The sequence below is a fragment of the Triticum aestivum genome, chromosome 7D (assembly GCF_018294505.1).
Source record: "Triticum aestivum cultivar Chinese Spring chromosome 7D, IWGSC CS RefSeq v2.1, whole genome shotgun sequence".
Lineage (NCBI taxonomy): Eukaryota > Viridiplantae > Streptophyta > Magnoliopsida > Poales > Poaceae > Triticum > Triticum aestivum.
The window spans coordinates 438,454,257-438,525,679 of record NC_057814.1 but is presented as its reverse complement, the minus strand read 5'-3'; the positions used below and the strand labels follow the sequence as shown (position 1 = coordinate 438,525,679).

Below are 71,423 nucleotides of genomic sequence, written 5' to 3'. Positions count from 1 at the left end.
TATCTACGTGGGGGCAGAAGCCGACGACTGGTCAACCCTCAGATTTCATAAACGGCCGCACAGGAGGTAAAATGTAAATCGCAAGCATTATATTACATAACATCATTGTTCCATATTACAGGACAATATAATACAAATGTTCTCAGGGGAATATGACATCCTTCGAGCATTGCTCCGCCACAAGGCGGGACCCCTCTAGGACACCATCAAAATAGAGCTCGGGTCAACGATGCTCCTTGCCCTCCGGGGGCCCCTCGGTCATCAGCTTCATGGCATCTAGCTTTGCCCAATGCGTCTTGACGCGGGCAAAGGCCATACGCGCACCTTCAATACAGACCGACCGCTTCACGGCTTCGAGCCGCGGACATGCACTTACAAGCCGCTTAACAAGTACGAAATAGCTGCTAGGTAAAGGCTCGGCAGGCCATAGCCAGACTATCAGGTCCTTCATGGCTACCTCTGCCGATTTGTGCAGCTCGACCAACTGCTTTAGCTGGTCGCTGAAGGGCACCGGATGTTCGGATCCAAGATATTGGGACCAGAATAGCTTCTCCGTAGACATTCCTTCTTCGGCTCTATAATGCTCGGCAGCATCTGATATACTGCGCGGCAGATCCATAAATGCCCCTGGAAAACCCAAATTCGGATAAGTACAAGGAACATTTCTTCTACTTACTTGCTTTGCATGGTGAAAGACTTACCCGCTGCAATCTCCTCGGCTGCCTGAATTTCCTGGAGGGCGTTCTGGGCTTCGTCTCGTGCATCATGTGCGCTCTGGCGGGCCTCCGCCAGTTCAGACTCTTGTGCCTTATAATCGCGCTCCAGGGACTCAAATCTCTCGATCGCGCCCTAGAGCTGTTGCTGCGCCTCGCCAACCCGGGCCTCGTGCTTCTCGCGCGCGGCGCGTTCCTTGGCTGCTTTGTCCTCGGCCTCGGCTAACGCCTTCTTGAGGGCTGCCACCTCGGTCGTGACCCCTAATAAAGTTTGTGACATCTTAGTCCGGACGGACTGTTCATTTTTTCTTAAAATATACCCGCAGGTTACTGCATACCTTGGCTATCCTCCAGCTGCTTCTTCATGAGGCCGAGCTCCTCCTCGGCCCGCTCCAGTTTCTGCTTGAGTCCGGAGACCTCCGCAGCACGAGTGGTGACAGCCTGCAGCGATACCTGCTTATTCACATAGACAATTTATGTTAGACTCCCTGCGATATTTATTTTTGACCCTCTGTTCGGCTTTTTCTTCCCGAAACACCAAATAGAGCATCAGGGGCTACTATCTATACGGTGATATTTTTCCTACAACCACATTACTTACCTCAAAGCCCGATAGAAGGCTAGTACAGGCTTCGGTCAGTCCGCTTTTGATGAACTGAACCTTCTCTATTACCGTGCCCATAAGGGCGCGGTGTTCATCCACAATAGAGGCGCCTCGTAGCGCCTCCAGAAGATTATCTGGTGCCTCTGGTTGGACAGAGGTCACCGGCGGAATAGGCACATTCCCTCCTTTTGAGGAATGTCGTTCGCTGGACTCCGGAGCCGCGTAGATCTCCGGAAGCCCCCCCGGTCGGGGAAGGTCTTTTGCGACACCACCTCGTCGCCACCCTTGGGAGAGACGGAATGCGCAGGTGGCAGAGAAATGCTAGCCATCTCCTTTGAGTCTAGCGATCCCTCTGTCGAGGATCGCGGGGAGCCATCGCATGCCGGACTGCAATGACAAGGTTTAAGATATATCAATATCACAAAGCCGGGAAAGCCAGGCATTTTCGGATTCTGGTACTTACGAGGCGGCCCGAGGCTTGGTCCGGTGAGGTCGCTCCGGACTGCTATCAACATCCCACGCGGAGTTATCCACGAGGGAGCCTTTAACCCTCTTAGGCGCTTTCGCCTCCGGATCCGTGGGGGGCGCTCTCTTCTTCCTCCCCACTTCAGGTGAGCAGTCGTTTTCTTCTTCCGCTTCGTCGTCGTCGTCAGCAGACGAAGAGGAAGTCTCGTTTTCGGACGTCACGTCCGAAGTGCCTTTTCGGCAAGGGCCCTTCTTGGCCCCTTTGGCCGCCTTCTTGGCCGTCTTCTCTGGCACCTCATAAGGTGCGGGAAAAAGCATTCTTGTCAGTAATGGGAATTCTGGGTCTTCGGGCAGCGGAGCCGGACAGTTAATCTCCTCTGTTACCATGATCCAAGCCTGAAAACGGGGGTAGGAAAGCTTAGGCTTTTTCTCAAAATATGCTAGTAAAGGGTACTCCTTGAAAACATTAAGAGAACTTACCGAGTTAGCCTGGCGTTTTAAGCTAAGCCCGCGATCTTCGGTCGTGGGTGGTTGTGTCTCGCCGGCCTTGAAGAGCACCTTCCAGATTTCTTCGTGCGTCGTGCCGAAGAGCTCTAGTAGCGTATGGTGCTTGGCCGGATCGTACTCCCACAGATAGCAAGTCCGGCATTGGCACGGGAGGATCCGACGGATGAGCATGACCTTGACCACGTTGACGAGCTTGATCTTCCTGTCTATCATATTCTGGACGCACATCTGGAGCCCAGACAGCTCGTCCGAGGGACCCCAGGTTAGGCCCCTCTCTTGCCAGGAGGTGAGCCGCATCGGGATTCCGGATCAGAATTCGGGGGCCACCGCCCAGTTGGCGTCGCGCGGCTCGGTGATATAGAACCACCTCGATTGCCACCCCTTCATCGTCTCCGTGAATGTGCCTTCGGGCCAGGTAACGTTGGGCATCTTGGCCAGCATGGCGCCTCCGCACTCTGCTTGTTGGCCGCTCACCACCTTCGGCTTCACATTAAAGGTCTTCAGCCATAGGCCAAAATGAGGCGGGATACGGAGAACAGCCTCGCACACGACAATGAATGCCGTGATGTTGAGAATAAAGTTAGGGGCTAGGTCATGGAAGTCTAGCCCGTAGTAAAACATCAGTCCACGGACGAAGGGGTGAAGAGGGAAGCCCAGCCCACGGACGAAATGTGTAAGAAACACAACCCTCTCGTGGGGCTCTGGAGTAGGGACGATCTGTCCCTTGTCCGGGAGTCTGTGAGCGATCTCCTTGGCCAGATATCCGGCCTCCTGGATCTCCTTGATATCACTCTTCTTGACGGAGGAGGCCATCCACTTGCCTCCAGCCCCGGATCCGGACATCTTGGGAGTGCTTTCTCGGACAAGGAAAAGGCTAAAGGCTTGGCCGCTGGAGCTTAGGGACGGAAGGGTTGAGGAGGAACCGAGGTGTGGGTGAAGAAAGGGAATTCTTATCCCCTTATAAAGGCCATGAATATCAAGCGCCTCCCCACTCGCCTTAAACTCGCTTATTCCCAAGGGCCGTGCGAACGGCGCTGTTGGGTCACCCACGCCCGCATTGAAAGCATAAGAAAGCCGTAGTACACAATGAGACAAAGACTAGTTTAGAAACAGTTGATGAAGCTAACACATCTCCATTATACATCCTACAAGAAACAGTTCAACACAGAGGTGCAGAAGTTGAAATATCAGAGAAGGAAGTGGAAATCACTTCCTCCAACAAAGAAGCCAGAGGGCATCTTAAAAAGGATAAAGCGAAACTACAGAAAGAAATGTTCAGTGACAAGGTACCTGGAACAAAGTTGTCAGCAGAAGGTGGTGTACCTGGAACTAGCATTGTGGTTGATCCATCAACTGGTGTACAGAAAACTAAAAGAGTGGCACGCAAACGGCTGAAGAAAGTGCGAACTAATCAGGGAGCTGCAGAAAGAGTCACAGAACAAGAGGTCGCTCACAATAGCAGCATGGTTGGTCAGGAGAACAGTAGCCAGAATGTTAGAAGGACAAGAAGAAAAAAATCAGACAAATGCATTTCGCACCGAAGGATCTCAAACAAGAGAAGAAATTCCAGAAACAACTCCCATGGCAAGTTTACCTGATGATGCACCAATAGCTGAAAACATGAAACCTCTTGTTGAGGCAGGTTCACCTGCTGGAACACCATCTTCAGAGGTATCAGTAAGAAACTATTGATTTGCAATATACTTTGCAGGGCTGTTACTTATATGTTTCAATAAGACGATTTTAATATGGTGCTCTTTCAGCAGTATCATTCCGTAGTTTGGAGTTCGTCATAAGGTCATCTTTCTAACAAGGACCAGATAACAACAATAGTGTAGAAGGATTAGGAAAATGGTAGGTGCTAGTTGTAAACTAATGAACTCTTGAATGTGCAAAAAACATTGTAAGTAGGAACTTATAGAATTTTCTGGACATAGTGAACTATATATAACTTGTGAGTAATACAGGAACTTTTGCAGTAACTCCCACAAAATGCTGCAGGGAACAAGTGATTCAAAATGTAAGTAACGTAAGATTAAATGGCAACCGCGTCTCGAAACGTGGAGCAGCAGACGAAAAACGGTTCGGAATTATGACCGATCAGACGTAATGTAAAAATATATTCTCTCTGCGGTTGTGTATGGTGTGTGACAGGTCCGGATACTATCATCGCATCTGAAGACTATCTTGGAGTTCGGAAAAAGGGGAACCCGCCTTGCAATGCCGAAGACAATCTGTGTGCCGGACTCCTCGTCATTGAAGCCAGGTTCAGGGGCTACTGAGGGAGTCCTGGACTAAGGGGTCCTCGGGCGTCTAGCCTGTTATCCATGGGCCGGAATGATGGGCTGTGAAGACGTGAAGGCCGAAGACTGTATCCATGTCCAGATTGGACTCTCCTTGGCGTGGAAGGCAAGCTTGGCGATCAAATATGAAGATTCCTTCTTATGTAACCGACTCTATGTAACCCTAGATCCCTCCGGTGTCTATATAAACCGGAGGGCGTAGTCCGGATAGCAGATATATTCATTTGAAGGAAATATGCCCTAGAGGCAATAATAAAGTATTATATATTTCCTTATATCATGATAAATGTTTATTATTCATGCTAGAATTGTATTAACCGGAAACATAATACATGTGTGAATACATAGACAAACAGAATGTCACTAGTATGCCTCTACTTGACTAGCTCGTTAATCAAAGATGGTTATGTTTCCTAGCCATAGACATGAGTTGTCATTTGATTAACGGGATCACCTCATTAGGAGAATGACGTGATTGACTTGACCCATTCCGTTAGCTTAGCACCCGATCGTTTAGTATGTTGCTATTGCTTTCTTCATGACTTATACATGTTCCTATGACTATGAGATTATGCAACTCCCGTTTACCGGAGGAACACTTTGTGTGCTACCAAACGTCACAACGTAAATGGGTGATTATAAAGGTGCTCTACAGGTGTCTCCAAAGGTACTTGTTGGGTTGGCGTATTTCGAGATTAGGATTTGTCACTCCAATTGTCGGAGAGGTATCTCTGGGCCCACTCGGTAATGCACATCACTATAATCCTTGCAAGCATTGTGACTAATGAGTTAGTTGCGGGATGATGTGTTACGGAACGAGTAAAGAGACTTGCCGGTAACGAGATTGAACTAGGTATCGAGATACCGACGATCAAATCTCGGGCAAGTAACATACCGGTGACAAAGGGAACAACGTATGTTGTTATGCGGTCTGACCGATAAAGATCTTCGTAGAATATGTGGGAGCCAATATGGGCATCCAGGTCCCGCTATTGGTTATTGACCGGAGACGTGTCTCGGTCATGTCTACATAGTTCTCGAACCCGTAGGGTCCGCACGCTTAACGTTACGATGACAGTTTTATTGAGTTTTGATGTACCGAAGGAGTTCGGAGTCCCGGATGAGATCGGGGATATGACGAGGAGTCTCGAAATGGTCGAGACGTAAAGATCGATATATTGGACGACTATATTCGGACTTCGGAAAGGTTCCGAGTGATTCGGGTATTTTTCGGAGTACCGGAGAGTTACGGGAATACGTATTGGGCCTTATTGGGCCATACGGGAAAGAAGAAAAAGGGCCTCAAGGGTGGCCGCACCCCTCCCCTTGGTCTGGTCCGAATTGGACTAGGGAAGGGGGCGCACCCTTCCTTCTTTCTCCTTCCCCCTTCCCTTCTCCTACTCCCACAAGGAAAGGAGGAGTCCTACTCCCGGTGGGAGTAGGACTCCCCCCTATGGCGCGCCTCTCCCCTTGGCCGGCTGCCTCCCCCTTGCTCCTTTATATACGGGGGCAGGGGGCCACCCCAGAGACACAACAATTGATCCTTGAGATCTCTTAGCCGTGTGCGGTGCCCCCCTCCACCATATTACACCTCGATAATACCGTTGCGGAGCTTAGGCGAAGCCCTGCGTCGGTGGAACATCATCATCGTCACCACTCCATCGTGCTGACGAAACTCTCCCTCAACACTCGGCTGGATCGGAGTTCGAGGGACGTCATCGAGCTGAACGTGTGTAGAACTCGGAGGTGCCGTGCGTTCGGTACTTGATCGGTCGGATCGTGAAGACGTACGACTACATCAACCGCGTTGTGATAACGCTTCCGCTGTCGGTCTACGAGGGTACGTGGACAACACTCTCCCCTCTCGTTGCTATGCATCACCATGATCTTGCGTGTGCGTAGGAATTTTTTTGAAATTACTACGTTCCCCAACAGTGGTATCAGAGCCAGGTTTTATGCGTTGATGCTATGCACGAGTAGAACACAAGTGAGTTGTGGGCGATATAAGTCATACTGCTTACCAGCATGTCATACTTTGGTTCAGCGGTATTGTGAGATGAAGCGGCCCGGACCGACATTACGCGTACGCTTACGCGAGACTGGTTTCACCGTTGCGAGCACTCGTTGCTTAAAGGTGACTGGCGGGTGTCTGTCTCTCTTACTTTAGTTGAACCGAGTGTGGCTACGCCCGGTCCTTGCGAAGGTTAAAACAGCACCAACTTGACAAACTATCGTTGTGGTTTTGATGCGTAGGTAAGAACGATTCTTGCTAAGCCCGTAGCAGCCACGTAAAACTTGCAACAACAAAGTAGAGGACGTCTAACTTGTTTTTGCAGGGCATGTTGTGATGTGATATGGTCAAGACATGATGTGATATAATTTGTTGTATGATATGATCATGTTTTGTAACCGAGTTATCGGCAACTGGCAGGAGCCATAGGGTTGTCGTTTTATTGTATGCAATGCAATCGCCATGTAATGCTTTACTTTATCACTAAGCGGTAGCGATAGTCGTAGAAGCATAAGATTGACGAGACGACAACGATGCTACGATGGAGATCAAGGTGTCGCGCCGATGACGATGGTGATCATGACGGTGCTTCGGAGATGGAGATCACAAGCACGGTGCTTCGGAGATGGAGATCACAAGCACAAGATGATGATGGCCATATCATATCACTTATATTGATTGCATGTGATGTTAATCCTTTATGCATCTTATCTTGCTTTGTTTGACGGTAGCATTATAAGATGATCCTTCACTAAATTATCAAAGTATAAGTGTTCTCCCTGAGTATGCACCGTTGCGAAAGTTCTTCGTGCTGAGACACCACGTGATGATCGGGTGTGATAGGCTCTACGTTCAAATACAACGGGTGCAAAACAGTTGCACACGCGGAATACTCAGGTTAAACTTGACGAGCCTAGCATATAACAGATATGGCCTCGGAACACGGAGACCGAAAGGTCGAGCGTGAATCATATAGTAGATATGATCAACATAGTGATGTTCACCATTGAAACTACTCCATCTCACGTGATGATCGGACATGGTTTAGTTGATTTGGATCACGTAATCACTTAGATGATTAGAGGGATGTCTATCTAAGTGGGAGTTCTTAAGTAATATGATTAATTGAACTTAAATTTATCATGAACTTAGTCCTGATAGTATTTTGCAAATTATGTTGTAGATCAATAGCTCGCATTGTTGCTTCCCTGTGTTTATTTTTGATATGTTCCTAGAGAAAAATTATGTTGAAAGATGTTAGTAGCAAAGATGCGGATTGGATCCGTGATCTGAGGATTATCCTCATTGCTGCACAGAAAAATTATGTCCTTGATGCACCGCTAGGTGACAGACCTATTGCAGGAGCAGATGTAGACGTTATGAACGTTTGGCTAGCTCAATATGATGACTACTTGATAGTTTAGTGCACCATGCTTAACGGCTTAGAATCGGGACTTCAAAGACGTTTTGAACGTCATGGACCATATGAGATGTTCCAGGAGTTGAAGTTAATATTTCAAGCAAATACCCGAGTTGAGAGATATGAAGTCTCCAACAAGTTCTATAGCTAAAAGATGGAGGAGAATAGCTCAACTAGTGAGCATGTGCTCAGATTGTCTGGGTACTACAATCGCTTGAATCAAGTGGGAGTTAATCTTCCAGATAAAATAGTGATTGACAGAATTCTCTAGTCACCATCACCAAAGTTAGTAGAACTTCGTGATGAACTATAGTATGCAAGGGATGACGAAAGTAATTCCCGAGCTCTTCGTGATGCTGAAATCGACGAAGGTAGAAATCAAGAAAAAACATCAAGTGTTGATGGTTGACGAGACCACTTCAAGTGTTGATGGTTGACGAGACCACTAGTTTCAAGAAAAGGGCAAAGGGAAGAAGGGGAACTTCAAAAAGAACGGCAAGCAAGTTGCTACTCAAGTGAAGAAGCCCAAGTCTGTACCTAAGCCTGAGACTAAGTGCTTCTACTGCAAAGGGACTGGTCACTGGAGGCGGAACTGCCCCAAGTATTTGGTGGATAAGAAGGATGGCAAAGTGAACAAAGGTATATTGGATATACATGTTATTGATGTGTACTTACTAGTGTTTATAGCAACCCCTCAGTATTTGATACTGGTTCAGTTGCTAAAGAGTAGTGACTCGAAAACGGGAGTTGCAGAATAAACAGAGACTAGTAAAAGGCGAGGTGACGATGTGTGTTGGAAGTAGTTCCAAGATTGATATGATCATCATCGCACACTCCCTATACTTTCGGGATTAGTGTTGAAACTAAATAAATTTTATTTGGTGTTTGCGTTGAGCATGAATATGATTTGATCATGTTTATTGCAATACGGTTATTCATTTAAGTTAGAGAACAATTGTTGTTCTGTTTACATGAATAAAAACCTTTTATGGTCATACACACCAACAAAAATGGTTTGTTGGATCTCGATCATAGTGATACACATATTCATAATATTGAAACCAAAATATGCAAAGTTAATAATGATAGTGCAACTTATTTGTGGCACTGCTGTTTAGGTCATATTGGTGTAAAGCGCATGAAGAAACTCCATACTGATGGGATTTTGGAATCACTTGATTATGAATCACTTGATGCTTGCGAACCGTGCCTCATGGGCAAGATGACTAAAACGCCGTTCTCCAGAACTATGGAGAGAGCAACAGATTTGTTGGAAATCATACATACAGATGTGTGTGGTCCGATAAATATTGAGGCTCGTGGCGGATATCGTTATTTTCTCACCTTCACAGATGAGTTGAGCAGATATGGGTATATCTACTTAATGAAACATAAGTCTGAAACATTTGAAAAGTTCAAAGAATTTCAGAGTGAAGTTGAAAATCATCGTAACAAGAAAATAAAATTCCTACGATCTGATCGTGGAGGAAAATATTTGAGTTACGAGTTTGGTCTTCAATTAAAACAATGTGGAATAGTTTCACAAATTCGTGCCACCTGGAACACCACAGCATAATGGTGTGTCCGAACGTCATAATCGTACTTTATTAGATATGGTGCGATATATGATGTATCTTACCAATCTACCACTATCGTTTTGGGGTTATGCATTAGAGACGGCTGCATTCACGTTAAATAGGGCACCATCAAAATCCGTTGAGACGACGCCTTATGAACTGTGGTTTGGCAAGAAACCAAAGTTGTCGTTTCTTAAAGTTTGGGGCTGCGATGCTTATGTGAAGAAACTTCAACCTGATAAGCTCGAACCCAAATCGGAGAAATGTGTCTTCATAGGATACCCAAAGGAGACTGTTGGGTATATCTTCTAACACAGATCCGAAGGCAAAACTTTTGTTGCTAAATTCGGAAATTTTCTAGAGAAGGAGTTTCTCTCGAAAGAAGTGAGTGGGAGGAAAGTAGAACTTGATGAGGTAACCGTACCTGCTCCCTTATTGGAAAGTAGTTCATCACAGAAATCTGTTCTTGTGACTCCTACACCAATTAGTGAGGAAGTTAATGATGATGATCATGGAACTTCAGATCAAGTTATTACTGAACCTCGTAGGTCAACCAGAGTAAGATCCGCACCAGAGTGGTACGGTAATCCTATTCCGGAGGTTATGTTACTAGACCATGATGAACCTACGAACTATGAAGAAGCGATGGTGAGCCCAGATTCCGCAAAATGGCTTGAGGCCATGAAATCTGAGATGAGATCCATGTATGAGAACAATGTATGGACTTTGGTTGACTTGCCCGATGATCGGCGAGCCATTAAGATTAAATGGATCTTCAAGAGGAAGACAGACGCTGATAGTAGTGTTACTATCTACAAAGCTAGAATTGCCGCAAAAGGTTTTCGACAAGTTCAAGGTGTTGACTACGATGAGAGAGTTTCTCACTCGTATCTATGCTTAAAGTCTGTCTGAATCATGTTAGCAATTGCCGCATTTTATGAAATCTGGCAAATGGATAAACAAAACTACATTCCTTAATGGATTTATTAAAGAAGAGTTGTATATGATGCAACCAGGAGGTTTTGTCAATCCTAAAAGTGCTAACAAAATATGCAAGCTCCAGCGATTCATCTATGGACTGGTGCAAGCATCTCGGAGTTGGAATATACACTTTGATAAGTTGATCAAAGAATATAGTGTTATACAGACTTGCGGTGAAGCCTGTATTTACAAGAAAGTGAGTGGGAGCACTACAGCATTTCTGATAAAGTATATGTGAATGACATATTGTTGATCGGAAATAATGTAGAATTATTCTGCAAAGCATAAAGGAGTGTTTGAAAGGAGTTTTTCAAAGATAGACCTCGGTGAAGCTGCTTACATATTGAGCATCAAGATCTATAGAGATAGATCAAGACGCTTGATAAGTTTTTTCAATGAGTACATACCTTAACAAGATTTTGAAGTAGTTCAAAATAGAACAGTCAAAGAAAGAGTTCTTGCCTGTGTTACAAGGTGTGAAATTGAGTAAGACTCAAAGCCCGACCACGGCAGAAGATAGAAAGAGAATGAAAGTCATTCCCTATGCCTTGGCCATAGGTTCTATAAAGTATGCCATGCTGTGTACCAGATCTATTGTATACCCTACACTGATTTTGGCAAGGGAGTACAATAGTGATCTAGGAGTAGATCATTGTACAGCGGTCAAAATTATCCTTAGTGGAATAAGGATATGTTTCTCGATTATGGAAGTGACAAAAGGTTCATCGTAAAGGGTTACGTCGATGCAAGTTTTGACACTAAATCTAGATGACTCTAAGTCTCGGTCTAGATACATATTGAAAGTGGGAGCAATTAGCTAGAGTAGCTCCGTGCAGAGCATTGTAGACATAGAAATTTGCAAAATACTTACGGATCTGAATGTGACAGACCCGTTGACTAAAATTATCTCACAATCAAAACATGATCACACCTTAGTACTCTTTGGGTGTTAATCACATAGCGATGTGAACTAGATTATTGACTCTAGTAAACCCTTTGAGTGTTGGTCACATAGAGATGTGAACTATGGGTGTTAATCACATGGTGATGTGAATTATTGATGATTAAATCACATGGCGATGTGAACTAGATTATTGACTCTAGTGCAAGTGGGAGACTGAAGGAAATATGCCCTAGAGGCAATAATAAAGTATTATATATTTCCTTATATCATGATAAATGTTTATTATTCATGCTAGAATTGTATTAACCGGAAACATAATACATGTGTGAATACATAGACAAACAGAATGTCACTAGTATGCCTCTACTTGACTAGCTCGTTAATCAAAGATGGTTATGTTTCCTAGCCATAGACATGAGTTGTCATTTGATTAACGGGATCACCTCATTAGGATAATGACGTGATTGACTTGACCCATTCCGTTAGCTTAGCACCCGATCGTTTAGTATGTTGCTATTGCTTTCTTCATGACTTATACATGTTCCTATGACTATGAGATTATGCAACTCCCGTTTACCGGAGGAACACTTTGTGTGCTACCAAACGTCACAACGTAAATGGGTGATTATAAAGGTGCTCTACAGGTGTCTCCAAAGGTACTTGTTGGGTTGGCGTATTTCGAGATTAGGATTTGTCACTCCAATTGTCGGAGAGGTATCTCTGGGCCCACTCGGTAATGCACATCACTATAAGCCTTGCAAGCATTGTGACTAATGAGTTAGTTGCGGGATGATGTGTTACGGAACGAGTAAATAGACTTGCCGGTAACGAGATTGAACTAGGTATCGAGATACCGACGATCAAATCTCGGGCAAGTAACATACCGGTGACAAAGGGAACAACGTATGTTGTTATGCGGTCTGACCGATAAAGATCTTCGTAGAATATGTGGGAGCCAATATGGGCATCCAGGTCCCGCTATTGGTTATTGACCGGAGACGTGTCTCGGTCATGTCTACATAGTTCTCGAACCCGTAGGGTCCGCACGCTTAACGTTACGATGACAGTTTTATTGAGTCTTGATGTACCGAAGGAGTTCGGAGTCCCGGATGAGATCGGGGATATGACGAGGAGTCTCGAAATGGTCGAGACGTAAAGATCGATATATTGGACGACTATATTCGGACTTCGGAAAGGTTCCGAGTGATTCGGGTATTTTTCGGAGTACCGGAGAGTTACGGGAATACGTATTGGGCCTTATTGGGCCATACGGGAAAGAAGAAAAAGGGCCTCAAGGGTGGCCGCACCCCTCCCCTTGGTCTGGTCCGAATTGGACTAGGGAAGGGGGCGCACCCTTCCTTCTTTCTCCTTCCCCCTTCCCTTCTCCTACTCCCACAAGGAAAGGAGGAGTCCTACTCCCGGTGGGAGTAGGACTCCCCCCTATGGCGCGCCTCTCCCCTTGGCCGGCTGCCTCCCCCTTGCTCCTTTATATACGGGGGCAGGGGGGCACCCCAGAGACACAACAATTGATCCTTGAGATCTCTTAGCCGTGTGCGGTGCCCACCTCCACCATATTACACCTCGATAATACCGTTGCGGAGCTTAGGCGAAGCCCTGCGTCGGTGGAACATCATCATCGTCACCACGCCGTCGTGCTGACGAAACTCTCCCTCAACACTCGGCTGGATCGGAGTTCGAGGGACGTCATCGAGCTGAACGTGTGTAGAACTCGGAGGTGCCGTGCGTTCGGTACTTGATCGGTCGGATCGTGAAGACGTACGACTACATCAACCGCATTGTGATAACGCTTCCGCTGTCGGTCTACGAGGGTACGTGGACAACACTCTCCCCTCTCGTTGCTATGCATCACCATGATCTTGCGTGTGCGTAGGAATTTTTTTGAAATTACTACGTTCCCCAACATCATTACCATAGTCATAGAGGCTAGACTTTTAGGGTTTAGCCATTAGGATCTCGTGGTAGATCAACTCTTGTAATACTCATATTCATCAAGATCAATCAAGCAGGAAGTAGGGTATTACCTCCATAGAGAGGGCCCGAACCTGGGTAAACATCGTGTCCCCCGTCTCCTGCTACCATCGATCCTAGACGCACAGTTCGGGACCCCCTACCCGAGATCCGCCGGTTTTGACACCGACAGTTACCCACCGACGCCGTCTTGTCGGCCTCTCCCATATTCCCCCGGCCCGGAGAAGCTCTTCGAGACAACACTTCGGTGTCATCCCTGGTGGCTGGCGGAGAGACTCGCGGAGGCGTCTTGCTCTCCACCATCTCCGGCGCTAGAGAGTCCCCCTCGGACGTTGATGGTTGGGGAAGATCGCGGGCCGGACTTCAACACACAATATAATATGTTATATTACAATTATAAAAGGCCGGATGTGTGTAAAGCATCTGTGGATACTTACGATGCGACCAAGGGCTTCGACCTGGGGCGCCACTTAGGGATGGCTTCGGCATCCGAGTTTTTGCCGTCTCGGAGGGAGATCTTCCCCCTCTTGGACGCCTCTGCCTCTGGGTCTACGGAGGCCGCCCTTTTCTTCTCCCCCCCCCTTAAGGGGAGAATCACTATCGGCCTCCTCCTCCTCTTCGTCTTCATCTCCCTCGGGGGAGGAGGGAGCCACAGTCTCTCCGGACATAGCGTCCGAAGTACCTTTATGACGGAGGACCTTTGGCCTCCTTGCTCTTCTTCTTGGCCTTCTTCTCCGGCGCTTGATAGGGCGCCGGGACCAACATCCTTGTTAGCAGAGGAGTTGCTGGGTCTTCGGGTAGCGGCGCTGGACACCTGATCCGCTCCGCCTTCGCTGTCCAGCCCTGAACGAGGAATGGACATCTCAGTATACCCTCTGACTTATGGACCGAAATTGTGTTCAGAAGTAAAATACTTACCTCAGTAGCCGGATTCGCGCTGTCGGGACCGATGTCTTCGGTCTTCTCCAGCCACGTCTTCTGGCCCTTGAAAAGAAGTTTCCAGATATCTTCGTGCGTTGTACCGAAGAAGCGCTGCAGGGTCCACGGGCCCTCTGGATTAAACTCCCACATGCGGAGAGGTCGGCGTTGGCATGGGAGGATCTGGCGGAAGAGCATCACTTGAATCACGTCGGTGAAACTGGTGTCCTTGTTTATCATACTCTTGATGCGCTTTTTCGGCATCATCACTTCATCGGCCGACCCCCAGTCTAGACCCCTGGTGGTCCACGACACGAGCCGCATTGGGGGCCCGGATCTAAATGCAGGAGCGGCTGCCCATTTGGTACTGCGGGGTTCAGTGATGTAGAACCACTCCTGCTGCCACACCTTCACGGTCTCCACAAAGGCTCCTTTGGGCCAAGTGGTGTTGGGGAGCTTGTTGGAAATATGCCCTAGAGGCAATAATAAATAGGTTATTATTATATTTCCTTGTTCATGATAATCGTTTATTATCCATGCTAGAATTGTATTGATAGGAAACTCAGATACATGTGTGGATACATAAACAACACCATGTCCCTAGTAAGCCTCTAGTTGACTGGCTCGTTGATCAATAGATGGTTATGGTTTCCTGACCATGGACATTGGATGTCGTTGATAACGGGATCACATCATTAGGAGAATGATGTGATGGACGAGACCCAATCCTAAGCCTAGCACTAGATCGTGTAGTTCGTTTGCTCAGAGCTTTTCTAATGTCAAGTATCATTTCCTTAGACCATGAGATTGTGCAACTCCCGGATACCGTAGGAATGCTTTGGGTGTACCAAACGTCACATCGTAACTGGGTGGCTATAAAGGTGCACTACAGGTATCTCCGAAAGTGTCTGTTGGGTTGGCATGAATCGAGACTGGGATTTGTCACTCCGTGTAAAAGAAGAGGTATCTCTGGGCCCACTCGGTAGGACATCATCATAATGTGCACAATATGACCAAGGAGTTGATCACGGGATGATGTGAGTTACGGAACGAGTAAAGAGACTTGCCGGTAACGAGATTGAACAAGGTATCGGGATACCGACGATCGAATCTCGGGCAAGTAACATACCGGTAGACAAAGGGAATTGTATACGGGATTGATTGAATCCTCGACATCGTGGTTCATCCGATGAGATCATCGAGGAGCATGTGGGAGCCAACATGGGTATCCAGATCCCGCTGTTGGTTATTGACCGGAGAGTCGTCTCGGTCATGTCTGCTTGTCTCCCGAACCCGTAGGGTCTACACACTTAAGGTTCGGTGACGCTAGGGTTATAGAGATATTAGTATGCGGTAACCCGAAAGTTGTTCGGGGTCCCGGATGAGATCCCGGACGTCACGAGGAGTTCCGGAATGGTCCGGAGGTAAAGATTTATATATGGGAAGTCTTATTTTGGTCGCCGGAAAAGTTTCGCACTTTATCGGTATTGTACCGGGAGTGCCGAAAGGGGTCCGGGGGTCCACCAGCCCCGGGGGGCCACATGGGCTGTAGGGGGTGCGCCTTGGCCTATATGGGCCAAGGGCACCAGCCCCAAGAGGCCCATGCGCCAAGAGATAAGAAAAAAAGGGAGAGTCCTAAAGGGGGAAGGCACCTCCGAGGTGCCTTGGGGGGGGGGGGGAAGGACTCCTCCCTGGCCGCACCCTTCCTTGGAGGAAGGGCCAAGGCTGCGCCCCCCTCTCCCTTGGCCCTATATATAGTGGGGGGGAGGGAGGGCAGCAATACCTAAGCCCTGGCGCCTCCCTCTCCCTCCCGTGACACCTCTTCCTCCCCACTTGCGCTTGGCGAAGCCCTGCCGGGATCCCGCTACTTCCACCACCACGCCGTCGTGCTGCTGGATCTCCATCAACCTCTCCTCCCCCCTTGCTGGATCAAGAAGGAGGAGACGTCGCTGCTCCGTACGTGTGTTGAACGCGGAGGTGCCGTCCGTTCGGCGCTAGGATCATCGGTGATTTGGATCACGACGAGTACGACTCCATCAACCCCGTTCTCTTGAACGCTTCCGCTCGCGATCTACAAGGGTATGTAGATGCACTCCCCTTCCCCTCGTTGCTAGATTACTCCATAGATTGATCTTGGTGATGCGTAGAAAATTTTGAATTTCTGCTACGTTCCCCAACAGAGCTTGCTCACCATGGCTCCGCCGCAGTCCGCATGCTGCCCGTCGACCACCTTCGGCTTCACATTGAAGACTTTTAGCCAGCGGCCGAAGTGTGGGGGGATGCAGAGTAGCGCCTCGCATACGACGATGAACGCCGAGATGTGGAGGCACGAATTTGGGGCTAGGTCGTGGAAATCTAGCCCGTAGTAGAACATCAAGCCGCGGACGAAGGGGTGGAGGGGAAACCCTAACCCGCGGAGAAAGTGGGGGACAAACACAACCCTCTCACCGGGCTCTAGAGTGGGGATGACTTGCTCTTTGGCAGGGAGTCTGTGTGCGATTTCCGCGGTCAAGTACCTCGCCTCCCAGAGCTCCTTGATGTCCTTCTCCATCATGGAGGAGGCCACCCACTTGCCTTGAGAACCGGATCCGGACATGGCTGGAAAGGTTGGTGGCGGTGGGAAAGATCGAAGCTTGGGCGCTGGAGCTCGAGGATGGGGAGGCTGAGGAAGGAAGAAGGCGTGGGGTGAAAAGAAGGGATCTTTATCCGCTTATATAGGCCATGAATGTCAAGCGCCCGCCCCACTAGCCTTAAAACTCGCCTATTCCCAAGGGGTCGTGCGAACGGCACGGTTGGATTACCCAAACCCATATTGATGAGTATCCCGCAATAAGGGGACACGATCTCTGCTTTGACAAGACGTGTCAATAGAGGCTGCACCTCGAAACGCGAAGCGGGAGGTTAAAAAGCGGTTCGAAATAATAAAGAGGCCAGACGTAACGTTTCACCGAAAAAGCTGTCAGTGGACATACCTTATTTGATTAAGTATTGTGCCCTTGTGGTTGAGGGTTGTAACTGTTGTACAGAGCCGGATACAGTTCTCTTATTCAGAAGACTGCTTTGAAGTATTTGGAGGAGGAACCCGTCTTGCAATGCCGAAGACAATCTGCCTACCGAACACATCATCATCGAAAGACTGGTTCAGGGGCTACTGAGGGAGTCCTGGATTATGGGGTCCTCGGGTGTCCGGGCTGTGTAGCATGGGCCGGACTGGTGGGCCGTGAAGATACAAGGCAAAAGGCCTTCCCCCGTGTCCGGATGGGACTCTCCTTTGCGTGGATGGAAGACGTCCGGATGTGTGGTTTCCTTTCTCTGTAAACCGACTCTGTACAACCCTAGGCCCCTCCAGTGTTTATATAAACCGGAGGGTTTAGTCCGTAGAGGCTATCAGAATTTACATAGGCTAGACCGCTAGGGTTTAGCCATTACGATCTCGAGGTAGATCGACTCTTGTAACCCCTTTACTCATCAAAGTCAATCAAGAAGGAAGTAGGGTATTACCTCCATCAAGAGGGCCCGAACCTGGGTAAACACCGTGTCCCCTTGTCTCCCGTTACCTTCGATCCTCAGACGCACAGTTCGGGACCCTACCCGAGATCGGCCGGTTTTGACACCGACACTTGTGACTCGGGGACAGTCTTTACAATCGTCACCCATTAAGGAAAAATACCAGCGGCAACGTAGTACCACATGGTGTACTCGTGTCCTTTGATGGTATAGTTGCACTCGGGAGCCTTGCAACACAAAGTCTTGCAAACAATGGCGATCGCTGAAGCATGTTGATGTTGCTATGAGACCATGGCTTGCCAAAGAAAGAGTGTCAAATCTATAGGTTGTGTCATGTCACTACTTCCGGTATGATGGTGGGCTTTCAAGGTATGATCTTGGTATCGTCCTTACGAACCTACTGGATAGTTCTTCCATTCCTAGTGCATGCAAGCGATGGAACCAGGCATACTGGGAAACCCTCTTGATTCTCCAAATGCCAAAAGCTTGGCTGTGTCGGCACATTTGATTCTCTCAAGTACTCTTTGCTATACACCTTCACCACTAAAGTGGAAATCTGACCATTGGTTTAATACATGACCTCTCTGTCATTCGGATATACTCATCAACAACGCTAATCCCATGCCTACTCATCTGAAAATGAGGATGAAAGAAGCCCTAATGAAATGTCAGCTTGTCCCATGAGTAGTCAGTGTAGAGATTGATGTCACCCTTTCCCCTTTTTTGGTTATCAGTTATCCCGCTTGATGTAGAACCCGTGAAGTTGAGAACATGCTCCTCTTCCTTCTCTAATGCTCTGAGAATACTCAACATTAACATAAACCCATAGTCGTTGTCACCTTTGTCCGATGTCGACGATTTGAAGAATTCATTGTAAATAAAAAGCATCATTCATGTCCATCTTTTGCACCCCACAAATGTGCAATAAGAAAGCGGTCAAACTCTATTTTAGACATTTCGTTGAACAAGTGGTGCACGAGGTGGACTGTATTTGTGGCAGGGGTCTAGGATGTACCAAGAGTGGCGTCCAGACGTCGAGCGTGTTCGGGGGCGTTGATCCGGGTGAGCGCGTGACTAGATTGGGCGTGGGTTGGGGTGGAACAGAGGATGAGAGAAGGAAGTTAGGCAGAGGGATGAAGGGGGCTCTGGGGTTTGAGATGGGGCCCATGTCTCATCAGACCGGACAACCCTCACTTCTCCACGTATGGGCAGAGTTTGGTGAGTCCGGACAACTCGGGCATATATCCTAGGTTTAGGGGAGGCCCTGCTGGACAGCCTTTCGTTTGTGTTTGTATCATAAACGATCGAACGATGCTTGTTTTGGAATTGCGGCAGATCATGCATATTCAAGGTTTGTATGTTAACAAACCTTTTCTTTTGCACTTGTATTTTTGAGATTGCTCATCACAAGTGTCATGTGGTGTCTGAGGGCATCTCCAATGTTGTCCCCCAAACCAAACACTGCATCTGTCTGCTGACCGGGGGACCAGTCCGCAAACACTAATGTGGGGCCGACCATCCAATCATAGCTGCAAATGTCCGGTTAAATTTCGGAAGATATTTAACGAAACTGAACAAATTTGATGCATATTTAACAAACCAGACGATATTCATTCATATTTGGATATTTTTACATAGAACTATATGCTTTTTATCTAAACCGGAGCAAATTCATTACAGCTTGACATATTTCAACTAAACCATACTCTAAACCTAGTCTAAATGAATGTTGGCGCCCGTTCCCCATGTCCGGCCGGCCATGAGCCCCAGAAAATGAAGCTCCCGCCTCCGTAGCCTGCAAGCGATTAATCGGCCGACATGATGAGCCAGTCAAGCTTAGCTTCAAAGGGAGGGAGGAGTGGTGGCCTTCCTAGGACTTGAGCGTCGGTGACCTCCCATGCTCTACTCTTCCTTGCTGCCGGAGGCGCCCACGGACGTGCTGACTTTGTCATCGTGGCGGCGCACAGTCGAGGCAGAGCTGGCGACGTCATCCTTGTCCCTGTCGTACACTTCATCCGCCGCCTAGTCCATCTCCTTGAAGGCAGCTTCTAACTCCGTCTGATGGATGCAGTACCGTCAGCAGTTGTCGCGCCTGTCGCGGGCGGTGTGATAGGATTGGAACAACGCCTCCTGCTCGCCCACGTCCACGTCCGGTGCGGTCGAGTCAGAGTTGGCGAAGTCATCCTTGTCCCTGTCGTACACTTCATCCGTCGCCTCGTCCATCTCCTTGAAGGCGGCTTCTAACTCCATCTAATGGATGCAGTACCGTCAGCGGTTGCGACGGCTATCGTGGGCGATGTGGTAGGATTGGAACAACGCCTCCTGCTCGCCCACGTCCATGTCCGGCGCGATGCCTGTGCCGCCGGCGAGTTGCTCCTCCGCGCGTCGGTGCTCGTCGAGGAGGCGGAGGTTGTAGGCCTGGTCGCCCTGCGCCTACAGGAGCGTGGCCTGCCGCTCTTCCAACACCATGTCGGTGTAGTGAGCATGGGCCTCGCCCATGGTGATGCCAGCATGGGCCTCGCCCCATGGTAATGCCAGTATGGGCCGGTGGCGCCGGCTCATCGTCGACCCCTCTTCCATTGGGGCGTCCACAACGCTGGCCTCCAGTGAGCTCGTCCGTCTGCCGATCTGCTAGCCGACTGCAATGGCGATGATCTCCTTCGTCTGCTCGAACGAGAGGCTGTCCTAGAGGTCTTTGGAGCTCGAGGAGGCCATGTCGGACGTGCTGCCGAGAGGAGATAGGGAACGCAGGAGGTTGGATGCGGCTGTTGCTGAGCCTGGAGTTTATATAGCGGGCGGATGGCAGGGCATGCAGCGAGGTGGTTAATGGTAGGTAGCAGACATACTAACAGGTGTCGGCGAAGCAAGTTCCTCGGCACCCGCATATGTTTAATGTAGGAAGGCGGACGGACGAACTGTCGTTTGAACGCGGAGCAGTCGCGTGCAACGAGAAGCGGCTTGAGCGGCGCTCTCGGCTGAAGCGCCACTTCAGTGCCGGAGCGACATGAGAGGTCGTGTCCACTCTGGGCCGGCATGAATGCGGCGCTGACGCTCTGGAGCAGCGGTGATCACTTCGGGTGGGAACACAACACGGGCGAAGAAGAGGGTTTGGGTGGGCTAGGGATGTCGGATGCTTGCGTGGCAGCGATCCGGATGCTCGCAATACTTCCGGTTTGCGAGAAAAATAACATCCGAACCATCGAACGGATAGGTTGCGGGCAGTTCGAGGGTCCAACGAAGATGCCCTAACAAAACATTCTCTTGCACGGTAAAATCTATTGAGTTTAGAGCTGGTTAGATCCTGGTATGGTCCTCTTGTTGAAGAGATCAAAGAGCTACTTGCCTCTGTGAATGAGTTTCATGTGGTCTGGGCTAGACGCTCCGTCAATCGTGCGGCCCACAACTTAACTAGAGATGGCTGCCTTAATAAATTATGTAAGACTTGGTTTTATGTTCCTTCGGTTTGTATTCGACACTTTATCATGGCTAAGGCAAGAATAGTTAATAAAAAGGCCGCAAGGTTGACTCTCTCTCTCTCAAGAGTTTTTTTTTCTCTTCCACGGCAAGAAAAAAAGGCAGAGAAGAGTGTAAATCTTCTAACGCCGGCCGGGAACGTGAGCTTTGGCCCGAACCGGCGCAAGCGACAGGCCCTCACTCCGTCGTTTCCAAAGAAAAAGATCGAAAAGAATTTTAGCCCATCTGGGTTTTAGCTCCACAGCCACCGCCGCCATGGCCGTCATCCCACCCCTCTCCCTCCTCCTCCTCCTCCCCTAGCCTCGCGTCTGCCCCGAATGGCGAGCGCCTCCATCTCTTCTCTGTTCCATGCGCCACCCGGATTCCCCTGCCAGATCGCCGGCCGCCCCGCCCCCGCGCCCACGAAACCCCCCGGCCGCCTAGCCCCCGCCCCCACAATCCGTTCCTCGATGCGCTTCGCGGCTGCCCGCTGCGAGGCCGCCCTCGTCCCGGCGTGGCGGCTCCGCGCGCCGCCCCGTCGCCGGAACGTGCTGCGCTACAAGGCCTCGCCGCCGCTGGTGGTTCGCCCTCCCAGCCACGAGGCCCTCGATTCTCGTCACCAGCTGGACAAGGACCTCCCTCCTTTGGTTGGTCGTACTGGAGAACCGCAGTCTGCTTCGTCCGATGATCACGCGTTACCGGATCCTGAGGAGAAATCGGGCATTTCTGTTTGTCTAGATGCCGGTCCAAGTGGGAATGCAGTGGCTGGGTCCAACTTGGATGGTCAGAAGGATTTGGATTGGGATTCGGAGGAGAGCCATCTCTGCGGCAATGGGACCGGTCCTCTATTCAGTGTATATGAAGACCCGGACGGCAATTCAGTGCACGTTGAGGTGAATGAGGATGAAATCGTTAGCAGGTGTGTAAATGCAGATGGAGAAGGGAGTGGCGATTTGCAGTCCATGTTGTCTCGTGCAAGAGTAATGGCTAAGGGGTTTGAAAGTGGCGAACGTGAGGTTCCAAAGAATAGCTCATTGGTTCGGTTCCTAGCCACCGAGAAGAAGGAATCGCGTGGTGTGGATGCTGATGTTTCAGTTGTGCAGACAAATAGGACTGCCTCAAGGGCTGTTGCACGGGGTGGTTTTGCAGCATTTTGTGGTGTGTGCATTGTATTGATGGCGTCGAAGTTGATTTGGAGGAACATCAAGGCACCTTTTTCTAGAAAGTCGTTTCACGCACCTAGACCAGGGATGAGAGCTGGTCAATTGGACAAGGGTAACGGCAAGGTAATCAGTAATGCACATAAGTTTCCAGGAGATTTACTGGTAAGGCCGCAGTTAGAGAGGAGGGAATTGATGAACAACCTCAAAAAAGCCAAAATGTCAAGAGAACGGTTTTCTTTCAGAAATATATTTAGTTGCGGTACTGTTGCAAATGATGACAATGCAAGAATAACCGAGATCAGAAGAATGGTGACTGATGTTCACACTCTAGAAGAAGGAAACCTTGGAAAAAGCAAAGGGGGAAACAATAATTCTGTTGTCTTTCCCCACCCAGTAGTTGCCACCAAGGAAGGGATTTCAGCAAGTTATGTTAGACAATCTGTAGATGATGCATCAGAGTTCGACAGTAGTGAATTACCGAATATTAGTTCCTCCAATGGTATTACTGAGGAAAGTGTCAAGCAGCCTGTGGATTTTAAGAACGGAGCACCAACCATAGACACATGTGTAAAAGATCAGTTTGTTATTGGAGAAATTGAACAGCCTGAGTTCAGGTATAATGATGAGGGCACAGCTGATGCAAAGGATAAAACTTCTGTCATACATGCAGCAGAAAAAGAACTACATATTTGTTCTGCAGATGATCATAATGTGAGTCCTAATACCATCAATACCCCATCACCTGAGTTTGAAAGAAAAGAACAGTTCGCGGAGATAGCTGCTAGTATTCAAGGACTAGAACCATCTGAGCTGTTCAGTTGTGACAAACAGATGATTTGTATAAATGGTAGTGCTCAGCAGATCATCAATAATGTTGTCCCAGAAACTGCTGATGTTTTTTCACCTAATTGCTTTAACATTTCATCATCTGGGTTGAAATACAATGGAGCATCCCTAGCCAATAGTGAAAATGATATCAATTGCATGCAAGAAACTGAAGTACCGATGGCCTTTGCAAATGATGCTCAGATGGCTAACTGTGAAGGCTTTGCTCATTCTGTAAGCATAATAGGTAAAGAAGCATGTAAAGATCCACTAATGACCGATATATCAACTATGGAATCACCTCAGAGAATCAGTGAAAAGCCTGTGGATTTGATGACATATAACATGCAATCCATGCAAGAACCAGAACCATCCAACCATGATGGCAAAGAGATAATTTATGCAAATGCGAAGAACCATAAGAAAGCCGTAGTACACAATGAGACAAAGACTAGTTCAGAAACAGTTGATGAAGCTAACACATCTCCATTATACATCCTACAAGAAACAGTTCAACACAGAGGTACAGAAGTTGAAATATCAGAGAAGGAAGTGAAAATCACTTCCTCCAACAAAGAAGCGAGAGGGCATCTTAAAAAGGATAAAGCGGAACTACAGAAAGAAATGTTCAGTGACAAGGTACCTGGAGCAAAGTTGTCAGCAGAAGGTGGTGTACCTGGAACTAGCATTGTGGTTGATCAATCAAATGGTGTACAGAAAACTAAAAGAGCGGCACGCAAACGGCTGAAGAAAGTGCAAACTAATCAGGGAGCTGCAGAAAGAGTCACAGAACAAGATGTCGCTCACAATAGCAGCATGGTTGGTCAGGAAAACAGTAGCCAGAATGTTAGAAGGACAAGAAGAAAAAATCAGACAAATGCATTTCACACCGAAGGATCTCAAACAAGAGAAGAAATTCCAGAAACAACTCCCATGGCAAGTTTACCTGATGATGCACCAATAGCTGAAAACATGAAACCTCTTGTTGAGGCAGGTTCACCTGCTGGAACGCTATCTTCAGAGGTATCAGTAAGAAACTATTGATTTGCAATATCCTTTCAGAGCTGTTACTTATATGTTTCAATAAGACGATTTTAATATGATGCTCTTTCAGCAGTATCGTTCGTAGTTTGGAATTCGTCATAAGGTCATCTTTCTAACAAGGACCAGATAAAAACACTAGTGTAGAAGGATTAGGAAAATGGTAGGTGCTAGTTGTAAACTAATGAACTGTTGAGTGTGCAAAAAACATTGTAAGTAGGAACTTATAGAATTTTCTGGACATAGTGAACTATATATAACTTGTGAGTAATACAGGAACTTTTGCAGTAACTCCCACAAAATGCTGCAGGGAACAAGTGATTCAAAATGTAAGTAACATAAGATTAAATGGCTTTCAGTAACTATTCTCGAACACCCTATTTTGGATCGGACTGTACATCACTGGTTTGCATAGGTAATAATTTAAAGAAAACCATGACCTAATCCTTGAGCTGGTCCTCCAATGAGTAAAATGCACCCATCGTCCTTCAACTCAGTCACTTAGATCCATGGACTTTGTAACCACATATTCATCCATTTAAACTTTTTAAAGGTTGCGCTAGAGGTTCATATCTGGTCGCGCAGTCTCTGACTGCTTCCGTGTGTGTTGACTATGAAGCATGACAACCTTTCCAATTACATGGTGGCACTGGCATGTCTTCTTCCTCAGAGTGCAAATCGCTGGTTTACATTTACTTGCATGATGCTTGCAGCTTGCCGTAATACTATTATCATATTTTCTCTTGTTTGTTCCTGAATCCTGGCGTTGTCATGTTTCTATTGAAGGGTATTCTTAGGGAATCTCAGCCAAGTAGGTTCAATACCCATACAATGAGGAAGGAAGAGTTAAAACTCAAATTCCAAGCTTCCGAAAGGATGGAGGCAGCCGCAACAGAAACTAAAACCAATATGCACAACTATAGTGCCATGCATGAGGGATCAACTGATTTTGACAAGTCGAAGACGAAGATGGGTGTAGCTGCTGCCAAGAAGTCCACAAAGAGGTCGATGTTTTCCTCAGAACTCTCCTTTTTATTAAGTCAAAGATCATATAGAATGACTGTGTGATTGGTATGTACACACACTTGTCTGAAACTGTCCACTGCACTTCCTTTACAGAAAATCATTGTCGAAGCGTAGTAAGCCAAGTAATTCAGTGTCAAATAAAGACTCAGAGGAACCCACTGGTGACAGATGTGCATAAAGTGTTTGAAGTAATGTCCTCTTCGTTTCCTTTGTGCATAGGCATTAAGGCAGTTTCTGGAGAGTTGCACCCAATTAATGTGCAGCAAATTTCTTGGTGAGGAATAGTGGCAATATTTGCAGTACAGGCATCAACCGAAGAGGATAACTTCTCTCGTCAATCTGAAGTTCATCTCTGTTGCTGATGAAGGGGGTTGAGCTAACCAGGCTGCATGGAAAAGAGCTTGGTAAAATATAGGCCAACCGGATGGTGCTCCAGTATTTTACAAATACTTGACAGTTTATAGGTCCTATTCCATTTAAGTTGGAGCATCCTTATGAGAGTTTAGTCAAAAATAGCAAAGTCTCATAGGTATATACTTTGAACCATGTCATTGTCCAAGTGGCATCTATTTTGGAGCAGAGGTGGCAATAAAGTTATATGTACCTTCTGGTCTGCAAAATCTAGAAATAAATGAAGAAAAATAGTCAGAATTAGGCAGCAATAGGGGATAAGTATAATATTGTTAAAAACCAACAGTAACAACTCAATATGTTACTTCCCCCGCCAAAAAAACAACTCAATATGTTACTTCAGAATTACAACCTTGCTATTTTTATCTGATCGAAAGATATTTATAAGATGCAGCAATTGCAAAAGAAGTAAGTTTCAGTGAACATTTTTGTACAATCCATCAGCGTATTGCCATAAACCATACTTGGCTTACAAATCCAAGGGAAGATGGGACCTAAACTTAGGGGCCGTTCGGAAACTCTCCGCTCCGTAACTCTGCAGCGGAGCGGAGCGGCATCCAGTACAATTTTGGCGAGCGGCAAAATAGGCGCTCCGCCCGCTCCGCTCCCTGGCGAAAGAGCGGAATACTACCGAACACAGCCTTAGTCCTGTTAGTGAATCATACTGGCAAACTTGACAGCATATATTTCATGGGACAGATGAACATGATTTTTTTTTACTATGAAACAATTGGAACTAAAACCAGTATACACGTAACAGAATAGTATTAATCCTGTAGCTCAATCTAATGTAAATGTTAGACTTTTCTCATGCACACAGTCAGCGCATTACAGTGGACCATTACACATATGAGTAAGTGGATCGATTCGGCAATATTATGAGTGATTCGCACCACTGGCTCTTTAACCTTTTCAGTTTTGGTACCAAGTTCCTAAACATGCATATTTGCTTGAACGTTGCTTAATTTTATCAACTACTCCCTCTGTTCAATTTGAACTGCCAAAACGCCATATATTTAGGAACGGAGGGAGTACATCCATTGGTCACAGAAAATATGTAGTAATGTGCTATGCGGAGAGGCAACATGTTCACTCACCCTTCATTTTGGAACCAAATGACCATTAAAAGTTTAAAGTAGCTACTGTAGGTTTGGAATGAAGTGTATGTTGTTTGTTTCTTATGGAGATCATACTCATTCCTGTTGCTCTTAGACTGCTTAATCTGCTGGTGGAATTTACTTCCTATAAATCCTTCCACGATTCCATGCTGTCATTGAGTTATTCTTCTAGTCAACAAGTTTAATTGTTGTGTATCAAGGCACGCAACTGGGAGAATATGGCCTGGTGGGGAGGCTTGGTTGGGAATGGGTTTAGGTCATAGGTGAAGTTGGTTTCTTATTGCTTGAATTTACTCCCTCCGTTTCTTTTTACTCTGCGTATAAAATTTGTTTGAAGTTAAACTACGCAAAGTTTGACCAAAGTTATCTTGAAAAATATCAACATTTACAATGCAAAAGTTACATAGTATGAAAATTAATTTCATGATGCATCTAATGATATTGATTTCATATTGTGAATGTTGATTTTTTTTATATAGTTGGTCAAACTTTACGAAGTTTGACTTCAGACAAAATTTATATGTAGACTAAAAAGAAACGGAGGGAGTACTGAATACATGATTGCCTGATGATTAACTTAGGCTTGAGAAAGCAATCTCCAACTTAAGGTAACAAATCTTGTCTAATGGGAGAGTAATCTTAGCAGATGATAGAGAAATAATTTAGAGATAGATATGGGTGCATCTGCCATATGTCTTATGTCATGTGTGCAGCCGGTGGCTGTAGGACCAAGGTCCACGTTCTCCTAGTCTCCAACCATGACACTCATGGTGCGGCAAAGCATGTATGACCTTCTAGTTGGTCCAAATGGGACTGGAAAGTTGGAACTCCTCTTTGTGGAAAATTTATCAGGTCAGGTGGCAGCCACTTCAGCTCGAAGACCTATTTTCATGACCACATATAAAGCTATAGTTCTACTCGACTGGTGCAATCAAGCAAGCGTAAATAATCATTAGAGAAATTGCATGTTAAGCATTTTACACTGCAGCAACCACACAACGAACCTCAGGTACAGTTCAATCCTAACATATCAAGGATATGCCAGTTACAGTTCGATATTTACTCCACAAGCTTTGAGGGCATGCTTCTGATCTTCATCCTAGCTCAAGGGATTATTTATCCTTCAGACGTGTTGCACTAGTATTTTTAACATGCATCTGCGCTTCGTCCTCTTTCTAGCTATGACCATTATCCTTCAAACAGATCTGACAGCAGCTCTTCAAGATCTTCGATGGTGTACTTCATAAGCCTTTGATACTTGTTTTTGTGATTCTCAAGGTATGCACTGTAAGCCTGAACAAGCTTCTCTGATACTGATTTACGCATGTTGGACCGGAGCAGAGGATTTTCAACTTTCCATGTCTTCTGAGTCCAGTAAGTTTTCTCAAATTCCATGTTAAATATTTGCAGTGTTGGTAGGCTAGAAAAGATTGGGATTTTGTTGGTCTTTACATGGAAGCAATACATGACAGATTCCCAAGAAATGTTGATGAACGATGAGATGTGGTCCTTTAGTTGGTCTCGGTGCTTCAGAACCCAATCATCTCCTAGAAGATTCCTTATCTCTGAGCCTTCTACTTGATGCAACAAAAAGTTCACATTATTCACCATGAACATTTGTTTCAACCCTGCATCTTTATATCGATGAGATTCTTTCTCAAGCATAATTTCCATGTGAGAGATCAAGGTAGCAACAGTATCTTGCAGCGTCTCCATTGCAACCTTGTCATCCTGTTCATCACCAACAAGTATGATCTTGAGAGAGGTGCCATTGTCCAGAAGTGACATGATGTATTTTAACAAGTATCTGGTGATCTCATGGATACCGCCACCTTGGGGGACTACGTCAGATTTATAGTCAAAGATCATGTCTTTGAGTACTCGAAGGCCCCTCCTTATGCTTCTTCGCAAATCATGCAGTGCGTTTCCAAACCTTTCTGATAGTGATGCACCTCTTTTCGGGCATAACTCATCTACAAACTGAGCGAAATGTTGCAACAGGAAAGGGAATATATTCTTGGGCAGGACCAGCAACAGGTTAGCAAGCGCTTCGTGGACTCGTATCATAGCAACCACGTGATCTGGGTGTGGTGCTGTCGAAGTTACCACTTGTATCAAGGAAAATACCGACTCCAAGAGCCGGATATTTGAGTTCACCTTTAACCCCGTTGAAGATCTTGCCCAGCGACCGATCTCCTTGATAGAAGTACTTACGTTCTTGAGCAGCTTTGATGGTGAACAGAGGTCTGGATGCTCCCAGCCATTGATTTCTTGCTTAGGGAACTTCGCTGCTGATTCAAGGAGATCCTGATGCTGCTGAAGAGTCTTTCCCTGTATGAATTCCGTACCTCCTGTGATTGCTAGTGCTGGGTTTTCTTGCTTAGGGAACTTCGCTGCTGATTCCAGAAGATCCTGATGCTGCTGAAGCTTCTTTCCCTGTGTGAATTCAGGAGTTCCTGTGGCTGCTAGCGCCGGCTTGTGATCACCGGCACGTCCGGCTGGAACTATGTGCTGGATTGGGGTGGGGCTTATTGCCGCGACGGCAAAGGGGTTTGGGGTGGCAGGGGTGCTGCAGCCTGTGGAGATGGAGGAGCTGGGGCAGCTACTCAGCGTCGGAGTAGAAGCATAGCTGCTCACGGTGGAAGCAGGGCTCCTTGGGAACGCCATTTCCAACCCGGCGATTCTGCAGGGACTGGCTAAGGTTTTGCACCAGCAACTAGCTGCTGAACTCGTGTAAGCTTCCTCTCAACCGCGTTCTCGCAAAAAACCGATAAGCGCGTCGATGGTTTAGTGGGCACCGCAAAACAGCTTCTCCGTATATAACTAATTTTAAGTGGCTGACTATAAACCAGAAGGATGAGGGTGCCAGACAATGACCACTCGATGTGACATATTGGCGGCTGCAGCGGAAGCCGAGTACCAGGCAATCATTTTGTGAAGAAAAGAACGATGTATAGGAGAGATATGAAGGGGTAATTTTGATGGATATGTTTGTTGAGTTTTTTGTGGATCTTATATTGGATTGGGTTAAATATGCATATTCTGCAAGAACCCGGTTGATGGGTAAGATATCAGGTGACCACCCTTTCCATGCTCCAAATTTCGAAAAATCACATTCAGATGTTTTCAAAAATTCTTTTTTTATGGATGTTCACAATACATATGTCCATAACCCCTAAAAAATTCAGATCAAAATTTGAATCATACATTGAGAAACAAAAACGACAAATTCATATGTGACCCTATTCATGTTTTGTCTTGTTTTGACACTATTCATTTTAGATTTGTCTTTCTTGTTTCGCAATGTGTGTTTTGAATTTGGATCTAAATTTCTTAGGGTCTGTAGTCACATGCCTTATGAACATTCACAAAAAATCCAGAATTTTTCTTAGGGTCTGTAGTCACATGCCTTATCTACCCCCCTAGTATGTAATGGCTTCCTATGTTCTTTGCAACGTGCAGACACTCTTAAAGTTACAAGGTCAGGTCATTGACTTGTCGTTCCCTATTGTGTTGTGTAAATGAACTTTCCCGCAGGAAGGCTCACACGAATGAGCAACGTTTTCCCTTAGCATTTTCTTAAAAAATCTCTCAAATCGTCATGCTATAAGAGCATCTACAACCAGACTTGACAAATTCGACCCCTCAATGCGTCCGCGGACACTAACTGGTCACGTCTTAAATTTCCCTTCTTACAACCGAACACCTCAATTAACATACCTCAAATTCATACAAACTCATGCAACTTACATCAACGATGCATTACACACGTCCTACTACTACATCAAGACATTGCCATCGGACTACCAAAAACTGGCATGTTTAACCTACATGCCAGCTATGGAGAAGATCATCCACGGCTGCCCTTGCCCTTCCCAGCGCCCTTGCTCATCATGCCTTTCAAGAGTGAAATATTCCTGCATATTCATATACGTACCATATTTATAGGCTTTGTATACCAAAATTCGTCCTTCTCGCGGAAGTAGCGGTTGAAGATGCAGTACGGATCGAGCCGGATTTGCTCATCACCGAAGATGTCTGACCCGTTATTGTCCTCCTCCTTGGGGGGGTGGGGGGGGGGGGGGGGGGGGGGGGGGGGGGGGGGGGCAATCTGGCCATGGTATAAACCGCCCGATTTTGCTCTTGGGCCAGGATGCGTGTGCTCCTCCAATGCCGTTTCTTTACAATGCGGCCGTGGATGGCTTCCTCCTTTACCCCCGCGTCGCCGCATCAGCCTCCTCCTCCACCGCCATGTTGGCAGCGAGGCGGGCCTCGGCCGCCCTCATCCCACGGCGGGCACACAGGTCCCGGTAGGATTCATACTCCGACGGACCGATGATGGGGAAAGGGAGATTGGAAGGCTCCGGAGAGGATCGTGATGATCCATCGCCGGAGGATCCGAGCGCCCGATACGCCGACACAATGGACCCGCGCTGGACAAATCCCGCCGTCGGTCGGGCGCTGTCCCCCCGGGAGCGGCGGAGTGCAATGCGGACGGCCATTGCCTCCTCTAAACCGCACGGGACGACACCCCAGTCGACGGATCTGTATTGTTCGTCGTCGGATCCCCTGCCCGCCATGCCGGAGAAGGCCGGAGATCGCCAAACGGGAGCTTGGGTGGCGGAGGGGAGTGGAGTGAAGTGGCTAGGGTTTGGCCCTGATAGCCGATGGGGAGGAATATATATGATGTCGGGTGGGCCAACGTGGGCTGGGTCCGACGTGGAAGACGCGCTCGAGCGCCCCATATCCGCCCTAGATTTGGGCTAGATATGAGGAGTGCCGGTCAGCCTGGGCGTTCACTTTTTTGTGACCCGTCACTGACCGGGCCGTCCGCCCGGACGTACGAGGAGGGTTTGGGGTGCCCGGCCGTTGGGGGTGTCAAGAACATAGGGATGCAGTGCTATTCTGTTGAAATAAATAGTACGGACAGCCATCACTTGCAAATATTCAGAAGATCAACTATAGCAGCACTTAAATATTGATAGATAGGTTCCTTCTGTTAGAAAACGAGAGACAGGTTCTACTCAGAAGTAAGACAATCGTTGAACCATCCTTGTCTTCTGCTTGATGACGCACCTAGCAACAAGAAACTGATTTCAGGTGAGTACAAATAAATCTCTTCGATTCATATGCATTCTTGATATAGGGGTGAAGTGCTATTCTACTGAACTTAATATAGTACAGAAAGCCATCACTTACAAATATTCAGAAGGTCAACTCTACCAGCACATAAAACTTGATAGATAGGTTCTGTTTAGAAGGAAAGCAATCTCACACATTCATAGGCAAACCATCCTATTAAATCTTCTGCTTGGATTTTTTTAATGGATAACCTGCTTGATGATGCAGCTAGCAACAAGAAATTGCTTTCAGCTGAGTCCAAACAAATCCAAAATTGTTTAGTTTGTACACACGAGGGCCCCACTAGCAAGCTAGTGTGGTGGACCCTTCCCCATAAAAAATAAATTTAATATCATTGTGGGCACATGGCCCACATATCAGATATTAACTGATAAGAACAGATACTACACTTGATCTTAGCCAAAAGGCCGAGAATGGTATGCTTTAGAACCCTGCCCTCTGCCTCCTCTTATAGCTCTGTTGGCCGACTGCGCTGCTTCCGCGGGCGAGGTGGGACTAAACAAGTTAACAGTGAGTCATTAGAAACCTGCCTGTGCGTTTCCCTACCATTGCTTCCGTTTTGGACTCTTGGCCCAACTAAAGAATAGTAGCCCAGATGCCTCAACAGGCCGGCAATTATGTGGCTTAACTCATAGTCATGGCCTGATCAGGGTAGTACATAATTAGTTGTCAAGTACTGGTAAACGAGTTAATAGTTAATTAACTATATGCCGCGACCGCGATGGAAGCTACTTGGGCTCATCTGTTCTGGTCGTCCAAGGCGCAACTGATCCAGCTACAGTTGAAGCGATGGCGTGCCGCGAAGCTCAGTCTTTGGCGTTGGATCTTGGTTTGCAGTACATTCATGTAACTTATGATTGCAAACAGGTCATAGCACACATTCAGCAAGGAGCAGGAGGCAATTATGGAAGCATTATAAAGGAGCTGAAAGAAACCTCTCAAGCTTTCATGTTGTGTAATTTTAGTTATGAATCTAGAGTTTCAAATTTTGAGGCTCATAGGCTAGCTAGGTATGGTGTCATCCTCCCTGTGGGAAGACATATTTGGTTAGGGAATCCGCATGATGCAGCTATTATTCCTGTAAACATTTTATCCACTCAATAAAGGCCTACCGACCTTTTCTCAAAAAAAAAACAATTGCTGGCTCCTGCAACTCATCCAATAATTCATATCTGGTTAACAACGTTTCCTAAATTAGTTTATTTAAATAATAATATAATAAAAGCAAGTTTTTGTCATTTGGGTGTTCAGGGGTTTTACTTCAAGGACTCGATGAACCTGTGAAAGCTATTGAAACGAAATCTAAACTACCCCAATTAGCATTGCTCCCAGAGAAGTCTTTCCATTGTTCCTGTCAGTTCAGTGTGCCAGCCACTTCCTGAATTTATTCTTAGTCAGAATTGTATTAGTAACCACATGTTCAGCGATACTTTCTTTCTCTTCCTTTCCAAACCGAACCACTCTGCGCGGATGAATGCCTATGTTGCCATCAACTGGGAAGAAATTAAAGTGCAGCCCCCGTCGACACAACATCTGCTGAATATTACAACAGAACTATACCCAGCAGAAATGCAACTCTTTATAACCAACTACTAGCGGATAGTGCGCGGCGGCATGCCGCGCTCCGTTGGTTGGTTCGAGAGTTGTTTTTCTTGGTGCGGAAAACAGTAGTATGTGTTAGTTGTATACTTGCAAAATTTATACATAGTTTACATTGCAGCAACCATACAACTGCAGCAACCACACAACTTCTAGAACCTCAGGTACAGTTCAACTTAACATATCAAGGATACATCAGTTACAGTTCCATATTCACTACGCAAGCTTTGGAAGCATGCATCTGAATCGGATCTTCCTCCTAGCTCAAGGGATCATTTATCCATCAGATTTGTTGACAAGTATTGTCACATGCATCTGTGCTTTGTCCTCTTTTTAGCTATGCTCATTATCCTTCACACAGATCTGACAGCAGCTCTTCAAGATCTTCAGGGGTGTACTTCATAAGCTTTGGGGCTTTGTTTTTGTGATTCTCATGGTATGTACTGTAAGCCTGAACAAGCTTCTCTGATACTGATTTACGCATATTGGAACGGAGCAGAGGATTTTCAACTTTCCATGTCTTCTGAGTCCAGTAAGTTTTCTCAAATTCCAGGTTAAATATTTGCAGTGTTGGTAGGCTAGAAAAGATTGGGATTTTGTTGGTCTTTACATGGAAGCAATACATGACGGATTCCCAAGAAATGTTGATGAACCGTGAGATGTGGTCCTTCAGTTGGTCTCGGTGCTGCAGAACCCAATCCTCTCCTAGAAGATACCTTGTCTCTGAGCCTTCTACTTGATGCAGCACAAAGTTCACGTTATTCACCATGAACATTTGTTTTAACCCTGCATCTTTATAGCGATGAGATTCTTTCTGAAGCATAATTTCCAAGTGACAGATCAAGGTAGCAACAACATCTTGCAGCGTCTCCATTGCAACCATGCCATCCTGTTCATCGCTGACAAGTATGATTTTGAGAGATCTGCCATTGTCCAGCAGTGAAATGATGTATTTCAACAAGTATTTGGTGATCTCATGGATACCACCACCTTGGGGGACTACGTCAGATGTATAGTCCAAGATCATGTTTTTGAGTACCTGAAGACCACTCCTTATGCTTCTTCGCAAATTATGCAGTGCGTTTCCAAACTGAGCGAAATGTTGCAACAGGAAAAGGAATATATTCTTGGGCAGGACCAACAACAGGCTAGCAAGCGCTTCGTGGACTCGTATCATGGCGACGACGTGATCTGGGTGTGGTGCTGTCGAAGTTACCACTTGTATCAAAGAAAATACAGAATCCAAGAGCCGGATATCTGAGTTCACCTTTGACCCCGTTGAAGATCTTGCCCAGCGACTGATCTCCCTGATGGAAGTACTTACGTTCTTGAGCAGCTTTGATGGTGAACAGAGGTCTGGATGCTCCCAGCCATTGATTTCTTGCTTAGGGAACTTCGCTGCTGATTCAAGAAGATCCTGATGCTGCTGAAGCTTCTTTCTCTGTGTGAAGTCAGGTGTGCCTGTGGCTGCTAGCGCCGGCTTGTGATCACCGGCACGTCCGGCCATGTACTGGATCATGACGGCTGGAATTATGCACTGGATCACGGCGCGGCTTTTTGCTGCGACGGCGAAGGGGCTTGAGGTGGCAGGCGTGCTGCAGCCTGTGGAGATGGAGGAGCTGGGGCAGCTGCTCGGCGTCGGAGTAGATGCATACCTGCTCACGGTGGAAGCAGGGCTCTTTTTTTCGAAAAGGGGGACTCCCCGGCCTCTGCATCAGAACGATGCATACGGCTAACTTTAATAAATAAACAAATAGGTTCAATAAGGTCTTAAAGTCTCAACGAAAATAGAGGAAAGCTCACAAAGCCAAAGAGCTAGAAACAAACTAGCCTCAAAAAGCCACAACCGGCTGGCATAAAAAAGACAGGTAAACTAATTGCCTATCCTATTACATGAACGCCATCCAAACCGGTTGAATATATCCCGTGCTACCATCTCCCAGCGGATAGATCCAATAACCAAACGCTCCCTGACCTCCGTCGGAGTGAGCAACGACCACATACGGATCAACGCAGTGGCTCGGGAAATAACCTGCAACAAATGAATATTTGTTGTTCTGTTAAAAACCAAATCATTTCTGCAGTTCCAGACTGCCCACAATAAAGCACATACTCCTACGCGAATGTGTCTCGCTATTTCGGACTCTATCCCGTTAAGCCACGTTCCAAATAACGTGCTGACAGAACTCGGAGGAGTAATATTAAATGCAATGTGGACCGTTCGCAATAGAACTTTGGCCAACGGGCAATCCAGAAAAAGGTGTTTGACAGTTTCATCCCGATCACAGAAACTACACCTAGTAGGTCCTGTCCAATTACACTTTGCCAAGTTGTCTTTGGTTAATATTACTTGTTTATGTACAAATCACATAAACACTTTAATTTTCAAAGGAGCTTTGACAGTCCAAACATATTTGGATCTAGGAATAGAGCTCGAATTGATAACATCAAGATACATTGATTTAACTGTAAACTCTCCAGACCTAGTAACCTTCCAGCGTAATTTATCGGGCTGTTGAGACAGCTGAACCTGCATCAGTCTACTCACTAGATGAAGCCATTCTTCCCAACGATTGCTGGCTAGCGTCCTCCTGAACTGAATATTAAGGGGAATGGATTGAAGTACCGTTGCAACGAAAGCATCACGTCGTTGAACAATACGATACAGAGACGGATATTGAATCGCAAGGGGGTCTCTCCTAGCCAAGTATCCTCCCAGAATCGTGTGCTAGCACCGTTACCGATAATAAATTTTGTCCTATTAAAAAGGCTAATTTGACTCTCATAAGACCTTTCCAAAAAGGTGAGTCAGTCGGCCTCGCGGTCACCTGGGACAAAGTTTTGGAGTGAAGATACTTGCTACGGAGAATCTGCGCCCAAGTGGCATCAGTCTCGACGGATAACTTCGACAGCCACTTGCTGAGAAGACAGCTGTTCTTGACCTCAAGATTCTCAATGCCAAGACCCCCTTGGTCTTTTGGTCGACAGATAATATCCCACTTAGCGAGTCTGTATTTTCTTTTTAGTTCATCGCTCTGCCAAAAGAAACGAGATCGATAAAAGTCCAGTCTTTTCCTTACTCCAACTGGGACTTCAAAGAACGACAAGAGAAACATAGGCATACTCGCGAGGACCGAATTTATCAGAATTAATCGGCCTCCGTATGACATGAGCTTGCCCTTCCAGCAACTCAGTTTCTTTTCAAAGCGGTCCTCGATACACTTTCATTCTCTGTTTGTCAGCTTACGATGGTGGATTGGTATGCCTAAGTACGTGAAAGGTAAAGTCCCCAAATCACACCCAAACAATTGCCTATAAGCCTCTTGTTCGTCATTGGCTCTACCAAAGCAGAACAATTCGCTTTTATGAAAATTAATCTTTAACCCGGTCAATTGTTCAAATAAGCATAACACCAGCTTCATATTTCTCGCTTTTGCCAAGTCATGCTCCATAAAGATGATCGTATCATCGGCGTACTATAGGATAGACACACCACCATCAACTAAATGAGGTACCAGTCCACCCACCTGTCCAGCCTCCTTAGCCCTTCCTATCAGAATTGCCAACATATCAACTACTATGTTGAACAGAATAGGAGACATCGGATCTCCTTGTCTCAGGCCCTTATGTGTCTGGAAATAATGACCTATGTCGTTATTTACTTTAATTCCAACACTCCCTTTTTGCGTGAACGAATCTACCTGGCGTCGCCAGGCTTCATCAAAACCTTTCATACGCAAGGCCTGTTGAAAGAAAGGCCATTTGACTTTATCGTACGCTTTCTCGAAATCCACCTTAAAAATGACTCCATCTAGTTTTTTCGAGTGAATTTCGTGGAGCGTTTCATGAAGGACCACAACCCCTTCTAAGATGTTTCTGTCCGGCATGAAAGCAGTTTGGGAATGCTGCACCATAGAATGCGCAATTTGCGTGAGCCTATTAGTCCCAACCTTGGTGAAAATTTTGAAACTAACATTGAGGAGGCAGATCGGCCTGAACTGCTCAATCCTCACAGCCTCTGTTTTCCTAGGAAGCAGGGTTATTGTTCCAAAATTCAGGTGAAATAGCTGAAGCTGTCCAGAGAATAAATCATGGAACATCGGTAACAAATCCCCCTTAATAATGTGCCAGCATTTTTTATAGAACTTCGCCGGAAAACCATCCGGCCCTGGAGCTTTATTATTTTTCATCTGAGAAATAGCATCAAACACCTCCTTCTCCGTAAATGGGGCGGTCAAAATGTCATTCTCATCAGTAGCAAGTTGAGGAACATCCTCAATTCTAGACTCATCCAGGGATACACAACTATCCTCCGGAGGCCCGAACAACTGCTTATAGTATTCGGTGATGTAAAGTTTTAGATTTTCTTGTCCTAGAATCGTCCCTTCGTCTTGTTCAAGCTGAAAGATTCTCTTCTTTCTATGCTTGCCATTAGCGATCATGTGAAAGAACTGAGTATTTGCGTCCCCCTGGACGACTTTGCGAACCTTAGCCCGCAAAGCCCACTTCAATTCCTCCTCACGGAGAAGCTCTTTCAATCTCATCTTTGCCTCAAGCTTTGCATGAAGCTCCGTGGCTGGAAGAATCGTGGACTCGGCTTTGAGATCCAGGGACTGAATAAGTGTAAGGAGCCTTTCCTTTTCAACCTTATACATCCCACTAAGATTCTTAGCCCACCCACACAAGAAACTTCTCAAGTGTCTTAACTTATTCTGCCAACGCTCGACCGCAGTCCTACCTCCTGCATCCTTAGCCCATTCCCTGGCTACCAAATCCAAGAAGCCTTCTCGTTCAAACCATGCCATTTCGAATGAAAAAGAATTTTTGTTCCCCATGCGAGTGGCCTCACCAGAGTCCACGTGCAGAGGCGTGTGGTCAGAAATACCGCGCGAAAGCGCCTGGACCGTAACCAAGGGGAATTTCTGTTCCCATTCGACGCTCGCAAGGACTCGATCCAGCTTCTCAAACGTCGGAGTGGGAAAAGTATTAGCCCAGGTAAACTTTCTACCTGAAAGCTCTATCTCTCGCAGATCCAAGCTTTCAATAATGGTATTAAACATGAACGACCACCTGCCGTCGAAGTTATCATTGTTCTTTTCCTCTCTTCTTCTAATAATGTTGAAATCACCCCCAACCAGTATTGGGAGCTGTTCATAACCGCAAATTCGAACAAGGTCTGCCAAAAAGTCAGGTTTGTGTTCGGGCTGTGCGGCACCATAAACCGCCACCAGAGCCCAATTGAACCCATCAACCTTGGACTTAACCCGGAACTTAACTGCAAAGTCACCCATCACCACACTCCGTACTTCCAGCGAATCGCATCTAACTCCAAGTAAGATCCCACCCGACCTTCCTCTCGGAGGCAAGCAATGCCAATCAAAATCGACACCACCCGATAAGGTACTAAGAAACTGGGGAGAGAAATTTTCTCTACCAGTTTCCGAAAGCGCAATAAAATCCAACCTATGCTCGATAGACGCATCTGCAAGAAACCTTCTCTTAGCCAAGTCCTTAAGACCTCTGCTATTCCAAAAGATTCTTTCCATATTTCATCATGAAATTTTTTAGTAGTTCGGATCCTAGCACTCCTACGCACCGCCGACGCAGGATAGACCTTCCGCTTCCACTTGCGTCTAGGCTTGTTTTGATCCTCCACCCGGTCCTCACAACCGGGCTCCGTGAACCTAACTACTACCTCATCAAAGGTATCATCCTCTACCTCTGACCCAGGACAGGATGGTGCAAGATCCGCACAAAAATTATCGAGCACCCTGACCCCCAGCGCATCTATCTCGGAATCATTCATAGGCCTGACCGCAGCTAAGTTACGAATCATTTCTAAAGCGCGTTCCGCTTCCAAATCAAGAATATCATTAACGAAATTAGAGATTTCACTATCATTTCTTCCTAGTGAAACTCCTAATTGACTTGCATTATTAATAATCTCATTATTAGTAAAATGCAAAATGGAATTAGAAATGTTGACCGACATACCAGTAGTGGCCTCAATACCACGAAGCTTGGCCGCCCTCATGGCGCACCGCTGCTGCATGGCATCAACCTCCGGATGTTCCTGGAGACGACAGCTCATCCGTCTCCCCGTAGAAACCGGATCCTGAATCCCTCCATACGCAATGACCTCCTCCCGAGAAACGGTCAAAACCCGAGGTGCCCTCGAACCGTGGTCCGGGGACTCAGGGGCGCTGGAGGACGGAAGACGGGCCTCTTGCCCGTGCTCCCATGCCGTCCCGGCCCTCTGGCTGGTGGGGGTCGCGGGCGCCGCCGGAGGCGCGGCCACCCTAGCCGCCAGAGAAGAGAGGGGAGTCGAGGCCATCTGCCGTGGACTCCCTCCCCTAGGCCTAGTCGCCAGCAGCGGCTCCGTCATCGCAAGAGGAGAAGAGGAAGCCGAGGCCACCTGCCCCAGACCCCCTCCCCTAGGTACCACCGTCGCCGCGAGAGGAGAAGAGGAAGCCGAGGCCACCTGCCCCGGGCTCCCTCCCCTCGGCACCGCCGTTGTCGCGAGAGGAGAAGAAGGGGCCGAAGCCACCAGGCCCGGGCCCCCTCCTCTAGACACAGCCGTCAACACCGGCTCCGTCACCGCCCGAGGAGAAGAAGGAACCGAAGCCACCTGCCCCGGACTCCCTCCCCTAGTCACAACTGCCATCATCGGCTCTGTCACCTGAGGTAAGTCAACAATCAGAGAAGGAGAAAGAGGGGCCACCTGCCCAATCGCCTCCCCCTCCCTCGACGGAGGTCGTCACAGGAAGAATCACCTCCGAGTCCCCAAGCACGGGACTCTCAGCAACATCAAAATCCAGTGCAGGCAGCGCGCGCTCCCACATATCATCGGACTCCAACCTCTCACTCCAGAGTCGGGGAGGAGCAGAAGCTGGCTCAAACGACCCAAATCTCAAGGAACTCATAGGCACCGTAGAAGATGGTGCCACCCCGTTTCCGGGCGTCTGAGGAACGGGCGCCGACCCGTTAGCCACCTCGCGTCCAGCCTCGTCCACGGGCGCCTCCTTAGCACCCGGGTCGTCGTCTCCCTCGTGCATGTCAGGTCGTCGTCTCCCTCGTGCATGTCAACATCAGACCCATTAATGGCCTCAGCGAAGAGATTGGCATCCTCAAACTCAATCTCAAGATTAAATATCTGGCCCCTATATGTCCACTTAACCACATCAGGCACAAACTCAATATCCAGAACACTCACCAATAAAGGGCCACTCCGTGAGCTCGGGTGAAGGCCATATCCACTCTCTCAGGTTTCCCGACCAAGATTCCCAAGCTAGCAACGACTCGAGCATCCTGCATCGGCTTCGAGGGAGCCCCGGAGAAACGCAACCGGACCTGAGTAAGAGGCTTACCCTGAGGCTCAACCCTCCTCCACTCATGGAACTCCAGGATGCACTCAGTGCCAGGCACTCTACACAACCCAAAGCTCAGAACCCTCTGCCAATCTTCAACAGAAGGAAAATCCACCTTAAACATATTGGCCTCGATACTAACAAGGTCCCACTGGAAGTCACCAGGAGCTAACTCCTTGAGCCTCTGCACAATCTGATTCTCAGAGACCTCACCTTCGGTTACTTTCACAACCCCAGTGGTCAAGCTCTGGGCCTCCTCTGGGATCTCCCTCGCACTGGGAGACTCAAAGAACATCAGCTCAGCGTAGTACACTCCATACATAGTGATAGCCGGCATTTGATCACGAAGAATCGGGCATTCCCCCGAAGCATGCGCTGGCTTGCCGCAAGTATCACATAGCTCCGCCACACACACTCAGCAATAAAGTGGCCCTTCTCGCCACATCGGTAACAAAGCATCTTCTCTTTCTTACGCGCCCACTTGGACGCCCTATCAGAATCAGACCTGTCCGCAGCCTCGGCCGAGCCCGTCACTACGGTCCTAGTCTCAGGAACCTCCGCATTGGCCAGCGCAGTCACCACCTCCATCGCCTGTCCAGACAGAGCGGGCGTTTGTCCGAGATCGCCCCCCCCCACGGAGGCCGTCGGCTGGACGACAACAGGCGGAGGAGGCTGATGGTTACGGAACCGACCCCCTCTACCACCACGAGAGCCACGGTATCCACCTCGCTGCCGATGGTTAGGGCCAGACGCCCCCTCAACAAAATCACCCGGAGGACCGTAAAACGGCCTCTCAGCTGAGCCGTCACTCTGCCAAGCATACCTGTGGCCACCACCTGTCGACGAGGAACCACGGTGTTGGCCATCACCATATGCATCGTATCCATCGTCACCCCATTGTCCCTGGGGCGGTCCACCAACACCTCCGGCACCCCCGTTCTGAGGCGTCAGTGCCGGAGTTTGCACCGGACCAGGTCGCTTTTGCGGCGGCCTCGCGACGTAATGAGGCGGCGCCGCCCGAGGTTGAAGGCCGGTTGCTGGGGGCGGCGGCCCCGATCCTTGGGCCGTACCGCCCCTGCCCGCAGCAGCAATCGTAGCCGAGCTCTACACTGGTGGACGAGGAGCGTAGTTCACTCCACCCGACACGTCGCCGGCTGCGCTACCAGGACCTGCACCGGAGGCCGAGCGCCCGGGAGACCACCGCCGTGCCCCACGGAGCCATGTGTCGCCCCGTCACCCACCTGCGGCCTAGGGCCAGTCATAGCCGGGGCAGCACGCCCGGCGCCAGCACCCGGCAACGGAGCAGTCCCACCGCGGCCAGCTCCACCCATCGCGGGTTTTTTTGCCCGGCAGCGCAGCAGCCCCGCGGCCAGCCATGGCCACGAGGGGAGGGATTCGTCTGGCTCTTCCAGAACCACACACACGGAACCCCGGCTTGCCGCGTCGTGGAACCCTAGCTTTAGGCGACGGCGAACTCACAGGAGAAGAATCGATCGGAGTCGTGCATGGGGCGGCGCAACGAAGGGGTATAGGGACCGGTTTAGCCTGGGCCACATACCCAGCTAACCCCGGCCCATCCACTCGCGGGCCCAACTCACTCAGAGCCGGCCCATCGCGGCCCGGGAGGCAATTCAAATGGTGCGCCCGCACCGCTGAGATCCCGATCGCCTGCACAGCCCGCGAGGATGCCGCCGCCGGCGTCCGAAGAGCGATTGCCCGATGCGCATTTTTTTCCTCTTAACAATAATCCATGACTCCGGCCTAATCAAATCGAAAAGTGTAAGATTTGGAAGACTTACCTTAGGGAGGGGACCCTTCCACGGTCTGATTGCCGTCACCGCCGTTCTCCGATGAACTACGCGACGGATCATCTCTTTCTTCTCTCCCGCGTGTAGTCCAATTCTTGCCGGATCATCAGGTGGCAGAACACTGTCGATCGTCGTTGCCACTTCATCTTCGTCATACCCTGAATGAAAAAAACTCACAGATGAGATCTGACGGAGTCGGTGACTGTGGAGAAACGGCCGGGATCCCATCCCCGTCGCCATCCGCATCTTCCTCGTCGGAATCGGCAAGGGCCCAAAACCGGCCTCCGACGCGCCGTCGATCACCCGAGGCTAGGGACGTCGCAGCCCCGGTCGCCCGCCCGGTCGCCATCCGTTCCCTCTTCGTTCCCTCACCGCAGGGCTCCTTGGGAACACCATTTCCAACTCGGCGATTCTGCAGGGACTGGCTAAGGTTTTGCACCAGCAACTAGCTGCTGAACTCGTGTAAGCTTCCTCTCAACCGTGTTTCTCGCAAAAAACTGATAAGCGCGTCAATGGCTTAGTGGGCACCGCAAAACAGCTACTGTAGTACTCCCTCCGTCTCAAAATAAGTTTTTTCTAGAAAAGGAGGATGACCCCCGGCCACTGCATCTGGGTGATGCATACGGCCACTTTATTAATTATTATCACAAGACCTTACAAAGTCATACAACAGTAAGACTAAAGCCGCCGTCTAAGCAACAAACTGTCGCTACACCTATCCAGTTGATGAAGGGGCGCAGATAGTTTGGGCCTAATACCAAACAGACAGCGCAGCCAAGCCTAACATCTAAGACCTGAGACCCCAACCTAGCCCTTGCTGGGTCTGGGGCACACACTGGTCCGGCGTGCTCTCAGAGGCCGCCGCCGCCAACTTCCACCGCTCCATCTTCAGAACTGTACTGATGCATCAACCTTGCTCGGCCTAGCTATCGTCGGCGCCACCACGGCGCCCAACGGCACCTCCTCCCTGCGCGCAAACAGCTGAGCACGTCGTGGTCGCCACTGATACACGTTAGCGCCATGCTGCCAAGTACCACCAACCGACACAGCTTGAAGTCCTTGGAAGATCTGTCGGCGTAGCACCTGCCGACCAGGCATGACAAAGCGTAACACCTGTCGGTCAGGCATGACTTGACATCTCCACCGGAGCTCCGTGCAAGACGAAGCCGCTCCACCTCCTGCCTCTGACTTCCAGCGCTGCTCCACAAACGATGCTCCCAAGAGAGAAACGACACCGCAGTGCCGCCATCGTCCGATCTGGAACACCAGATCCTAGGGTTTCCCCCGGAGCAGCACGAGTGGGTCGACAGTAGTTACACGACGATGCCTCCATCAAGGTCACGGCGAGAACGCCGCCATCGCCTGCCGTCGGCTCGGTTTTCACCGGCAGCCATGTCCCCCCAACTCGCAGCCGGGACTAGATGATGGATCTCGAGATCCGATCACCAAGCCTCTGGCCGGCCATCTCTGGAAGAAGATGACCACCACGTCCACCAGCATCACCATGCCGGGCATGCGTCGCCGCCAGCACCCCCATGGTGCCTAGAGGCCGACAAGCCCCGACGAACACCACGCCTCGCCAGCCTCCATGGCCCAGGCCCAAGCACCACCAGATCCAGATCGGATCGGGGTCAAGGGCCCCAAGCCGCAGCCGTTGTGGAGGCAGCACCACTGGACAGTGCCCTGCCCTCCACCCCGCCGTAGGACCGAGTCATCGCCGGAGCTCCGCCGCGCCACGCCGCCAAGCCGCCGTCGGAAGAACTCGCGCCGCCGCCAGGGGAGAGAGAGAGACGCGCCAGGGAGAGGCCCCGCCGCCGCCGACACTGCCTGGGCTTTGCCCAGCTGTGTCCCTCGGCGGCGGCGAGGGGGGAGGGAGGGTGGAGGAGGGCCGGCGGCGGAGGGAGCTAGGGTTCCCCCGAGTCGCCTCAGAGAGGGACGCAGGGGACGGGGGGAGTTAGACGGGGGGACGCCGACAGTACACCCCGTCCCAAAATAAGTGACTCAACTTTATACTTACTTTATAAAGTAAGTATAAAGTTGAGTCACTTATTTTGAAACGGAGGAAGTACTTAACTAATTTGAAGTGGCTGATTATAAACCAGAAGGATGAGGTACCAGACAATGACCACTCGATGTGACATATTGACTTGGGCGGCCAGCACCGGAAGCTGAGTATCAGGCAATCATTTTGTGAAGAGAAGAACGTATAGGAGAGATGCATGAAGGAGAATTTTGGTGGATGTAATATTTGAGTTCTTTTGGTCTTAGAGCTCCAACCGATGATGCAGATATAAAAATAACCAAAATATACATCAGTTAGGGCATCTCCAATGCCGACCCTCAAACCGCCCACATACGTCCGGACCGCGTGGTCCGGACGTGTTGTGACATCCAATGTGGGCCTGTAACGGTCCGCTCGACGGTCCGGACGCAATTTCTCCTGCAAACCCAAGACAAATTAGGAGGGTTTTGAGGGCGCCCGCACCGCTGTCATGCCCGTGTCTGATCGCCCTGGCCCACCAAAACCCCCTTCCTTGCCCGCGTCCCACTGCTATTGATGCTAGACGCCGGGCAAAAATCGCACCACACTCCGCTCCCATCTTCTCCTTGCACACCATTTTCTCCACAATCTCCATGGCACCCGGCGAGTAGGAAGACAAGTTCTCCGGCATAAAAGCCGGATAGGTGCCCCGTCGAGCCCGCCGGATACGAGCCAGGCAACTCTCCGCTACACCTCCCTTGACGCTCCAGACCGCTGCAGGCCAGCTCGCGGAGGCAGAAGCTCCAAGCCGATACGTCGTTCAGCACGCTGCTCCAAGCCAGCTTGCCGAGGAGTGGCGAGTTGCTCCAGGTGACGATGTCCTGGATTAGGGGGGGGGGACTCACCACGTCGGCCTATCATTCATGGGCTGGGCCGAGGATCACCAACAACCGAAGAATGGGGCCCGTAAGCTATGGCACTCGGCGTACTCAAGTTGGAATCCTCCGAATACTTGGCGTATATTTTAAGGCATGTTCAAATGATCGGCATGCTTATCTCTAGATGTAACCGACCATGTGTAACCCTAGGTACCCCCTCGGTCCCTATATAAGCCGAGAGGTTTAGTCTGTAGAGGCAAGTTAGAACTCATTCATACGATCTCGAGGTAGATCCTCATGTACTTTGTACCCCATCCACAATCAGTACAATACAAATAGGACGTAGAGTTTTACCTCTTCGAGAGGGCTCGAACCTGGGTAAACATCGTGTCTCTCTACTTCCTGTTACCATCTAGTGCGCGGTGGCATGCCACACTCTGTTGGTTGATTCGAGAGTTGTTTTTCTTGGTGCAGAAAACAGTAGTATGTGTTAGTTGTTTACTTGAAAATTTTATACATAGTTCACACTGCAGCAACCATACAACTGCAGCAACCACACAACTGCAGCAACCACACAGCTTCTAGAACCTCAGGTACAGTTCAATCTTAACATATCAAGGATATATCAGTTACACTTCCATATTCACTACGCAAGCTTTGGAAGCATGCATCTAAATAGGATCTTCCTCCTAGCTCAAGGGGCCATTTATCCTTCAGATTTGTTGACAACGATTTGTCAGATGCATCTGTGCTTTCTCCTCTTTTTAGCTACGCCCATTATCCTTCGAACAGATCTGACAGCAGCTCGTCAAGATCTTCAGGGGTGTACTTCATAAGCTTTGGAGCTTTGTGTTTGTGATTCTCAAGGTATGTACTGTAAGCCTGAACAAGCTTCTCTGATACTGATTTACGCATATTGGACCGGAGCAGAGGATTTTCAACTTTCCATGTCTTCTGAGTCTAGTAAGTTTTCTCAAATTCCAGGTTAAATATTTGCAGTGTTGGTAGGCTAGAAAAGATTGAGATTTTGTTGGTCTTTACATGGAAGCAATACATGACAGATTCCCAAGAAATATTGATGAACGATGAGATGTGGTCCTTCAGTTGGTCTTGGTGCTTCAGAACCCAATCATCTCCTAGAAGATACTTTATCTCTGAGCCTTCTACTTGATGCAGCACAAAGTTCACGTTATTCACCATGAACATTTGTTTTAACCCTGCATCTTGATAGCGATGAGATTCTTTCTCAAGCATAATTTCCAAGTGAGAGATCAAGGTAGCAACATTATCTTGCAGCGTCCGCATTGCAACCTTGCCATCCTGTTCATCACCGACAAGTATGATCTTGAGAGAGGTGCCATTGTCCAGAAGTGACATGATGTATTTTAACAAGTATTTGGTGATCTCATGGATACCACCACCTTGAGGGACTACGTCAGATGTATAGTCCAAGATCATGTCTTTGAGTACCTGAAGACCACTCCTTATGCTTCTTCGCAAATCATGCAGTGTCTTTTCGAACCTTGCTGATAAAGATGCACCTCCTTTCGGGCTTAATTCATCTACAATCTGAGCAAAACTTTGCACCAGTAAAGGGAAGATATTCTTGGGCAGGACAAGCAACAGGTTAGCAAGCGCATCATGGACCCGTATCATGTCGACGATGTGATCTGGGTGTGGTGCTGTCGAAGTTACCACTTGTATCAAAGAAAGTACAGACTCCAAGAGCCGGATGTTTGAGTTCACCTTTACTCCCGGCGAAGATCTTGCCCAGCGACTGATCTCCTTGATGGAAGTGCTTACGTTCTTGAGTTGCTTGGATGGTGAACAGAGGTATGGATGCTCCCAGCCGTTAGTTTCTTGCTTAGGGAACTTTGCTTCTGATTCCGGAGGATCCTGATGCTGCTGAAGCTTCTTTCCCTGTGTGAATCCAGGAGCTCCTGTGGCTGCTAGTGCTGGGCTGTGATCGCCGGCACCGGTGGGGATTATTGCGAAGGCCGTAAATGAGCTTGGGTTGCTGCTGCCTATGGAGATATAGGAGCTGGGGCAGCTGCTCAGCGTCAGAGTGGAAGCATAGCTGCTCATACTGGAATCAGGGCTCCTTGGAAACGCCATTTCCAAGTTCCAACTCGGTGATTCTGCAAGGGCTGAGGTTTTGCAACAGCAAGTAGCTGCTGAGTTCGGTAAGCTTCTTCTCAACCGCGTCCTTGCAGAAACTGCCTCCCTATCTTTGCCGCGTTGGTTTCGACTCTGGTCCCTTGGGTAGCATAGCAAGGTCGTCGGCTCGTTTGGTACACAGCCTTGGGGTGGGGCTGCTCTGTGTGTGTGTGTGTGTGTGTCATTTTTTCCTTATTAACTGGTCGATTTTCTTTCTTCTTTGCCGCGTCGCGGGGAAGCGCGTCAGAGTGACTTGATTGGGAGCGCAAAACAGCTGTCAAGGTGCAATTATATGATGTTAGTGGGTTACTGTAGACCACAAGGACGGGGTGCCACACTCACCCCTGGATGTGACAGGCTTAGATTTTTTTTCCTTTGGAGGGAAAAACCCGTGAACTTTCCTTCATGTCGGAGGCCAACGGTAGAAGCTGACTGGGACATGGTGGATGCCTGGATGGGGACACAAGCTAAATAGACTGAACGGAAATTCTAATTGGTGTGCGTCTCCACACCTGTTACTGGCATGGTTTTGCTGCTGGCATGTAATGGTTCGGTGTTGGCAGTACGGAGACATTTTTTTCTTTTTGAAACGATGCAATTGATCAATTAAGCAGAAGAGAATTGCCTAGTTAATTAACGGATAACCGGACGAAGACCGTGTATGGGACATTCTTGTGGAAATGCATATAGGAAGGTTAGTGATGGGAGCGGTCTAATCTAGACCGTTGGATCAAGATCATATGGTTCATCAAAGAGGTGGCTACTGGCAAAGTAATAGCCTTTTTTTATTGCTTCGTCCTTGTTTTTCTTTTCATTAGCGTTAATAAAATAAAACATTGGTGTGTGCAAATTAGTTTGCTTTTGTGTGCATGGCACCTATGGTTCCATGGATGTTCCTGAAATTTGTAAAATACTGTAGAGAGAGAGAGAAGACAGAGAGATCCATGGTACGGATACTGCATTGCCCAAGTCATTCAGATTAATCGATCGATCATTAATCCTATGAAACCATGGACAGGCAACTTAGTCGAACAAAAATACAGCCATGACCACAAGATGAGCATGTACATCCTACCCTCACCAACGCCGGGCCGTCGGCATGCTTCGCTCCTTCTAACGCTCTGCTCCTCCCTAGAGCCATTGCCGCCGCTCCCGTCCGTCCTCCCACCATCCTTCGTCCCAGCCACACTACCATTCTTAGGCGGCGGCGCAATGTCGGCCTGAGGAGGCGGCGGATCCACCGCGCCGCCAGCAGCATCCCCCACGCCCGCAGCCACAGATGCCGACGCCGGCGGCGCATCATAACTCGTCTGCAGCAACGTCACTGAAACCAACAAGATAAAGGGGAAGCAACTACTCGGCGTTAGCGTCCATGCCCGGGCGGATGCAAGAAAAGATTTGTGCGAATGATCACCTTGGCAGGCCGCGAGAGGAGGCGCGTAGAGGTAGCACCCGGGCAGCGGCAGCACCATGGGGAGCGTGGGGATCAGGGTGGCGACGAGGCCGGCGAGCACGCCGTTGGCCAGCAGCAGCGAGCACAGGCAACGGCGGCCGGCGTCGAGCGCCTGGTTCAGCGACGAGCAGCAGGCGGCGCTTATGTTGACGGCGCCGCCGCCGGACGCCGCCATCGCCAGGCACGGCACCAGGTTCACCCCCTGGAGAAGGTTGCAGCACGGCGCGTGGACGGCGTGTGCCCTTGCGGTGCCGCTCGCCATTGCCAGTGCTACACCGAGAAGTAGCAGATGGAGGGCGGCGGCTGCGTTTGATGATCGGCACTGGAAGCGTTGTTGTGACCTGCTTGGTGGTACTAAGATCATACTGATCGTGCGATAGGTGCTCCCTACCTCTCCTATCTGTTTAATTCGTAGCTAGAGCAGGTATAAATAGGACAGACTGCAGCACAAATGTTCAGTCAAACGAAGACTCAGCGAGATTATTATTTTTCCGTCTATTTTGTAGGAAATTTCGAAATACAGCAGGTAACTAACAATGATCTGCGGTTGACTCATGCATACCATGTGGCCTTCCTCATGCACAAAAGGTGCATATGTTTGACTCTGTACCTACCCGTGCTCCTTGTCGCATGCATGAACGAGTGGAACTTTGCCTTGTTTAGAGCAACTCTAGCAGACCCTGTATATGTCGCGAACCAGCAAAATTTTGGCGAGTATACGGGCTTGGTCCAAATTTTTGGCCAGAACAGAGCCCGTATACTCGCCCAGCCCGTAATTTTTTTTACCGCAGCCCACAACTCCCTCCCCCCACCCCAAAGCAGTATATCTACGGGTTCACAGGGCAGATACGGGTCGAAACCCTATCCCCTCGCCACCACGTCTCGCCGCAATTCCCCACTCCACTCCTCACATTTCTTGCCGCCGGTGAGCCCCTTCCGCCTCCAGCCGCCATGTGGGGCCGCACGTGGAGCTCCGGCGGGGGCGGCAACCCCGAGCGCGAGCAGCGTGTCCGCTCGGACGGTGCGAGGAAGCGCGCGGCGAGCAGGTGGACGAACAAGGGCCTCGAGCCGCCGCCGAGCTTCCTCGTTCGCGAGACGGAGGAGTACGACCGTCGGCACGGGCGTACGCCCTCCTCGGCCGCGGGCTCGTCCTCCGCCGCGAGATCTTCCCACGCCGCGAGCTCTTCCTCTTCCGGCGCGAGGCTTCTCCCCGTGAAGAGGGAGTGGTCGGAGGAGCCGGAGGAGATCGAGGTCGTCGCCGTCAAGCAGGAGCCGGAGGAGATCGAGCGCCGAGGGGTCGTCGGGCCCGAAGATTTTGTGGCCGATTTCGACGCAGCCGCGGCCGCCATTGCCGAACGGAGCTTGCGCGAGGAGGCGGAGCGCCGGCGCCACGACGAGGAGCTGGACGGCCTCGTCCTCAAGCAGGCAGTCGCGGCCAACCTTGCCGCGAAGGAGAAGGACGACGAGTGGCGGCACATCCGCGAGGAGCAGAGGGAGAAGTTCATCGACCTCGTCTCCGACGAGGACTGAGCTCCTCCACCGCGTCGTCTTCGGCCGCGAGCTCGTCCATTTTGGTACATCGACCTCGGCCTCGCCGCCGCGAGATCTTCCCCCTCTGGTAGTAGTAGAATGTAGTATGTATGATAATGTAGTATATGATGATGAACTATGAATGATCATGCTGTATGTGATGAACTAGTGTGGTTGCAATTTCTCCCGTGAAAGTTTTTTTTCTTCAAATTATGCAGTTTTATATACGGGTTCTACTCTGCTGCGCACGATTTCGACCCGCAAAACAGTTCTTTATCGAACTGTAAGCGCCTTATGCGGGTCGCGGTTTTACGGGGTCTGCTAGAGTTGCTCTTACCTTTTTCATGGAGTCACGGTGTAGTATGGTCTCCATGCCGTTGCAGCATTTTTCTTCTTCAGAAATACCCACTAAATTAATGTATGTTTTTAGGGCGTGCTACGGGTAAGCCGGCTGATGTTTTTAAAAAGATCAGTCGGGTCGCGAGTCGTTCGATCTATGTTGCTCACTGTACAACCCCTCTTCTATCTCTGGCTCGCGGCCGTCGCTATTGCAACAAGAGATTTATTTCAAAAACATTTGTGAGGTTGCAAAGCGTTGCAATATAGGCCATGTTTCAGAAACATTGATGTTGTTGCAATCCCGTGAGCTCGCAGACTCGCGCCTCTGCAACGCCGGCGATGTTTTACAAAATGCAACACTAGTGATGTTTCAGAAACGCCAGTGACTTTGCAATCCGACGAGTCTCGCGGCACCGGCTCCTCCTGCATTGTTGCCATTACATACTTTGTGACACATGAATTGCATTATACATGGTCCACCCTTTATATTAGTTGTATGTGTATTGCAAGTTTGGTGGAGACATGGCTTATTATTCTCATGCCTCATTTGTGATCCATGTTTTTTTTTGAAAACCCCACCCATATATTAAATAATTAAAACATCCATACAATCATTCGTTACAACATTTGCCCACAGGGCGGAACACTATTAATAAAAATACCATCAGACTTATTATCAAAACTAAACTTCGTAATCTCATGCGCCAGCATATATTAGCCTTCTTGTTAATCTTGGAGATTTTTAAATTCATCATCATCTTGGAGATACCCAATGTTTCTTTCCTTAGATCAACCAGGCTTGACATGTCTATATTATGATGTGCAAGAAAGGAAGCCACAAAAGAACAGTCAGTTTTCAAAATTATGCGTTTGTGAAGAGTGATACTGATATAAAGGCCAGAGAGGGTCGCTCTAAGTTTCCCTTCCTCTACACTGAAGCAAGCACCAATATAATCCCAAGTGGAAATGATAACTTCTCCGGTATGATTTTTGACTACTATACCCACGCTCGCAGCGCTAAGGGCCTCCAAAAAAACTTACATCAACATTAATCTTAAAGAATTCTCAGGTGAGAGGCCTGCCAAGGAACACAATTCCTCTCCTTATTATTAATGGGTTGTACCCCGCCGACCACTTCCTTACCCTTTCCACTCACCTCAACCGACATGTTTGCATGATAAGACGTGAACGAAGCCCAATAATTTTGAACAAAACTCGATAGATTTCTTTCCTTTACCAAAGATCAAGTCATTCCTCAAGTACCAAGCTCTCGGAACATGAATATCGTTTGTTCGCTCACAGGCGAACTTAACTGATCCAATTAAATAAGAAACCAGTCCGGCCCGAGTATTTAGAGTAAATTGCATAAAACCACCATTTTGAGGGCTAGGTTTGCGAAAAACACTAGGATACAGTTTCTCTATAGAAAACACCATGTCTTGCGTAATTCTTTTGCTAAAACTACTGATCGGCGGATCGGGCCACGTTAAGTGAGTTTGTGACATGTGGGGCCCATTTTTCGCCTACGTGGCATAACAGTTTAGGTTTCATGCGAAAAAGCCCCCCAAATTTCTCTCCTTGCCAAACAAATTTGTCGCAGGCCCATCCCGACCCCGACCGCCGTCGCCCCCCCGACCCCGGCCACCACCCGTTCCAACCTCGGCGGCCCCCATCCCGACCCCGACCGCCGTCGCCCCTCCCGACCATGGCCACCACCCGTTCCAACCTTGGCAGCCCCCATCCCGACCCCAGACGAGGCAGAGGCCGCCGTCGCCGTTGCTGCACCGAGGTAGAGGACGAGGCAGAGGACGCCTCCCGTGGCCCTCCCCTTGCCGCCTGCTGGCCGAGGAGCTGTTCGACCTCGACGCCGGCGAGGTTCATCTGCCGCCCCAAGCCTCCATGGGCGCGACCCCATAACAGGACGATGGATCGGGTCGTCGCTCTCCTCGATCCAGAACAGGACGAGGCAGAGGAGGCCACAGGCGGCGGTCGATGTAGAGGAGGCAGCAGGGACGGGGCTCTACCAGCGGGATCCGGCCAGGAACGGGCAAGGGCGGCGGAGGCCGGCCGGATCTGGTGGCGTCGGGGCCCTGGTGGTCATCGGCGTTGGCTCGCCGAAGCTCCGGTGGTGAGGCGCTCGGGGCCTAGCGCGAGGAAGCAGGGAGGCGGGATGGAGGGCCGGCGTCGGGGTTGATGCGCCTTGGGAGGGGATGGCGGTGAGGCACGGTCGTCGTCGCTCGCCGGCGAGCGCGAGAAGGCGTAGGAGGGGCGGAGGGCCGGCGTCGGGGTTGATGCGCCTGGGGAGGGGATTGCTGTAACGCCCACGATGCGGCTATATCTCCCACGTGTCGAGGCACGACTTAGAGGCATAACCGCATAGTGGTTTTGTCGCAAGAAGGGTCATCTTCACACAATCCCATGTAATGAACAAGAATGGGATAAAGAGTTGGCTTACAATCGCCACTTCACACAATACATAAATATCATCATACAGCATCCAAAATACAAACATATAGACCGACTACGGTCAAAATCCAGATGAAAATAAGACAACCCCAAATGCTAGATCCCCGATCGTCCCAACTGGGCTCCACTACTGATCATCAGGAAAAGACACATAGTAACGACCACGTTCCTCGTCGAACTCCCACTTGAGATCGACGCCATCGTCTGCACTGGCATCGTCGGCACCTGCAACTGGTGTTGGAAGTATCTGTGAGTCACAGGGACTCAGCAATCTCACACCCGCGAGATCAAGACTATTTAAGCTTGTAGGACAAGAGGTGCAAAGAGGTGGAGCTACAGCGGCAAAACATATATGGTGGCTAACTTGCGCAAATGAGAGCGAGAAGAGAAGCAAAGGAACGGACGTCATCTAGCAATGACCAAGAAGAGGTCCTGAACACTTACTTACGTCAAACATAACACAGACCGTGTTCACTTCCCGGATTCCGCCGAGAAGAGACCATCACGGCTACACACGCACTTGGTGTATTTTAATTGGGTCAAGTGACAAGTTATCTAAAACCGGACATTAACAAATTCCCATCTGCCTCATAACCGCGGGCACGGCTTTCGAAAGATATTACCCTGCAGGGGTGTCCCAACTTAGCCCATCATAAGCTCTCACGGTCAACGAAGGATAAACCTTCTCCCGGAAAGACCCGATCAGTCTCGGAATCCCGGTTTACAAGACATCTCGACAATGGTAAAACAAGACCAGCAAAGCCGCCCGTATGTGCCGACAAATCCCGATCGGAGCTGCACATATCTCGTTCTCAGGGCACACCGGATAAGTCAAGCTACGAGTAAAACCAGACCTCGAGTTTCCCCGAGGTGGCCCCGCAGGCTGCTCGGTTCGGACCAACACTCGAAGGAGCACTGGCCCGGGGGGGGGGGGTTAAAAAAAGATGACCCTCGGGCTCGCGAAAACCCGGGGGAAAAGGCTTAGGCGGCAAATAGTAAAACAAAAGTTGGGCCATGCTGGAGGAGTTTTATTCAAGGCGAACTGTCAAGGGGGTCCCATAAATCACCCGACCGTGTAAGGAACGCAAACTCAAGGAACATAATCCCGGTATAACAGTAACTAGGGCGGCAAGAGTGGAACAAAACACCAGGCATAAGGCCGAGCCTTCCACCCTTTACCAAAAATATATAGATGCATTAATTAAATAAGAGATATAGTGATATCCCAACATATCCATGTTCCGACATGGAACAAACTTCAACTTCACCTGCAACTAGCAACGCTATAAGAGGGGCTGAGCAAAAGCGGTAACATAGCCAAACAACGGTTTGCTAGGAAAGGATGGTTAGGGGCTGACATGGCTAAAATAGGAGACATGATATAGCAAGTGATAGGTAGCGGAGCATGGCAATAGAGCGAACAACTAGCATAGCAAAGATAGAAGTGATTTCGAGGGGTGGTCATCTTGCCTGCAAGATTCTCAGAGTTGTCGAAAGCTTGATCCTCGTAAGTGTACTCGACAGGTTCCTCGTTCACGAACTCGTCTCCCAGATCTACCCAAGACAAGAACACAAATAAACGGAACCACAATCAACAACGAGAAATGCGCAAGCAACATGATGCAAGACATGTATGATATGCAAGTTATGATATGCGATGCATATGCGTGCTCCGGAAGGAAAATGATGAACATGGCAGTAACTTGACAAACCAAGCATGCCACTGGAAAGATGAGATGATTTCGGTCGAAATCGATATAAAGATCACCGGAATCGGATGCACGGTTTGCAAATGGCAAGCAAAACAAGAATGACAATAATCTGCGATAAACAGCAAGATAGCACTTAAAATGCAACAAGCAACAATGCTACAGCACCCCAACATAGCAACAAAGCACATTGCAGTAATCTACAGGAGATGCTTGACAAAAGATGAACACAGAGCTACTGCTAGTTCATAACATATCAAGCTCAAACAAGCATGACAAAAGTGCAAAAGATTACAGGTTCACAGACTTAGTGAAAAACTGGACATGGCAGAAATCAGCATCAGGTAGCAATATTCAGAGCACGAAATCAACATGCTACAGGAACTTAACATAGCAAAACAAGGCATGGTAGTGTTCTACTAAATGCACATGACAAAAGTCCCTTATTGACCATAAGCCAAAAAGGACCATAAGAAATGATGGCAAGCATGTAAACATAGCAAGTTTCGTTATCAGGTTTCAGACTTAGCAGAAAAACAGAGCATGGCATAAATATTAATATGTAGGCCTCTTTGTGAGCTTGATGCACTCACTACAGAGCAATGCATGAAAAACCAAGCATACCTACAGCAAGATGGCATGTTTATGAAGCTATCCATGGCAAGAACAATTGCATAGCATATATGGATCAACTACAATAAGCTTGGCAAAAATGCATGTCATGTTAAGAATCTGCCGGAAATATTTTATAGCAAAAGTAGAGCAAGATTGAGTCATGCTATGGTACTCTAAAATTGCAAACAATTGCAGGAATGGATCAATTACAACTATAGATACAAAACATCCTTACTGAACATCTCCAAAATATGCATGGATCTCTCTCTAGCATCAAGTTAACATGGCAACAAAATTACAGCAGACAAGGACTTAGAGAAATCACTAAGTCCCTGAAATCAGAAATATTACGGGGCCTACTTTGCATGCTTGTGCTAGTCACCACAAAGACCACAAAAATACATGGACTATATCCCTGGAAAGATGGCATGGAATACTTCAAAACACATGTAGAGCTCATGCTCAAAAGATGCGCAGATTAAATGATACAAAAATGACAAATCTCCAAGTTCTGATAAGAACCAGAGATTAACAGCAACTAGCCTTCTTCCAACGAAGATTTGGGCATCAAGATGACCTCTAATGAACATGATGCAATTGAACAAAATGAAGAGCATCATGAGACGAACAATTTGACATATTATACGCGTGAATCGGAGCTACATGCAAGAAGTTACGGCATCGGGAACATAGGCACTTGCTGAGAATAAATGAGGACTTGGCGAAAAAAAACTAGGGTTTCGGGAGAAGTCAACGCGCCGAGCGAGATCCAGATCGGGGAGCTCCTCGACGGGCTCGGGACTCCGGCGGGAGGCTCACCGGCGGGAGGAGGAGAGAGGCCGGCGGGGCCTTTGGCGGAGGGAGGAGGCGGCGAGCCGGAGGAGGGCAGGCGCCGGTCGCCGGCGGGGCGGCGCCGGAGGGAGCGCGCGGCGGCGGGGCCGACCGGCGTCGGGCGGCGCGGGGAGCACGGCCGGCGCGGAGGCGCGCGCGGGCCCGCGGGCCGGCGGCGGGCCTGGCGGGCCGCGGCGGTGGAAAGCCGGCGATGACACGTGGCGGCTCCGGACTGGACGGGGCGCGGCGGCGGACGTGTCCGGCGGGTACGGACGCGTCCGGCGGCGCGGAGGGAGAGGGTTAGGGTTTCGTCTGAGATTTCGTTTTTCGGGATGCCCACTCATTTATAGGTAGAGAGGGCTAGGAGACTCCAAATGAGGTGCGGTTTTCGCCCACACGATCGTGATCGAACGACCTAGAGCATGGAAGAGAGTTTGGTGGGCTTTGGGCTGGTTTTGGAGGGGGTTTTTGCTGGATACTCAAATGGACATTGCGGAGGCCCGGTTAACCGTTGGAGTACCAAACGACCTCCGAATGGAACGAAACTTGACCGGTAGACTCCGGGTGGTATATTAAGACCACTTGACAAGCCTCGGTCCATTCCGAGAAAGTTTGACACACGCACACGAAAGAAAACAAGAGGGGTGCACCGGAGGAGATAGGAGCGCCGGATTGGAAAACGGACAACGGGGAAAATGCTCGGATGCATGAGACGAACACGTATGCGAATGCAATGCACATGATGACATGATATGAAAATGCATGACATGACAAAATACAAAACGAAAGACAAAAACCCGACAACGGAGGAAAAAACAAAACACATAGCCGGAAATGGCAAGAGTCGGAGTTACAAATATGGCAAGTTACATGCGGGGTGTTACAATTGCGTTTATGTTTTTTTATTTAGGGGTGTCTGTGTAAAATCTAAGGACTCGTTTGTAAATTTAGATTAACACTGATCTGACACGAAATGTTATGCCACGTAGGCAAAAAATGGGCCCCAACTGTCATAAACTCACTTAACGTGGCCTGATCCGCCGATCAGTGGTTTTTGCAAAAGAATTACGCTAGACGTGGTGCTTTCTGCAGAGAAACTGTATCCTAGTGTTTTTCGCAAACCTAGCTCTCAAAGTGGTGGTTTTATGCAATTTACTCGAGTATTTAAGATCTCTTCAGCCAGTAAATTCCAAACCTCCCTCATCACCATGCGCAACGTATAAACCTTAGGGCAATAGACCAAAAAGCATGGAAAATAGAGTCATATTCAACATCGCAGATCGAGCACGTACCTAGGATAGCTTGGTGGTGTTTTACCCCGTTAACTTGTATAGCTAGACGGTTAGAGGCAACCCGCCAAGTAAATTTTTTAATTTTCCGAGGAACATTAGCCTTCCAAATAATATTTCATAGGCTCCTCTCTCTATTTACGGCCACACTAGAATTCCCCAGATCACTCTCCGTATCCTTAAGATTAAGGGCCAACCTATATGCTGATGGAAATATGCCCTAGAGGCAATAATAAAATGATTATTATTATATTTCCTAAATCATGATAAAGGTTTATTATTTATGCTATAATTGTATTGACCAGAAACTTAAATACATGTGTGAATACATAAACAAATACCGTGTCCCTAGTGAGCCTCTACTAGACTAGCTCGTTGATCAAAGATGGTTAATGTTTCCTAACCATAGACATGAGTTGTCATTTGATAACGGGATCACATCATTAGGAGAATGATGTGATGAACAAGACCCATCCGTTAGCTTAGCATATTGATCGTCCAGTTTATTGCTATTGCTTTCTTCATGTCAAATACATATTCCTCTGACTATGAGATTATGCAACTCCCGCATACCATAGGAATACCTTGTGTGCTATCAAACGTCATAACGTAACTGGGTGATCATAAAGATGCTCTACAGGTATCTCCGAAGGTGTTTGTTGAGTCAGGGCGGGCCCTATGTTTCGGAAGGCCCTAGGGTGAACTCGGCAACATGGCCCCCTAAGTCCTAAGACTATATGATTGATACGTAAACAAATATATATATATATATATATGTATGTATGTATGTATGTATGTATGTATGTGTGTGTGTGCTTGATACGTAATATATATAACTTCATTTGCAATATATTAAAAATAAACTTTCAACCATGCATCTTTAATTTGAGATGTCTAATAATAATTGTCGGAAAATTACTAAAATTATGGAGAAAAGAATTTGAAATTTGTACATCAGAACCCTAATCATGTACACTGAAATTGAGGATGGATGAATACAGGCCCAGGCAGCGCAACAGCGCCATGAATAGATTGCAGTACCACACATTCCCCCCTCCAAAGCAACGACCCCAATCCCAAATCCTAGATCTAACAAAATATGATGACATCGATAAATCTTTGAACATACACGGTCCAGTTTGTCATTCAAAGATGACTATCATTTTCCTTCTGAACCACGGACTGCATGGCGGCATGTTAACCTCCAACAGTTTGCAATTTAGTCAAGGGACACAAAAAATGATAGCTTCTAGTAAAAGACAGACATCGGAAACCTAGAAGCAAATCCAAACGCGAAGGGGGCTGGTGCTTACTTGAAGTTGAGGTACTGGCCGAAGGGTCGCCGGCAAGGCCGCACGGTGGCGGCGCAAGAGTAGGCTGACAAAGGATCCCTAGCGACGGCCGATCTTGACAAAGAGACGAAAGCACGGAGCGATGCGATTGATGAGTGCAGCCAGCCGGCGGTCCGACGCTTCATCTAGCTAGTAATCAGCCAAGGCAATTAGGCCTTAGCCCATCTCTTTTGTTTTCTCCCTTGTTTTTCCCAATCTAATACTGTATTTGTTTGCTGGATCATGGGCCCCCTCTATGCCTGGGCCCTAGGCGGTCGCCCCTCTGGCCATACGCCAGGGCCAGCCCTGTGTTGAGTTGGCATAGATCGAGATTAGGATTTGTCACTCCGAAGATCGGAGAGGTATCTTTGGGCCCTCTCGGTAATACACATCATAAGAAGTCTTCCAAGCAAAGTGACTAATGAGTTAGTTGCAAGACGATGTATTATGGAACGAGTAAAGACACTTTCCGGTAATGAGATTGAACTAGGTATGAAGATACCGATGATCGAATCTCGGGCAAGTAACATACCGATGGAAGGGAATTATGTATGTTGTCATAAGGTTCGACCGATAAAGATCTTCATAGAATATGTAGGAGCCAATATGGGCATCCAGGTTCCACTATTGGTTATTGACCGGAGAGGTACCTCGGCCGTGTCTACATAGTTCTCGAATCCGTATGGTCCGTATGCTTAACGTTCGTTGACGATATAGTGTTATATGAGTTATATGATTTGGTGACCGAATGTTGTTCGGAGTCCCGGATGAGATCACGGACATGACGAGGAGTCTTGAAATGGTCGAGAGGTAGATTGATATATAGGACGATGGTATTCGGACACCGAAAGTGTTTCGGAGTGTACCGAGTAGTCATCGGAGTACCGGACACCCCCGGGAGGTTAGTGGGCCTATTGGGCCATTAGAGGGGAGCACACCAACCCACAAGGGGCTGGCGCACCCCCCATGGCAACCGCCCAAGTGGGGAAAGGGAAGGGGGATTCGGCCTCCCCCTTCCTTCCTCTCCCCCTTTCCTTCCCCCCTCCGGCAAATATGGCGGGGGGGGGGGGGGGGAGGGGGCGGCCAAGGGCAGGAGCCGAAGTAGGATTCGAACCTACTTGGGGCGCCCCTTGGCCTATCCTCTCTCCCTCCCACCTATATATATGTGGGAGGGGGGCGCCTAGCACACCTAGAACAATTGCTTAGCCGTGTGCGGCGGCCCCTCCACCGTTTACACCCCCGGTCATATTTTCGTAGTGCTTAGGTGAAGCCCTGCGGAGATCACTTCACCATCACCGTCACCATGCCGTCCTGCTGCCGGAACTCATCCACTACCTCGCCGTCTTGCTTGATCAAGAGGGCGGAGGATGACACCGAGCTGAACGTGTGTTGAACGCGGAGGTGCCGTACATTCGGTACTCGATTGGTTGGAGCGCGAAGAAGTTCGACTACATTAACCGCATTATCTAACGCTTCCGCTTACGGTCTACAAGGGTACGTAGACACACTCTCCCCTCTCATTGCTATGCATCTCCTTGATAGATCTTGCTTGTGCGTAGAATTTTTGTTTTGTTTTTCATGCAATGTTTCCCAACAGTGGCATCCGAGCCAGTTCTATGCGTAGATGATATGCACGAGTAGAACACAAAGAGTTGTGGGCAGTGATAGTCATACTGCTTACCACCAACATCTTATTTTGATTCGGCGGTATTGTGGGATGAAGCGGCCCGGACCAACCTTACATGTCCACGCACATGAGACCGGTTCCCCGGACAGACATGCAACTAGTTTTGCATAAAGGTGGCTGGTGGGTGTCTGTTTCTCCTACTTTAGTTGAATCGAATTTGACTACGGCCGGTCCTTGAAGAAGGTTAAAACAACAAACTTGATGAATCACCGTTGTGGTTTTGCCGTAGGTAAGAACGGTTCTTGCTAGAAGCCCGTAGTAGCCACGTAAAACTTGCAACACAATAAAGTAGAGGACGTCTAACTTGTTTTTGCAGGGCATGTTGTGATGTGATATGGTCAAGACGTGATGTGACATACGTTGTTGTATGAGATGATCATGTTTTGTAATATCGACAACTTGCAGGAGCCTTAGGGTTGTCTCTTTATTGTATGAAATGCAAGCGCCATGTAGTTGCTTTGATTTATCGCTATGCGTTAGCAATAGTTGTAGAAGCAATAGTTGGCGAGATGACCCCGACGCAACGATGGAGATCAAGGTGTTGAGCCGGTGACGATGGAGATCATGACGATGCTTTGGAGATGGAGATCAAAAGCACAAGATGATGATGGCCATATCATGTCACATATTTTGATTGGATGTGATGTTTATCTTTTATGCATCTTATTTTTCTTAGAATGTCGGTAGCATTATAAGATGATCCCTTAACTAAGTTTCAAGATAAAAGTGTTCTCCCCAAGTATGCACCGTTGCCAAAGTTCGTCGTTTCGAAGCACCACATGATGATCGGGTGTGATAGACTCTACGTTCACATACAATGGGTGTAAGACAGTTTTGCACATGAAGAATACTTGGGTTAAACTTGACGAGCCTAGCATGTACAGACATGGTCTCGGAACACTGGAGACTGAAAGGTCGAACATGATTCATATAGTAGATATGATCAACATAGAGATGTTCACCATTGATGACTACCCCGTCTCAAGTGATGATCGGACATGGGTTAGTTGATTTGGATCATGTATCACTTAGATAACTTGAGGGATGTTTATTTAAGTGGGAGTTCATTAGTAATTTGATTAATTGAACTTAATTTATCATGAACTTAGTGTTAATAGTCTTGCATATCTACATTATGGATCAATAGCTCGCGAGATAGCTCCCCTGTTTTTTATATGTTCTTAGAGAAAACTAAGTTGAAAGATGATCGTAGCAATAAAGTGGACTGGGTCCGTGATATGAGGATTATCCTCATTGTTGCACACAAAAATTATGTCCTTGATGCACCGCTAGGTGACAGACCTATTGCAGGAGCAGATGCACACATTATGAACGTTTGGCAAGATCGATATGATGACTACTTAATAGTTTAGTGCACCATGCTTTACGGCTTAGAACTGGGACTTCAAAAATGTTTTGAACGCCACGGAGCATATGAGATGTTCCAAGAATTGAAATTGGTATTTTAGGCTCATGCCCGTGTCGAGAGGTATGTGACCTCTGACAAGTACTTTGCCTGCAAGATGGAGGAGAATAGCTCAGCTAGTGAGCATGTGCTCAGAATGTCTGGGTACTACAATCACTTGAATCAAGTGGGAGTTAATCTTCCAGATAAGATAGTGATTGACAGAGTTCTCTAGTCACTATCACCAAGCTAATAGAACTTCGTGATGAACTATAATATGCAAGGGATGACGAACATGATTCCCGAGCTCTTCGTGATGCTGAAATCGGCAAAGGTAGAAATCAAGAAAGAGCATCAAGTTGATGGTTAACAAGACCACTAGTTTCAAGAAAAAGGGCAAGGGAAAGAAAGGTAACTCCAACAAGAATGGCAAGCAAGTTGTCACTCCCGTAAAGAAGCCCAAAGCTGGACCTAAGCCTGAAACTGAGTGCATCTACTGCAAAGGGAATGGTCACTAGAAGCGGAACTGCCCCAAATACTTGGCGGATAAGAAGGACAGCAAAGTGAACAAAGGTATATTTGATATACATGTTATTGATGTGTACCTTACTAGTATTCGTAGTAGCCCCTTGGTATTTGATACTGCTTCAGTTGCTAATATTAGTAACTCAAAACAGGAGTTGCAGAATAAACAGAGACTAGTTAAGGGCGAGGTGACGATGTGTGTTGGAAATGATTCCAAGGTTGATACGATCACCATCGCACACTCCCTCTACCTTCGGGATTAGTGTTGAACCTAAATAAATGTTATTTGGTGTTTGCGTTGAGCATGAATATGATTTGATCATGTTTATTGCAATACGGTTATTCATTTAAGTCAGAGAATAATTGTTGTTCTATTTACATGAATAAAACCTTCTATGGTCATACACCCAATGTAAATGGTTTATTGAATCTCGATCATACTGGCACACATATTCATAATATTGATGCCAAAAGATGCAAAGTTGATAATGATAGTGCAACATACTTGTGGCACTGCCATTTAGGTCATATTGGTGTAAAGCACATGAAGAAACTTCATGCGGATGGACTTTTGGAATCACCTGATTATGAATCATTTGATACTTGCGAACCATGCCTTATGGGCAAGATGACTGAAACTCCGTTCTCCGGAACAATGGAGCGAGCTAATGACTTATTGGAAATAATACATACCGATGTATGTGGTCCGATGAGTGTTGAAGCTCGCGGCGGGTATCGTTATTTTCTCACCTTCACAGATGGTTTAAGTAGGTATGGGTATATCTACTTTATGAAGCACAAGTATGAAACATTTGAAAAGTTCAAAGAGTTTCAGAGTGAAGTGGAATCATCGTAACAAGAAAATAAAGTTTCTACGATCTGATGACAGAGTCGAATATTTGAGTGACGAGTTTGGCCTTCATTTAAAACAATGTGGAATAGTTTCACAACTCACACCACCTGAAACACCACAACGTAATGGTGTGTCCGAACGTCGTAACCGTACTCTATTAGATATGGTGCATTCTATGATGTCTCTTACCGATTTGCATTTATCATTCTGGGGTTATGCATTAGAGATAGCCGCATTCACGTTAAATAGGGCACCGTCTAAATCCGTTGAGACGACACCGTATGAACTATGGTTTGGCAAGAAACCTAAGCTGTCGTTTCTTAAAATTTGGGGTTGCGACACTTATGTCGAAAGGCTTCAGCCTGATAATATCGAACTCAAATCGGAGAAGTGCGTCTTCATAGGATACCCTAAAAAACTATTGGATACACCTTCTACCACAAATCCGAAAGCAAGATTTTTGTTGCTAAGAATGGGTCCTTTCTAGAGAAGGAGTTTCTCACGAAAGAAGTGAGTGGGAGGAAATTAGAACTTGATGAGGTAATTGTACCTTCTCTCGAATTGGAAAGTAGCTCATCAGAGAAAACCGTTCCCGTGATGCCTACAACAACTAGAGAATAAGCTAATGATGATGATGATCATTAAACTTCGGATCAAGTTACTATTGAACCTCGAAGGTCGACCAGAACATGTACCGCACCAGAGTGGTACGGTAATCCTGTCCTGGAAGTCATTGTTGGGAAACGTAGCATGCAATTTCAAAAAAAAATCTTACGCTCACACAAGATCTATCTAGGAGATGCATAGCAATGAGAGGGGGAGAGTGTGTCCACGTACCCTCGTAGACTGAAAGCAGAAGTGTTTGACAACGCGGTTGATGTAGTCGAACTTCTTCTAGATCCGACCGATCAAGCACCGAACATACAACACCTCCGAGTTCTGCACACGTTCAGCTCGATGACGTCGCTCGTCCTCTTGATCCAGCAAAGGTGTCGAGGAAGAAGATGAGTTCCGTCAAAACGACGGCGTGGTGACGATGATGGTGAAGTGATGTGCGCAGGGCTTCGCCTAAGCACTACGAAGATATGACCGGAGGCGTAAACTGTGGAAGGGGGCGCCACACATGGCTAACGATTGTTGTTGTGTGTTCTAGGCGCCCCCTCCCCACATATATAAAGGTGGGAGGGGGAGGGGAGCAGCCATGGGGTGCCCCAAGTAGGAGGAATCCTACTTGGGGTCCTATCCCAATTCGCCCCCCTTCCTTATTTCACCGGAGAGGAAAAGGGAAGAGGGAAGGGAGGAAGGAAAGGGGGGGCGAACCCCCTCTTCCTTCTCCAATTCGACCTCCTACCTAAAGGGGGGGCACCACCCCTAGTGGGCTGGTGTGCTCCCCTCTCATGGCCCATAAGGCCCATTATTTCCCCCAGGACTCCGATAAATACCCGATACTATCCGGAACACTTCAGGTGTCCGGTACCCCCTCCGGTACTCCGATGACTACCCGGTACACTCCGAAACACTTCCGGTGTCCGAATACTATCATCATATATATCAATCTTTACCTGTCAACCATTTCGAGACTCCTCGTCATGTCCGTGATCTCATCCGGGACTCCGAACAACATTCGGTCACCAAATCACATAACTCATATAATACTAAATCGTCATCGAATGTTAAGCGTGCGGACCTTACCGGTTCGAGAACTATGTAGACATGACCGAGACACCTCTCCGGTCAATAACCAATAGCGGAACCTGGATGCTCATATTGGCTCCTACATATTCTACGAAGATTGAGGGAGTCCTGGATTAAGGGGTCCTCGGATGTCCGGTCTATGTGACGTGGGCTGGACTAATGGGCCGTGAAGATAGAAGACAGACGATTTCTACCCGTGTCCGGATAGGACTTCCTTGGCGTGGAGGGCAAGCTTGGCATTCGGATAGGAAGATTCCTTCCTCTGTAAACCGACTCTGTATAACCCTAGGTCCCTCCGGTATCTATATAAACTGGAGGGTTTAGTCCGTAGAGACAATTAGAATCATAATCATACAGGCTAGACATCTAGGGTTTAGCCACTACGATCTCGAGGTAGATCAACTCTTGTAACCCATATTCATCCAAGATAATCAAGCAGGAAGTAGGGTATTACCTCCATCGAGAGGGCCCGAACCTGGGTAAACATTGTGTCCCTGTCTCCTGTTACCATCGATCCTAAGACGCACAGTTCGGGACCCCCTACCCGAGATCTGCCGGTTTTGACACCGACATTGGTGCTTTCATTGAGAGTTCCACTGTGTCATCGTCAAAAGGCTCGATGGCTCCATCTGTCATCTACAACAATGCTGCCCTGAGGGAGGTCTTCCTCCCCGGCCAGATCTTTGTGTTCGGCGGCTTCGCACTGCGGGCCAACTCGCTTGGCCATCTAGAGCAGATCGACAGCTACGCCCCAGGTCACCAGATTAGCTTCGGAAATCTGGATTATGTCGATGATATCCGAGGAGACTCGGTCCTCCAAGGGTTCGCGACCCCGACTTTTGCTCTGGCCTTAGATCCAGAGCGCATCACCAGGTCTGAAGACGGGATTCCCGATCCCGCCGGACTCTCTGTGGCTGCTGAGCCTAGTACGGGAGAATCGGAGGAAGTAGAATCACCGGCAATCATCTTGAAACCGGACTCGTCTCCGAACACTGGCTCTGAATCCTCGGAGTCGGTACCGCGTGAGCTCGGCCAAGGGGCCTCCTTCCCGCCATACTCCACGGACTCTCTTCTCCCTGGCCAAACCTCGCCTTTAAGCGAGGCCCTGGACTTAATGTGATCCCTCGTCATTACAGAGGGGCGACGTCCGAACTACGCCCAGCCCGGACTAGGGGCTGAGAGCGGGGAATTTTACGTCCCACCCACCACCCACTTCATAGCCACTATCGAGGACTTAACCGACATGCCCGATTACGGCTCCGAAGACATCGACGGTATGGACGACGATGCTGGAGAAGAGCAGGCCCAAAACCCGCCGTTTACCGGACGCTGGACGGCCACTTCTTCGTATGACGTGTACATGGTGGATACACCCAAAGAAGGTAACAGCGATAACGAGAAAAATCCAGTTGAGGATACACCTCCTGAGATACAACCAAAGCGTCGACGTCAGCGGCGCCGCTCTAAATCACGCCGTGGAAAAGACATCAATACTGGAACCGAAGACAATAATACTCCGGACGACGCCGAAGACCAAGAAAACCCCGTCGAGCCAACCTCCGAACAGGACGACAGGGAAGATGGGCAAATTGGCCCCGACGAACAGGCTGCAAACGAAGACTCGGAGGACAGTAATTACCTTCCACTCTCTGAGGATGAGGTGAGCCTCGGCGACGAAGACTTTATCGTGCCTGAGGAACCTCTTGAGTAGGAGCGCTTTAAGCGCCGGCTGATAGCCACTGCAAGGAGCCTGAAAAATAAACAGCAGCAGCTTCAAGCTGACTAAGATCTGCTCAACGACAGGTGGACTAATGTTGCCATCGAGGATAAAAAGATGGGGTTTATATCATATTGCATGAGTTTATCCCTCTACATCATGTCATCTTGCTTAAAGCGTTACTCCGTTCTTATGAACTTAATACTCTAGATGCATGCTGGATAGCGGTCGATGTGTGGAGTAATAGTAGTAGATGCAGGCAGGAGTCGGTCTACTTGTCACGGACGTGATGCCTATATACATGATCATACCTAGATATTCTCATAACTATGCTCAATTCTATCAATTTCTCGACAGTAATTCGTTTACCCACCGTAATACTTATGCTATCTTGAGAGAAGCCACTAGTGAAACCTATGGCCCCCGGGTCTATTTTCCATCATATTAATCTCCCGACAACAAGCTATTTCTGGCGCCGTTTATTTTGCTTTCTTTACTTTTACTCTTTACCATATAAATACCAAAAATATTATCTTATCATCTCTATCAGATCTCACTCTCATAAGTGACCGTGAAGGGATTGACAACCCCTTTATCGTGTTGGTTGCGAGGTTCTTATTTGTTTGTGTAGGTGCGTGGGACTCGAGCGTGGTCTCCTACTGGATTGATACCTTGGTTCTCAAAAACTGAGGGAAATACTTACGCAACTTTACTGCATCACCCTTTCCTCTTCAAGGGAAAACCAACGCAGTGCTCAAGAGGTAGCAAGAAGGATTTCTGGCGCCGTTGCCGGGGAGTCTACGCACAAGTCAAGACATACCAAGTACCCATCACAAACTCTTATCCTTCGCATTACATTATTTGCCATTTGCCTCTCGTTTTCCTCTCCCCCACTTCACCCTTGGCGTTTTATTCGCCCTCTTTTCTGTTTGCCTCTTTTTCACTTGCTTCTTGTTTGCTCGTGTGTTGGATTGCTTGCTTGTCATGATGGCTCAAGACAATACTAAATTGTGTGACTTTACCAATACCAACAACAATGATTTTCTTAGCACTCCGATTGCTCCTCTTACCGATCCTGAATCTTGTGAAATTAATGCTGCTTTGCTGAATCTTGTCATGAAAGATCAATTCGCCGGCCTTCCTAGTGAAGATGCCGCTACCCATCTAAATAGCTTTGTTGATTTGTGTGACATGGAAAAGAAGAAAGATGTGGACAATGATATTGTTAAATTGAAGCTATTTCCGTTTTCTCTTAGAGATCGCGCTAAAACTTGGTTTTCATCTTTGCCTAAAAATAGTATTGATTCTTGGAATAAGTGCAAAGATGCTTTTATCTCTAAGTATTTTCCACCCGCTAAGATCATCTCTCTTAGAAATGATATTATGAATTTTAAGCAACTTGATCATGAACATGTTGCACAAGCTTGGGAGAGGATGAAATTAATGATACGTAATTTCCCTACTCATGGTTTGAATTTGTGGATGATTATACAAAAATTTTATGCCGGATTGAATTTTGCTTCTAGAAATCTTTTAGATTCGGTCGCGGGAGGCACTTTTATGGAAATCACCTTAGGAGAAGCTACTAAACTCCTAGATAATATTATGGTTAATTATTCTCAATGGCACACCGAAAGATCTACTAGTAAAAAAGTGCATGCGATAGAAGAAATTAATGTTTTGAGTGAAAAGATGGATGAACTTATGAAATTGTTTGCTAATAAGAGTGTTTCTTCTGATCCTAATGATATGCCTTTATCTACCTTTATTGAGAATAATAACAAATCTATGGATGTGAATTTTGTTGGTAGGAATAATTTTGGTAACAATGCGTATAGAGGAAACTTTAATCCTAGGCCGTTCCCTAGTAATTCCTCTAATAATTATGGTAATTCCTACAAAAATTCTTATGGAAATTTTAATAATATGCCTTCTGATTTTGAGACTAGTGTTAAAGAATTTATGATTGCGCAAAAGAATTTCAATGCCTTGCTTGAAGAAAAATTGCCTAAGATTGATGAGTTGGCTAGGAACGTTGATAGAATTTCTCTTGATGTTAATTCTTTGAAGCTTAGATCTATTCCACCTAAGCATGATATCAATGAGTCTCTCAAAGCCATGAAAATTTCCATTGATGAGTGCAAAGAAAGAACCGCTAGGATGCGTGCTAAGAAAGATTGGTTTGTAAAAGCGTGTTCTTCTAATTTTTATGAGAATAAAGACGAAGATCTAAAAGTTATTGATGTGTCTCCTATTAAATCTTTGTTTTGCAATATGAATCTTGATAATGATGGGACTGGAGATGAGTCAACTTTAGTTAGAAGGCGTCCCAAAAATTTGGAGTTTTTAGATCTTGATGCAAAATTTGGTAAAAGTGGGATTGAAGAGGTCAAAACTTTAGATATCAATGAACCCACTATCTTGGATTTCAAAGAATTTAATTATGATAATTGCTGTTTGATAGATTGTATTTCCTTGTTGCAATCCGTGCTAAATCCTTTACTAAACATATCGTTGATGCTTTGATGCAAACTTATGAAGAAAAACTTGAGTTGGAAGTTTCTATCCCTAGAAAGCTTTATGATGAATGGGAACCTACAATTAAAAGTAAAATTAAAGATCATGAATGCTATGCTTTGTGTGATTTGGGTGCTAGTGTTTCCACGATTCCAAAAACTTTATGCGATTTGTTAGGTTTCCGTGAATTTGATGATTGTTCTCTAAACTTGCACCTTGCGGATTCCACTATCAAGAAACCTATGGGAAGAATTAATGATGTTCTTATTGTTGCAAATAGGAACTATGTGCCCGTAGATTTCATTGTTCTTGGTATAGATTGCAATCCTTCATGTCCTATTATTCTTGGTAGACCTTTCCTTAGAATGATTGGTGCAATTATTGATATGAAGGAAGGAAATATTAGATTCCAATTTCCGTTAAGGAAAGGCATGGAACACTTTCCTAGAAAGAAAATAAAATTACCTTATGAATCTATTATGAGAGCCACTTATGGATTGCCTACCAAAGATGGCAATACCTAGATCTATCCTTGTTTTTATGCCTAGCTAGGGGCGTTAAACGATAGCGCTTGTTGGGAGGCAACCCAATTTTATTTTTAATTTTCTTGCTTTTTATTTCTGGTTAGTAATAAATCTTTGATCTAGCCTCTGGTTAGATGTGTTTTTATGTTTTAATTAGTGTTTGTGCCAAGTTAAACCTATAGGATCTTCTTGGATGATACTTATTTGATCTTGCTGAAAATTCCAGAAACTTTCTGTTCACGAAAACAATTGTTTAAAATCACCAGAACGTGATAAAATATTGATTCCAATTGCAGAAGATCAGTAAACAAATTATTTAGGTCTTCCTATTTTGGTAGATTTTTCTTAGTTCCAGAAGTTTGCGTTAGATACAGATTACTACAGACTATTCTGTTTTTGACAGATTCTGTTTTTCGTGTGTTGTTTGCTTATTTTGATGAATCTATGGCTATTAAAATAGTTTATAAACCATAGAGAAGTTGGAATACAGTAGATTTAACACCAATGTAAATAAAGAATGAGTTCAATACAGTACCTTGAAGTGGTGTTTTCTTTTCTTTCGCTAACGGAGCTCACGAGATTTTCTGTTAAGTTTTGTGTTGTGAAGTTTTCAAGTTTTGGTAAGGATTTGATGGATTATGGAACAAGGAGTGGCAAGAGCCTAAGCTTGGGGATGCCCAAGGCACCCCAAGGTAAATCCAAGGACACCAAAAAGCCAAACCTTGGGGATGCCCCGGAAGGCATCCCCTCTTTCGTCTTCGTCCATCGGTAACTTTACTTGGAGCTATATTTTTATTCACCACATGATATGTGTTTTGCTTGGAGCGTCTTGTATGATTTGAGTCTTTGTTTTTAGTTTACCACAATCATCCTTGCTGTACACACCTTTTGAGAGAGACACACATGATTCGGAATTTATTAGAATACTCTATGTGCTTCACTTATATCTTTTGAGATATATAGTTTTTGCTCTAGTGCTTCACTTATATCTTTTAGAGCACGGTGGTGGTTTTATTTTATAGAAATTATTGTTCTCTCATGCTTCACTTATATTATTTCGAGAGTCCTA

The 71,423-nt window shown here is 47.6% G+C and overlaps 3 protein-coding genes, 1 non-coding gene and 2 pseudogenes across 5 annotated transcripts; 1 reads left to right on the top strand and 5 right to left on the bottom strand.

Annotated features, from left to right (window-relative positions):
- The first annotated feature begins 21,574 nt into the window (after positions 1 to 21,574).
- LOC123164186 (uncharacterized) lies at positions 21,575 to 26,027 on the top strand. Its single transcript, XM_044581603.1, has 3 exons — positions 21,575 to 24,363; positions 25,168 to 25,385; positions 25,501 to 26,027. Exons 1-3 carry the CDS (start codon positions 21,691 to 21,693, stop codon positions 25,583 to 25,585), a joined length of 2,976 nt encoding a protein of 991 aa, XP_044437538.1. The 5' UTR covers positions 21,575 to 21,690; the 3' UTR covers positions 25,586 to 26,027.
- LOC123164187 (exocyst complex component EXO70E2) lies at positions 25,806 to 29,877 on the bottom strand. Of its 2 annotated transcripts, XR_006482204.1 has the most exons (2): positions 27,941 to 29,877; positions 25,806 to 26,028 (listed from the first exon to the last, which is right to left on the bottom strand). XR_006482204.1 is itself a non-coding variant. In XM_044581604.1 (1 exon), exon 1 carries the CDS (start codon positions 29,601 to 29,603, stop codon positions 28,125 to 28,127), a length of 1,479 nt encoding a protein of 492 aa, XP_044437539.1. In that variant the 5' UTR covers positions 29,604 to 29,877; the 3' UTR covers positions 27,868 to 28,124. The 2 variants fall into 2 exon arrangements, 1 of the variants encoding a protein (XP_044437539.1); XM_044581604.1 differs by lacking the exon at positions 25,806 to 26,028 and having other exon boundaries at positions 27,868 to 29,877.
- A 2,427-nt stretch (positions 29,878 to 32,304) lies between these two features.
- LOC123171635 (U2 spliceosomal RNA) lies at positions 32,305 to 32,498 on the bottom strand. Its single transcript, XR_006485335.1, has one exon. It is a non-coding gene; the product is annotated as a U2 spliceosomal RNA (small nuclear RNA).
- A 1,478-nt stretch (positions 32,499 to 33,976) lies between these two features.
- On the bottom strand, positions 33,977 to 41,632 carry LOC123171152 (uncharacterized). Its single transcript, XM_044588778.1, has 3 exons — positions 41,460 to 41,632; positions 41,045 to 41,319; positions 33,977 to 35,375 (listed from the first exon to the last, which is right to left on the bottom strand). Exons 1-3 carry the CDS (start codon positions 41,630 to 41,632, stop codon positions 34,024 to 34,026), a joined length of 1,800 nt encoding a protein of 599 aa, XP_044444713.1. The 3' UTR covers positions 33,977 to 34,023.
- Positions 41,633 to 46,220: 4,588 nt separating this feature from the next.
- On the bottom strand, positions 46,221 to 48,212 carry LOC123167856 (exocyst complex component EXO70E2-like; annotated as a pseudogene).
- Positions 48,213 to 48,803: 591 nt separating this feature from the next.
- Positions 48,804 to 49,737, bottom strand: LOC123168845 (non-specific lipid transfer protein GPI-anchored 29-like; annotated as a pseudogene).
- Between the last annotated feature and the right edge of the window lie 21,686 nt (positions 49,738 to 71,423).

What these genes read in the sequence shown, in the direction of transcription:
- LOC123164186 (XM_044581603.1), top strand. Translation starts at nt 21,691, where the DNA reads ATGGCGAGCGCCTCCATCTCTTCTCTGTTCCATGCGCCACCCGGATTC. An exon ending in CTGGAACGCTATCTTCAGAG is followed by an intron (nt 24,364 to 25,167) that starts GTATCAGTAAGA and finishes TTTCTATTGAAG; the next exon opens with GGTATTCTTAGGGAATCTCA. An exon ending in GCCAAGAAGTCCACAAAGAG is followed by an intron (nt 25,386 to 25,500) that starts GTCGATGTTTTC and finishes CTTCCTTTACAG; the next exon opens with AAAATCATTGTCGAAGCGTA.
- LOC123164187 (XM_044581604.1), bottom strand. Translation starts at nt 29,603, where the DNA reads ATGGCGTTCCCAAGGAGCCCTGCTTCCACCGTGAGCAGCTATGCTTCT.
- LOC123171152 (XM_044588778.1), bottom strand. Translation starts at nt 41,632, where the DNA reads ATGGAGGTGGTGACTGCGCTGGCCAATGCGGAGGTTCCTGAGACTAGG. An exon ending in AAGGGCCACTTTATTGCTGA is followed by an intron (nt 41,320 to 41,459) that starts GTGTGTGTGGCG and finishes TGAGTCTCCCAG; the next exon opens with TGCGAGGGAGATCCCAGAGG. An exon ending in GAGGAGGGTTGAGCCTCAGG is followed by an intron (nt 35,376 to 41,044) that starts GTAAGCCTCTTA and finishes GAGGCCGGGGAG; the next exon opens with TCCCCCTTTTCGAAAAAAAG.